The 72,089-nt window shown below is 49.3% G+C and overlaps 3 protein-coding genes across 3 annotated transcripts; 1 reads left to right on the forward strand and 2 right to left on the reverse strand.

The window, feature by feature from the left end:
• Positions 1 to 9,430: 9,430 nt before the first annotated feature.
• LOC128721906 (uncharacterized) lies at positions 9,431 to 20,783 on the reverse strand (the record flags this gene model as incomplete). The annotated part of the gene is made up of 2 exons (XM_053815708.1): positions 9,431 to 11,459; positions 20,751 to 20,783. Coding segments are annotated over 2 exons (2,004 nt in total), but the record flags the coding sequence as incomplete, so codon positions are not given.
• A 528-nt stretch (positions 20,784 to 21,311) lies between these two features.
• Positions 21,312 to 27,986, reverse strand: LOC128722026 (galactosylgalactosylxylosylprotein 3-beta-glucuronosyltransferase P). The gene is made up of 5 exons (XM_053815837.1): positions 27,453 to 27,986; positions 24,734 to 24,956; positions 24,202 to 24,356; positions 23,839 to 24,129; positions 21,312 to 23,777 (listed from the first exon to the last, which is right to left on the reverse strand). The coding sequence occupies exons 1-5, from the start codon at positions 27,984 to 27,986 to the stop codon at positions 23,670 to 23,672; spliced, it is 1,311 nt and encodes a 436-aa protein (XP_053671812.1). The 3' UTR covers positions 21,312 to 23,669.
• Positions 27,987 to 69,688: 41,702 nt separating this feature from the next.
• On the forward strand, positions 69,689 to 71,728 carry LOC128730293 (serine protease gd-like). The gene is made up of 3 exons (XM_053823331.1): positions 69,689 to 69,778; positions 69,870 to 70,114; positions 70,571 to 71,728. Exons 2-3 carry the CDS (start codon positions 69,918 to 69,920, stop codon positions 71,643 to 71,645), a joined length of 1,272 nt encoding a protein of 423 aa, XP_053679306.1. The 5' UTR covers positions 69,689 to 69,778; positions 69,870 to 69,917; the 3' UTR covers positions 71,646 to 71,728.
• Positions 71,729 to 72,089: the final 361 nt, after the last annotated feature.

Genomic DNA, 72,089 nt, shown 5'->3' on the forward strand with positions numbered 1-72,089 from the left:
ACCAGTCAAGCGCCACACGGAGGAAAACGGAGCACTCTGCGATTGCAAACACAAATAAAAGCGGTCACGTGAAAAACGATCGAATTCAATTGCTAATGCAATTTCGATTACTCGCCAAGCGAGAGAAGAGCGCTCGAGTGTGTGGGTGGGTGGGTGGAAAGGCATCTTCTCGTCGTCGGGATGTTCCCTGGACCCGTTGCCATGCCTCTAGAGGCTCTCTGATTACGTAAACGACAAACAGCCCATCGACGAGGAACATTGTGTTGGAAGAGGACAACAAATAGCAAACAAGAGAAAAAAATGCGACCACTTTCTCACGGCACCAAAGCCGGAGGTGAACTTTACCGACATCCAAAACCGGTCTTTGTGCCTCGGGCCTCGGGATGATTGTGCCGAGTTGTTAATTCAAGCCTCCGATTAGGATCTTTCCTCCTGCGGGACTTGATGAGGCAAAACGAAAAGCAAAAAAAAAATCAAACACAGCTACAGTCCATTATCAAACCGTTCCGGCTCTAGGGGGGTGGCTCATGTTACACTCCATTTTGTGTGTGTGTGTGTGTGTATGTGTGTGTGTGTGTTCTCTTCCCCCTTTCCGAGATCGCTTCACAACCGTTGTACTCGCTCGTATCTATTGCTACCGATCTAAGTGCAACGCGAGCGACAAAAACTAGCCCAGCGCCAACTCGCTTCCGTAAACAGTTTAACGAGACGTGCATCCGCGACACAACACCCCGACCAAAGGGCTTCCGAGATGGGCCAGCTAGTTCCTCTCTTCGAGAGGGGTTGGGTGCGCTTTTTCCACGTTTCCTTTCAATCATCGCATTAGAAAGCGCATGCAGCGTACTTCCCGGGCGTTGATTTGGGTTTCCCGTTTGCGGGCATTGTTTTTACGACGGCCAGCGATCGTTACGAGCCCTTTCCCGGGGATCGGACGGCAGGGAAATTCGCTCACGAAACGCCATGGCCACTCTCACTAACCCAACCCCGGTCCATCAGGTGAAAGAGAGGGTGGGAAAACCTACCCGTGTGTGCTTGCTTTCCATCTCGTTTACGAGCTTCAACATAGGAGGGAGTTTGGTCTTGGTCTGGACAAGGGCCAAACTAGCCCTGTCGAGAAGGGACGAATGTTCGCAACACACCGTAAAAGCACAACTCACTGCAACTACTTTAAAGTTGGCTACATGTTTGCCGCAGTTTCGCAGCACGGCATTGTACAACCGTCCTTTTGTGGCCCATTCATTCGAGGCGTTAGATTTTTCTACAAAAGAACACCACCTCGATTCCACCGAGCAGTGGACTGTTTCGTCCATTTTCTTCCGCTTACCTTTGACCCATGGAAAACGGGATCAGATCGATTGGTGCCTGGGAACCCTTGCATCCCAGGGAAACGCACTCCGTTAAATAAAAATCACTACTCCTCCCAACCGGAGGCAGATAAACCCTACGGAACCCATCTTCGTTACGCGATTTATTCCTTCTTCCCTCGTCAGTTGGGAAAACCCTTTTCTTTCTGCCGCATCGCATCGCGTTCCCATTGCCGTTGTGTTATTTTCACCGCACGCCACGGAACGAGAACGGAACCGCTCGGGCGGAAAATAAGAAATCAAAGCGAAAAAGTTCCTGCCAGCCTCCGTTGGGACTTTCCTCGGCCGGTGGGCGATTCTTCCTCAGCAACCGGATAAAAAAACATGCACATTTCGATCGCACAGCTAAGAGGTGAAAACAACAAAAAGTACTCCCACGCCTACTTTTGCTTGTCCTTCCTGTTAGTGAGAGTGGAAAAAAAACATCGAAAAACGAAAAACTTATAAAAAAAACAAACATTCAACCAAACGAGATCCTACAAATGGCACCACCAAAGGCTCAGCAATGGAAGCAAAAGTTTGGAAGATTGCATTTTTTTCCATTCATCGTCCACAGCTGCCTTTTGGCGTGTCCTTTATGTTTTTTTTACTCACCCCACCCCAAAAGGTGTGCTCGAACGAAAGAACCTCGCGGTGGAAGATGCTGTGTTCTAACTTCGTCGCAATTTATTGCCGGCTTAAACTTTTCCAACGCTAGTTCCGATCGAAAAGTTTCCACCAACCGTGTGGAGGTATTATTAGCACGAAAAATTACTTCCTCAAGGCACGGTAGAGATTCGTAAGATGTGAAATATGTATTGTAAACGATTATCGGCATGGTTGGTAGCAAATGATGTGTTCCGGAAGGGCGACGGAATGTTTGGGCTCCCACAGACAAACAAACCGTCCGATGTGTCATCCACAAAGAAAAAACCTACTACGCGTTTTTAATCATAACCATAAAAGCAAAGATCAACCTTGAAATGATGCTGCTTCAGCTGGCGAAGCACGACGCGCAGCGGTGAGATAAACGACAAGCGAGCGGATCTTCCCAAAAAAAAAAAAAACGGCGGTAAGATCGCTCGGCACGGGCTCAGAATACAACATGCAGCCCACGGGTATGCAAACAACATCCAAAACAACGCCTACGTCATTGTTGAGATATTTTTCACGTCCATTCCGCATTCCGCCGGAATGGTTTCTCAGTTGGGGAAGTTATTCGCCGGACTTATCTGCCGTTTTCTTCCCTCCCACGGATCCGTCGGGCACGTCCTGAGAGTGAGACTGGAATTTTGGGATCCAAACTATTTTGGGACCTCACCGTCCCGCCGCTGTGTGTGAGTGTGTGTGTGTGCACGGAAAAAGGCTAGTCGCTGAACGAATTCTGCAACCTTGAAACGAGCCCAAATTCGGGGGCGTACGACGAACATCCACACCGTTGGATTTAAATACTATTTTATGTGGAGAAGCAGCTCGTTTTTGAAGTGATAATTTCTGTGCAATCAATTTTTGGGAAAAGCAACAGCCAAAACTATCCGCAGCTAAATTCACCACAGCAAGAGAGGGCACGCAATACCGACAAACCGCCAGCCCCAATCCGATGGAATCGTCGTGGGCATTTTATTTTTTTTTCTCCTGTTCATTTCCAACGTAGCTTTGCTCGGTTGGACAGCAATCGCACGTAAAATTAACATAAACATTCCTGCCTCAGCTCTGATGGTGGGTTGATCCGGGGGTCTAGGCGTGGGGTGGCAAGAACCGAACCGGTTCCTTCGCCCATTCGACCGTGCGGTGAATAAGCAACGAAATGATGGTGGTTCAAAAAAAAAAGCATCATAACAGCCCGTGACCGTTTTGACCGGGCTCGAAAGATCTGGCAAGATCTTGGTTTTTTTTTTGTTTGCTTCTTTCGTCCCGCAAGAGAGAATGACATTTGGGAGGAATAGTGGCTATGGCTACACGCGGGGATGAATTCGCGATGGATTAATAAAACGAGCCCCACGCTTAGGGTTCGATCCTCGCGATCGATCTTACCCTCGGTGAGCCACACTAAACGGCGACTTGTTGGCGCTCGAATCGAACCGAACTTTCACAGGAGGTAAAAATATTTCAACGAAAGTAAAGCAAGCAAAAGCTTCCAACTGCCACCCTGCCCGTTCACCGGAAACGCAGCAGAAGGTCACGGGCGGCAAGGGATCCTCGGTTCGTAGCGCCAACCCCAAGGGGGTGTGCAGTCGATTCTTGGCGAAATGCCTTTAACCTACTTTAATGTAGCGACCCCACCGCCAACGATAAATCAGACGCGGGCTGTGGCCTTTTCCGAAGCCCTTTTTTTTATTCGCTGCTCCCGTGTTTTCTTGCTGTTTTGTTCTCGAATCTAACGACGGTCGGCTGTCGATCCCATGGTTAGAGGGCGGAGTATAATTCGATGTCTTGAGCCACAGCCCCGCGGCACAGGCGTTTTACTGAATTCCGAACAAACGACTCAGCAGCAATGCAATCCAATCAATCAGCGAGCCTCCCGGTGCCGTTGGCCTGAATTTTGGCTGACGGTTGCGATTTAAAATGTACCCCCACCCTACATTATTTGCGTTGGAGGTGAGCATAAGAACGCACGAATCAAACACAGTCACGTGGTTTGAAAAATACAACCCAATCACCAACGAGTTTCCCGAAAAAAAAACACATGTACACTTAAAAGCGCGGGCCCGAAATGGTTTATTATCAGGTAATAACTTAAATGTTATTTCCATTCAAATTAACGGCTCCAATCCAAGCTGCTAATCTTTATGGTGGAGGACGATATATGGTGAGGACGTTGTAAGTGAATATTCATCCGACGCCATAATGCCGGATATCGGCCACGTGAGATCATCCGGCACAAATTGAACGTGAAACCCACGGGCGAAGGCGAAGGAGCGCAATAAAACATGAGCACTCGGAAAATAGCATAGCACTATGGTATGCACTTCTCCCCAAAAAAAAAAAACAAAAGCCCTAAAGTGGTGCCAACTGAGCGTGTATCGATATCGTAAAATATCGCCATAAATCCCGAAATCGCACCCAATTTATTCCTACCCAACGGGCCAAGAACGGACCGCTAGAATCAATGAGTTCGCTAAAAAGCACAAGAGAAGGGAGACACAAAAAAATTGCGCCAAACAACCAACCCCCGTTGGCTCAAGATTACAGCAGCGAGCCACCCACCGGCCACTGGAAGAGGTGGTGTATTTCATTCCCTCCTCCCAGTCCGGTTATTGCTTTTCTTTTTTTTGCTACGTTTGGGTTGCTGTTTATATCCCGCTCCTCTCCCACCGGGGAATTAGAGTAAATGATTCAAATCCGCGCAAAGAACCGTTCGCGCCACAACGCGTAACACTTTTCGGGCATGAAAAATTGCCCCCGAAATCGCAACAATCCCGATGTAAACATGATACCACCCTCTCGCACACACACACCCACACACACGCACATAACCCTCTGCACGCATCGTCGCCCGCCGGCGCGCGTGGTTAACGGCCAACGGAAAACGCGCTCGTGGAAAACAAAGGAGAAGGTGGTTCTCGGTGCTCTTTCACACCAAGTTCGCTTGATTTTGTTGTGAATTTTTTTGTTTTGCACTGCAATAGCTGAAAGCTCATCCAAACGGATCCGTATCCGAAACTGATCCTCCATTCCTTCGAAAAAAGCAACCCGGAACGGTCGTCTGATCGGTGACGAATTTAAACACGCAGCTGATTCGAGCAGATTTAAGGGGTATAGTATCGGGTTCGAATTTCGACTGAGTCTCCACCGTGTACGTAGATTATTATATTAAATCTTAGTTTAGCTTCGCAAGGTAGGCCTTAACCGTACACTGATTATCGAGCCATTTAACACAGCTGATTCGAGCAGTGGCGAGCTCTCATGCTTCATTCACTTACCTTTGTCGAGCAGATCGAGCAGCTGGGGGTCCGTGCGAGTCCCGCGCGTTCACCACACCGACCGGTTGACCTTTTACGGATTCAATGTTCGATCGTTCGGGAAGCGAACAAGCAAAACCGTCACGTGGGAAATGAACCAACACAGATGATGAGGGGTTTTTTGTGTGCCGTTTCTTAAGTGTTGCTTTAAAAAGGGTCACGACGCCAATCAAACGAACCGGGTTCAATAAAGGGGTCGTCGATAATTTGGCACTGTCACCCTTTACACCAGAGAAAGAGTGAAATTACGACCGATACGATAACGACACGCCACAAAACCTCCATTCACGGCACGCGCACCATACTGTCGATCGTACAGCACAAAATGGCAGCTTCCGCGTGCGCGTGCGAATCGATCATTGATGGGTGCACAGCTGTTGGAATTTATAATTCACACACGCGCACGCTTATGATGATGTGCACCGGTCACTCGTCTTCTTGCAAGCTGCGCAGATAAAATGATGTCACTTGGCACCTGTACGGGCTTGAATTCCTTCGCCAAGGCGACGCTAACTAGATCCAATTACAATCGGCTCCACCGGCTAGCATCCATTAGTTAATTCCTCGCACCACAGCTTCCACTTGTTATCGTATTCGCGCACGGCACCGAACTGAACGCTGTAGGTTTTTTTTGTTGTTTTCAATTCCGTTATACATTCTTTTTGACACCCTCACCAGCTTCCTGCGTACGGCACACTTGGCCGCGTCTGCTTTGGCTTTATCCGGCAGATCAAACTACTCGCACACAACGACCGGCTGGCTCACCTGGAGAGGAGAACGCGTAAATTTCGTTCGACACACACAGTGGGTTCCGGGACGGACGATTAACACAACCGTCCTGCAACACCGTTCGATTGAAACTTTTCCGTGGTTGTTCCGTGGCTCGAAATTGCCTGCCCGCCCGAAGCTGGATCGACGCACGAAGCCCGGTTTGGAGTGGAGATTTTTCCGCGCTTTGCGGTGGAGTTTCCCCTATCGGAAGCCGAAGTGCGCACGAACGGCAAAATGTTGGGTGTACGGAAAAGTTTATACCACCCGCACTGAGATGGATATTATATTTTCTGAGCATGTTTTTTTTTAAATGTGCCATGCAGAAAACACCCTAAACATCGCTTGTTTTATTGCCATATGGTGCCTAAATTACTCCAATGCCAATGGACACACTGTCGCAAATTGAGGGTGAAGGAAATGGCTCGTACTTACCACATAACTGCCACATTGTTTAAAAATAAATCATTCAATTTTATAAAAAATTATTGGAGCTAACTTTTTTAAACGCCCTAAAAAATATGAACGATTCTCCTTCTACATATCTGGTTGCGGGCGAGGTGGGGTTATTCACGGTTTTCATCTCCATTACATTACACTGGCTCAGTGCACGGAGCTATAGTGAATTTTAGGAATTATTTCGCCGAAGTCATGAAATATTTCACCTCAAAGTGAAACATTTCAAATGCTGCTTTTGTTCGAGAATATATTTTAAAACTCAGCTCAATTTTCACTTACATATTTTTAAAATTATGTGAATAGTACAATTTTAACTAAAAAGTAATGTATATATATTCAAACATGCAACAATTGTACGTTAACACTCGATTTGTGTGATTTTTTTTGTTGTAAAAACATGTTTGCACTGCATGTTGATCGCTTTATTTCCATATCCTATGTACAGTATGTTTTGTCGCAACACTTTCATTCATCAGCTATCAAGATGCTGTGAGAAATTTCGAATCTTTTAAACGCAATCGCAACGCATTGTTGCATTATAGTTTCCGGCCCTCCTTGCTGCTACTCCTGCTAGCTAGAATTATTTGTTAGTCCTTTATACGTACGTGAGGGAGCGCCTTTAAACACTTTGCGTTTACATATTGGTTTTGTGTTATGTTGCTCTTGAATTTGTATTTTTGTTAGTTTTTGTTTTGTTTCGTTCACGCTTATTTGCTTTCATCTTTTTATGCTCGTTTCCGATACATTCCTTTATAACATTCTTACCAAGCATGTGTCCACGTCCGCATGTTCGTTTTCGTTCATTCCCGCGCTCACACAGTCTTTCTCTCGTGTTATATGTGTTGTATTATTTTGTTTGTTAGCTTTGCAATTATTTCGTGAAGCATTATTCCGTGAACCATTCTTCAACCTGCTAATTGTGACGAACCATGTGCTCCACCACTCCCGTATCACTTTGCATTCGTCCCGTTGGGACGGCTTTGTTTTAGTCGCTTAGTGCGTAGAAGAAAACTAAACTTGCGTAGTAGTTATCCTGCCGCGGAACGTGTTTCTTCACGTCTTGCTTCACTTTCGAAACAACAAAACTCATTGCTATTGTCGACCTCCAGTGCCTTTTGTAGTTGGTTTGCGCATCATAAACCTATTAACGCTACAGCCTTTCCAATCCGGTGTTGCGTACATCGATACCATATTGCATTAAAATAGAATATGTTTACAACTTGAGTTTGTTAGCGTTGTTAATGGATCTCACCAAACCCCTACACACCGGAATAACTCTGTCTATTGGTTTTCCTCCTTACAGTGCGCCCTCGTGATTTCTCATACAATTGATAATCGACTCGGTTGACTCTGCCGCAAGCTTGTTCAGTTTATTTCTACGTTCAATTGCATCCTGGTGTCTTGCTACTCTTTCGCTACCCCTCTTCCGAATGAATCCGAATCTACGTGTTCTTGACCAAAAAAGCACCTTCGATTTTGAGGCTGTAATTATGAAAATCCTGTGGTGAGTCTCTCTCCTTCTCTCGCTCACCCAACCGGTCTTCAAGAGTCGTAACACGAACCCAAAAAAATAACCCTCGTTGTAGCCCTGCAGCCAAAAGACGCTGTGCAGCATTCATTTCCATTTGCACAATTCAATGTGACTGTTGCTGTATGATCTTGTTCATATGGAGTCATCTATCTCCATCGTTTCAAAGTACCTTTTAGTTTGCGCTTCAACCAAACGTCAAACAACGCGCGCTCTACTTGGATCTGATAGCCTAACTTTATTATCGTTATCTTTTTTTGTAGTTCCTTACATTAACCTTAACAGAAGCTAACTTCATCCTACTGCGCTTGGCTGCCCTACTCTCCGTCTGTTGCATTCTCTGTACACAAGTGAAGCGATGCACTACGCGTGACCCGGTTTCTCACACCTTTTATTCTCTTTTGCTAAATTTCCATCCTTTGCTTAAAACAAACAACCTTCTTCCCGGCACCGGCCGGTGGCTGCGACCGGCCGGCACTTGTTACGGTCGTCGTGCTCGCTGATCACTTGCTCTTTCTTATCGACCTTTCGCATATGTTTCCTACTTTCCTAGCGCGTTTTGTTTTGCATTGCGCCACTACCTTACACACTACTGTACAACGTACACACAGGAAAAACCGCGGGGTTCAAAGAAAAGGACACATAAAATCGGAAAACAGAATATGTTGCTGAGGGAAACGAAAGAAAGATGGAGATTTTTCGATGAGGACAATCTTTGCCGGAGAGCGAGCGCGCTGATGGGAGGCAAAGCAAAAGAAACGCCGAGTGCCACACGTACGGCCAGGCCACCGATCACTCATCGCCTTCATGTGTGAAATGTATGCTCTGGCGATTTTTTTCTTCACTTTTAAATAGTGAGATAAGAGCTTCCCCGGTTGCTAGCGTCGTAGCAACTCAGCACGTTGCTCGAATGGACTTTCGTTGCAACTCGGGTAAAATGTACAGTTCCTAAATAGAGGATTAGGAGATAAAATTTTGCATCGATATAATAATAATTGCGGCGTACCGCAAAGCTGACATGTAAAACAACGGCAATGCGCGGTTAAACAATCATCTACAAAATGTGACAAGTCAACGGCGGAGCCGCAAAATATGTGTGATTAAATAAATGAATTAATAAAGCTGTTGCTTATTTGAACAAAGGGAAGAAAAAACGCTGCTGCTGTGCAAACTATCATCGATTGCGCACGTCAGAGCGGGGAAAAATGGCGATTCGACGAACTGTCCTGTCGGGGTTCATTGCAATAAAACTCAACCGCCGTCGTGTCGCCTCTGTCCCATCTGCGCAGATCGATCACGTACGTACGAAGGCCGCCAAATCTACTTCCCGCCCACAAATTCCACTCGCCCAGCCTCTCTAATCTCCTCTCGTCTGCCTATGAAATACCACCCACCCCCCGGGGGGAGGAGGGGCAACGGTGCCCCCTTCTATTCGATTTCCTGCTTCTGCAGGTTAATGAGCGCCCCGACAATGACCACAATGTCGTCCAGCAGCTTCAGCGTCCGCGCGTCGATGCACGTCTGCGGGCTCAGTATCTGATGGCTCTGGAAGTTCTCCAGGATGTTCTCGATGTAGTTCTTCAGCTTGAACGTTCTGCTTTTGCTGATCTTCTCCGACACGATGTCCTCGAAGTTGTCCTCGCTGCTGTTGCTAGCGCCGCCACCGAGCACACGCTCCAGATCGGAATCGTCTTCGGCAGCTGCGGACGCACCGAGCCGATTGCGGCCACCATGCCCACCGTTATTGTTGGTGTGATCGTGCCCGTTCGCCAGGCGATCCTCAAAGTTGTGGAAATTCTTGCCCGCGATCAGGTTCGTGTTGGTCTTGAACTTGGTCAGGAAGCCGGACTGGCTGAGCAGCTGCTCGTCGTCCGTCTGGACGCCAAACGCACGCGACACGAAGCACACGCATCCGTCGAGCGTGGATGCGACAAGGTACTTCAGCTTGTGGCACTGCTCATCCGGACAGTACGACGTGGCGATCTCCTCCGCGGGCAGCTGTTGCACGGCGTTCTGCTTCACCCGCACGACCAGGTAGTTCAGGATGAGGTGAATCCGGTGGAAGTGTTGCCGCAGGTTGATGGGCACGTTCAGCTTCATCGTGATGTCGTCCGGCCACAGGATGAAGTTGCGCAGGCAGTCCGCGATCTTAGGCACGTTAGTGTGAAACAGCAGATCGACCTCGGTGGCACCGAGCGCGAACACGTTGCCCAACCGAGCGCTGCTTTCGTTTTGCTTGATTTTCCTCAGCGTCAGTATGATGTCGCGCTGGTTCAGATCGAACCACTGGGCGAGCGAGTTCACCAGGAACATGCGATTCCGGCGCAACCCCAGAAACAGCATGGGAAACTCGTGCACCATCTGCAGCTTGGCTTTGGACGAGGTGACCGCTCCGATGTCACCGGCAGCGGTGCCACCACCAGCACCGCCGCCACTGCTTGTGCTGCTACTGTTCGGTCGCACCGGCAGTTTTCGTTTCACCTTCTTCCGGAACAGTCGGTTCCCGGCCAAGGCACCATCAGCATCCTCGATGTCCTCGCTGGCGGACGCGCTGCCACCCACTGTGGTCACCGCCGGTTCGTAGTCGTCCATCGCATTGTCCGGATCTTCCTGGTGTTGCTGCTGCTGATAGTCATCCATCGTCATTATGATCGATTCGGTGGCGGATGAGGAATCTTTCTCCAGCTTAAGGTTGTTCACCGTGCTCGAACGGACCTTCCGGTATCCGTCCATGACGTGATCTAGCGTCTCCTCGGCAGAGACCGTCGACGAGGACGTACGATCGTCCTCGTTGAGGTCCGCTACCAGCCGCTCTGGTTCGTTCTCTTCCCGCTCCTGTTCCTCGGCTTCGGTTGATTCCTGTTTGCGGACTAATTTTCGTCGTTGGGGTAGATTCGGCCCGTCCTCATCAGTGGATAGCCTCTGCTTGTCTGTGCCCCGTACGCCCGTAACCGATTCCGGGTGACGTCTCTTTCTTCCTGTCTCCTCGTCGTTCCTGCTTGTCGGTGGTAGATCCTCCTCTTCCTCCTCCTCTGTAACTACTTCCTGTTCCTCTTCCTCCTCCTCGTTCTCCGCACGTGTCTCGACGTTCTCTTGCTGTCGCTTGTCGTTTGGCAGACCACGCCGTGGCCGACCTCGTTTGTCCGCTGCTTCTAACGCAAGCAGATTGGCCGTGTTCTCCAGCTCCGGTGTTAGCTGCGCACCGGGAACGGAAGAGGCCGTCTGTTTCGCCCCGGCTAGCTTCTTCTGTTGCTGTTCTTTCTTCGTGGTACCACCGCCGGCGACTGTTGCCTGCACTGTCCCGTTCGCCTCACGCGTTTCCTTGCTGACGGCCGATCGAGTTCGCACTTTCTCGTGTGGTGGGATGGTGTTGTAGTTATGAATTTTCATAATACCGGCCTGCAAACGGGAACACGAACAGGAGAAGATCGTTAGGCTTTATTGTTTTTGGGGAAATCAAGCAAACAAAAATGGTTCTTATGTGGAGTGAGAGAGATGTACAACATCCAGAGAAGCTGTCTAGAAGAGCCATAGAGAACAGCCATAGAGAACTAAACCAATCTTATCCCCCACAATCATCCATCAGCGTGGTCAAGGTGAAAAAATCGATCAAACCCGCGCACACATGGTGCCAACGGAGAGCGTAAAGATACCACACGACGATCCATCAGTTGGTCAGCCAATTGCTTCAAACCAAAAAAAAAGGAGGCCACAAGAGATTTACGCACGCAGGCTTGCTGATGGAAGCGACACACTAATGATCGGGCTCCTTTTAAGGGAGGGGGTGGGTGGTGTACAAATCCAGCCCACATTTGTTTGGTGGTGGCTTATGTCACGAAAATGCACACGACGTTGGGGGGCATCGAAAGCCACCTGTTACGCTCTTGTCGATTTCCCTGCTCACGACACAGGCAGAAGCGATTCTACACCCATCATTATCGTGCCGTTTGCATCAAGCTAAAGTGCATGCATGCATGTGTCGCATTCCACCAACACACTCCCATTGGCAAGTGCTACACACGCGTACGCAGCATTGCGCGTCTATCCCACGCGCACGTGCGTGCTGGCGTAGATCTGAGCTGTGTTCGGTGAGATGATAGCGCGACTGGTACGCGAGGTCGAGGCGCGTTTCATTGCACATTGCACTGCACCGATCGCGGGCATTGGTTGGCGTTGTTACGTGAGCACACACAACCCCGCACATCAACCGTTGCGTTCCGAGGAATAGATGAACGAGAGCGAGCGAAACAAGCAAAATAAAAAAAGAATCAACACAACACACAATGCGCATTTTACAAATGCAAGCGCGCAAACACTGGCGCCCTCATATGCCGTTGTACGGATGCAGTCCCATAAGTCGACTCCTCTGTGGTTGTCGTCGTTGGGGGAGGGGGGAGAAACAATAGTCATCACAACCGGTCGTAGCTAACATTCCACGGCAGGCAAATGGTGGACACGCTTGTCGACGCGATTAGCTTGCCCTTGGGAAGAGACTCACTTTTTTCTTCATCAGTGTGTGCGCTCGAAGCGATCACACGCGAACGGGAAATGTCCCTAGCGGGTGCTTTCCACGCCAGGTGGATGTTGATCTCGTTGACACGCCAACACACGCCACTCACACTTTCGCTCTGGGGGGGGTCAAAACTTGCGTATCCTCGTGGACGAAGCGTAAAACCGACGCGCCACCAGAAGATCACGCTGCGACTCACAACGATCGGATGCCCATAAACGGGCGAAAAAGCATCCAAAAAGGACTGTCTTCGACCTGTGCTGCTGGCTGCCCACTTTCGACTCTCAAATTGCTGCTCCCTCAACAGCAGGGTGGGTGGTGGTGGGTTGGGCAATGCTGGCTGCCCATTTAGAGAGAGAGAGAGACCCCTCGTCTGTGTAAGCGAAGTCTATTTCGAGCACGCGCGCGGGCGCGAACCGACGAGTGTCGAAATCGTTTTGTCGATGGACCCACGTTGCAGACTGCTCAGAACTAGAAATCGATGTGGTCGGGAGGGTGCGCCACCACATTCACATTGGGGGGATGAAAATGCAGCAACGACGCTTCCCACACACCCTATCGAGGGGGTGAATTTTCAACCCGATCGAGAGACACCGAAAAAAAACCACAGCTTCACTGGTCGTGTGCGCGCGACTCGATTCGAAGGTGACGCGACGTTTAGTGACCACGAGAGGGATCGTTCGACTGGTGCATCCGGTGGTGATGATAGTCAACGGTTGCAAGTGCAACCCCTTCTCTAGATCCACAAAGGGACGCTCTCTTGGGTGGAGCTCTCACGCTCATCGATTTCTTTTATAATGCTGTTAAAGTGAGAGAGAGAAAACTTGATTAAACGATCACACTCGCCCTGCCGTGCAAAGGGCTAAGGGAGGTGTACACTATTGTAATATTCGAGGAATAAAATCAAGTGATCCATCTCAACAGTGAGACGATATTGGTTTACTATCCATTGCAGAGATAAAATAGAGATCGGACTATCATTTAGACACCCTTAGGATGTTAACTAACAAATAATCCAACAGCTATTTGGACAGAAAGCACATGCCTCGATGCTGAGCCAAGCCGGTGAGGAATTTAAACAGTAGTGCGATCATTCAGAACTACCTAACAACCCGTGTTGGCTATTCTCTAATGGAGGAGCGAAACCAACGTCGTAGCTTCTGTTGTAACTGCTCCTATTGAGGAGTCATACACGTTACGCTATCTGCGGTTTCTTCCAGCACATCTTATCGATGATCCCTCATGCACAATCATCGCGCCATTTAGTAAATGCGTATCACTTTTCCCGTTTCCAGCTATCGTAGTGAATCTACACCATGTAACCATTTGAGGGGTTATTTTGCAAAATGTGCTAACAGGTCCCCAAAAATTGATACATGAAGCGCATTAAACTGCAGGTGTTAGACGATGCACTCACTGTTTGATAAGAAACGAATACGAACTGTGGCTGTAAAATGATGCAACTATACTGTAGGAACGTGTTTTAACGGACTGTTTAAAAGCATCCGCAGCACAGCGAAAACTCCGTCAACTGTCAGGCACAGTTGGTTTCAGTACACACAACCCTCGTCCGTTGATAAAGCATAAATTATCGCAACGATAAGACGAGAGAACGCCAACGTCTACGACACGAGGAGAAAAATAGGGGCCAGTGGAAACAAATTCTCAACACCCTGCGTCGAGCGGAACCACAGTCCTTGTTCAAATTGTTCAAATAAATAAAATGCAACGGGTTCGCTCCATCTCGCTTGCTCGCTCGCTCACTCTCGCAATCTCTCTTTCTCCGCCATTGGCTCACTCTCGCTCTCTCACACGCTCTCTCATCGTTTTGCACCGTTCCTACGGCGACGTAAGCCTGGCCGAACAAACACACCAACAATCATGGCATACTTGGACGGTGAAAAACGCGCGCATTTTTCTTCGCACCAGTGGAAGAGCGCGCGCACAATGAAATATGCTTGAAGATCGACAGCGTGAGAGAACTCGCTCACTACGCTGAGCAACACATCACCATCAACTATCGCAATAAAGGGCGAAGGCGAACCACCAGCGATCATCGTGAAGCTGTGAGTCATCCTGGGTGTGTGGTCGTAAGATCGCGAAGCGCGCGATCGCGATCTTCAAGCGATGTTTTCCTGCCGTTGAATCAGTGTCTCTCTGGTGTGTTTGTTTACGAGGCTTACGGGTTTACATCGTCCTAAACGATAAAGCCCCCACTTGATGTAGCTTTGTTTACACCGATCTGGTTCGGTAGCAGAAGATCATAGAAGGGGAGCGCCCGTATAAACACGCAAAGGGAATAGGGCCTGGCCCTGGTTCTGGATACCCTCGGAACAACTGAATTGAAGCATGCACAAAGTTGTACATTATCGTACACCGATCCGTTGAACGGGTAATTAGTTCCATTCATACCATCATGTCGTTTCTCGCTGGCTGCTCTTTCGTGCCCTCCAACGAAAGGGAAAAGGTTCGACGGTTCATAAAAGCTCAGTAAACCAGCGCAATAATTGAGTCGAGTAAATGAAAAAAAAACACACCCTTTTGCAATTCATAGCTTAAAAGTCTGCCCGAAGCCCGAAAAGAAAATGCCTCCCCCCTACCAACACAAGAAGCCCAAACTCAATGCAATCGCGTAATAGCGCAACCGATAACTACATAGCGACGGAATAATCATACACCGCTGCCTCGTTCCTCCACAGAGGGGTTGAGAATTACTTGTACCCGCGAACCCATCGCCTTAAAAGGCAAATATATGCCTTACGCTTGCGGTGTATATGCTTCGTTGGTTAATCAGAAGAAAAGAGGAAGAGGTGTGCAAGAAATAAAAAAAAAGCGAACTACGTGTGGAAGCACACGGCAAAGAAAAACGGAAGAATCGGCGGAAAACGTCCGACCACTCTTCACGTCTTCGCGCGCGCGCTAGAGAGGGCGAGCGGCGTGGCGGCGGATGTGAGTGATAAAGTGGAAACGCGCGCATGGAGCGGGAAAACGATGAACCAGCGATCAGGGGGGGGGGGGGGGTGGTTGATGGAGGAGTTTTGCCCGTGTCCGAGTCAGCTAAATATTGGCCCGCGAGGTGAATTGGACGTTACAAAAAAAAGCGTACCCTTGGAGGTTCCCTTTCCAGCCCAGCCCACCCAACTCAAGGGCTAAAGGCTAGGAGAATCACCACCACCACACCCACCGGAAAAGGGGCGTCGTCCTCGGTTGCCCCGGGGGGTGGTGTGTTGTGCCCTTTTTGGTGGAGAGAGAGGTGTGCTCGGCCATGTTGAAAATTACCGAACGCGCGAGCTACTTAAGCTTTTCCGATGTGCGATATGATGAGCCGGACGCATGAAAATCGTAATAATAATCTGATAATCAGATACGATCATGCGATGAAGGTGTTTAGAAAAGAAACTAGCCATAGCCAAACGGCAGGAGATCGTAAACTAACGCTTACTGATGATCATGTGGACTATGGACGAAACAAGAGACGATAGCCCGTTTCGGAACTTCGAAAAAGACCTGAATAATAATCATTTTGGAAAACGATGAGGGCAGTTCATTACACCCTTACATCCCAAAATTCTCGATTTCCAGCACTGTCATTCAACGAGCGTTTTGTTAATTAAAAGAATGATTGTCCTGCGCTTCTTAGGCACAATTAGGCTACACTCTGTGTGAGGAGCTAGCTTGGAAGAGTGATGGGAAACAGCGACGGTATCTCGCCCGAAATACAACATGTGAGTGAGAATGAGCTCAGTCAACCAGAAAAGCGTAGTTGTTGACTCGAACGGGTATAGATTAGCGCCACATGTGATGCGTGCGCTATTATTTATCACACCCCGATGCCGAGGTTTGCACGCCATTTTCATGCTCCTTTGCGTCCCTTACGACCGAAACGCCTGCAAATGAAAGGGATCTTTTAGATCAAGACCTTATACGGTCACAAAGTAGGGCTTCGCAAATGATAGAGTAGCCGTTGAGACATACATTGGAAAAACCCACGTGATAATGGCGCTATTACATTCGAAATAAAACCCCACTTATCTACTGCCCTACCAACCACTCCTTCAGGAGTCTTCCCAAACGGCATCGGTTAGTGCTGTTTTGCTTATTTAGACAATATTAACCCAGATTCATGAGGACGTGTGTGTGTAAATGGAATAGCTTTGAGGAAGGTAAAAAAAGTAGCTGTTGCTAATGCGAGAGCAAAAAAAAGGGCTTATAACAAGTGCCTCTCTCCGGTGGAGTCGACATTTTGTAACAGAATCGATTTCGTCACGCGAAACCTCCTCATACGAAGAAGGGAATCGAGTGAAAATACTCATGGGAAATTAAAACATAGTCCCACCACATAGCCGGTTGTATGCTAAAAGCATTCGCAATTGATAGCATCGCTAATAAGCGATACAAAAACCATCCAAAATTCACAACACAATTTTTCGAAGCAATCTGTACTCCATCGCACTGAACATTCAACTGCACAAGGCAACTGAGCGATGGAACACTTCCAAACATGGTTAGAGAGCTTCAACGGTTTGGCGTCTTTGGTTCTTCCATGGCTTCATTTTCCGTTTGCTTATTCCGGTGTTTGCACTGGGCGCAATCTGTCTTGCCCATACACACACACACACACACACACACACACACACACACATATATATATATAAGAACACACGCTTCTAGACGTATAGATTCAGCTGCTGGCTGCGATAGATGGATTCGACATTGCTGGATGGAACACGAAATGGTTCACGTTTTAAAACAATCCTCGCAACACACCAAGCGAAAATGACGCCGATAAACGTTCCATATTTAATCCAATTTGTCGTGTCGATTGGGAAGCATAAACAATATTGTAGTTGCCGCTAGACTTTGCCGTGGAACGCTGTTTTTTTTTCTGATACACTCTTATGTGGTGTTGCCGCAGTTTTCCTCCTTACGGCAACGTAACACACACACACGACCTCATATGGTCTACATGCTTGTGCTATTTGGTACGAACGTGGCATCAAGTGCTTCCGGTAGCCAGCGACATTTTCTTTTCCCAAGTTCCAATTGCACGATATTTATGATGCTTGAGTTACACGATAAGAGCGAACCTCACGTGCCAACGGGTTCTGCTGTTGGGGTTTTCTTAGCGTGGAAAATTGCCGTGGTACAAACAATCAATATAAACACGCTACCGGTAAGCTGTGCACACAAGGACGAAAGTGTAACATATTTCGTCATCGTAATGCGTTCATATGCAAGAACAGTGGTGTCGCTGAAACACACTTGCTTAGCTTACTTTTATACGTTCACTAATGATGGACTTTGGGCTGAAAATTCACATAAAACCCGCATCGTTCGTTTCGCGCAAACACCATTTGGGGTTTCTTCTCTCTAAAATGGTTATCAACCGCTTCCCAGATCACGTTGTCACATGGTCTTCTGCAGACGCATATTACAGGTTTGCCCTAAAGCAAACGGCGAAATAATTGTGTTTTACGCAGTTTTCCTTCAACCGAATAGTCTTTATGCTCACTCGCACACACTCGGTTCAAGGACAATTTCCTATTTCCCTAGGCATCCGGAGACAAGCTCCTGCAAATTCGAACAGATTTTCCTCATTCTAAAAGCCGTTTGCATAGTAGGCGCTGGCTGCTGGTTGTGCCTGGGCTGAATTACGTATCTCCGTGGAAAATCCCGTCTCCCAGAGCACGACACGCGTGGGTACGGCGATAAAAGGGCAAGAATACGCACACAAATAGGAAACCAAACCCTTATCCTTGCCCGTTCCGGAACGGGAAAGTGGAAATCTTTCTCTTTATCGCCACATCCACGCCACGGAGCCCAGCGAAAACGCGGTGCAACAGAAATACTATCGACGCCGCCGACGACGCCACCGCCAGTCGTCGACCGACGGAAATCATGCGTTCTTGCACACGTGCTCTCTCGCTCGCTCCCTATCGCTATCGCTGGCGCACGTCTCGCAAGCCATTATCCTGTGCTCGAGATACGGCGGAGAAAGGAATCCGCCGCGCTACCTCGAATCAGAAAGAGAGCGCATGCAGCCGAAAAAAAAAAAGAATGCCAACTCTAGGTGAGAGCGCACTCTCTCGCGTGTATCGAGACCGTTCCTTATGTTCCTCACATTCGCTCTCACGCTCTCGCTCTATCGCTTTCTCGCTCGCACCTACACGCGCGAACGGTGGCATGCAATGGAGCCACCGTTTTTTTTTAAACGCGCAGCGGTATCGCTCGCTCGCGGCTTACCTCACCAAGGGGTCAAGCGCACGCCACACTCAACCAACACCACCACAGAGAACCGGAACGGACGAGTGAGGCAGAAGACCCGCGCAAAAGCAAGCAAAATCCGTGACACGCACTCACTACTATATCGCGCGCAGTGCGCCGTGTCTCGAGGAACAGCGAGAGAAAGGATTCTTTTCACCACCGTGGCGTGGTGGTGCTTGCCATGGGGAAAAGCAAGAAGAGAAGAGATCGCTTCTTCTCGCTCGCACGCCTCATCTCCCGCGTGTCCTACCTTTCAGCACACACAGTAAAAGCGCGGCAGCACTAATAAGAAGCGCGATGATATCGACGATGTGCGCCACCGTCTAGGCAGATAATGTGCGAAGAACCCGCGGCGTTAACGTGTTGCTGCCGTCTGCACAGCCCTCGCTTCCCCACGCACACATACACACACACACACGCACGCAATTCACACGCACCTCCAACACACTCCCATTGCGCTGGGTTTCGCCGCGGTTCCACGTCGGTTGGCGGCTGCGTTGCTGCTCGATTAATCGGAACAAAATGTGTATATAAATTTCAAAGCGAGTTGTGTTTTTGCGGTCAAACCCGTACTCGCGGGACTATTCTCGCTCTCGCGATTCCGTTTCCACGCACCACGCTCTCACCTCATCGGAGCACACACAAGCAACCGTGTTTTTTGTACCTTTTCGTTCGTCCGTTCGCTCGCTCTTTCTCACTTACTTTCTTGCTTTTCCGCTTTCGCTCGCCTGGCGCGTGGTGCAAACAAGCCGTGCGCGGTCTCGCTCTCTCTCTCTCTCTCTCGCCACCAAATACGCTCAGCGTACCAAATACGCGTACGGTGCGGAGCCAGAAAGCTAGTAAAATTCTCCCGGTGTGTGGCTGCTTCGCTCTCGCTCACTCGCGCTGCCACACCGTTCGCTCGCACGCGCGCACACACCACTCTCACCGTCCGGTTTAGGTTACGCGGGCAAATGCGACTCAAGGCGAGAAAAAAAAAGACCCGGGTGGGGCGGCGATGCGTGGTGTGTGCTGGCCTGTAGCTGGACGAAGGCTTTCCTACCACACACCACTTCAACGCACTGACTCTAACTGACCCCGAGCGACGCAGCCGGGCAACCATGCGGGGGTTAAACCCTAACTGCTGCTGCTGCTTCTACTGTTGGTCCGTCACGCGACGCTTCTTCTTTGCTGCGCGCCTTGGGGCGTTAGTTCGCCGGCTGGGTTTGCCTCTTTTTTTTCGCCTCACCGTATCTTGCTTCCTGCGAGAGGTTCCTGTGCACCCACGGTCACCACCTAACACACAATATGCACGCACGCACGCACGCACGGTAGCCCCGCGAAGTGCTGCACACCGTTCTGTTGTTCTTTTCTGCTCATCCGCGTAACCGTCGAGGAGGTCGCCGTCGTCGTCACAGGACACAAAGCGAGTAGATTATGCACGCAGCACCACGCGCTGCTGCCGCCACCGCCGCGCACGAAAAATTGTAGCCAACGCGCCGAGAGCGGCGCGTTCGAGAGTCCAATCGAGATGGTACGCACACACATTCACACGCACCGTGAGCGGCGAGCGCGAGCGAGCAGACGGTGAGCGCGAGTTGTCACGCACACTACCAACGCTGTCTCACTACGGCTCGCTCATCCACCCGGCGGCGGCACTGATTATCGCGGTCCTGCTCACGCGCCGAGAATGACGCATCGCTGCATCTCACTCTCGTTGCGCGCCCTGTTATCCTGCTTTTTTTTTCGCAGACCCCGTAAATTGAGGAATCCCGAGACTCAGCCGCCTCGTGGCATCGTGATGCGGGTTTTACGTCGAATCACGCACAAAATGGCGTGATACCTTAACGTGCCCGGGAAGCGATTAGGGAAATGGTCACACCACACGCATTCACGGGAACGCACGAACCTTGGGAAAGAGGAATTTTCACACTTACCACACGAGCAGCTTGTTCGCTTGTATCTTTTGCGAACCAAACCAGAGGGCCTCACTGTGCTCCGCTGTGTGCGTGCCCACTCGAAGGCTAGCTGCTGCGTCGTACGGCAGCGTGCGAGTGTGTGCGTGATGGTGCATCGTCTCGCTAGAGCGGGAGAGAGCGCATGATGCCTGCTGCACTCACACACGCGTTCCTAGGCGCGTACCAACGCCAACGGGAACGGTTTTTCTCCGATACGCATTTCTGCACCGACGAAAAAATGGACGATCGAAAATCTTCGGTGTAACTACGCACCAATTGGTTTTTACGTGCGAGATGCTATTCGTGGGCTAATTACTGCAAAAATTTACCCCACCAACGATCCTTCGTGACGTTGGAAGCGTTTGAATTTTGACGTTCGTTGAAATATCTAACGAAAATGTCAAATTTTCCTTCATCTTTCACAGTGCGCCGTTGCCATCGTTGCGCTGGCCAAAACATTCCCCATTGCAACCGTTGGGCTTAAGAACGGGATAAAATCAAACGCACGAAACAACAGGCACACTGGTGCCGAAATCGATAAGATAGAAGTCAAGTTTATTGTTTTTCTCTTGTTTCCTCTCCTTCAAAAGTCACACCCGACAACCAAATAGAAGATTATCACTGAACTGGATGTATACCGGTACCATTTTGTTTTGCAGTTTCTCAGTTTTTGGGGATGTCGCCTGTGTGTCGCCGATTGTACCTTCTTACATGTTTCTTCAAATTGTTCCTACCTCCAACCGTCACAGAATCGATTCTGCAAATGCCCCTTCACAGGGGTAGTCTATCCTATCCTACACGGACTTTCAAACGCCCCACGGAAATGGTGCACTAGTCCCCTACAAATGCAGCTAAAGATCACAAATTTCTTCCTTTTTCTTGCTTCCACGGCATGCCCAGTTTCAGACCTTCACAGGAACATCTATAAAACGAACGATTTTTCACGGTGTAGTTTCACGTGTAATATTTTAATTAACGCATACTGATGAGAAAAGAGAATATCCTTTTTAATACAGCTAATGTTCGCGTTGAGTAAAGCCCAAACACGATCGTCGGCTTTCTGCTTTGTACGTAGAGATATGGAAAGAATGCTGGAAAGCTTTATCAGTAGCTTTAGAAAGGGAATCGTACGCAGAACTATCTCGAACTGAATACACAAGACTTATACGAAAAGATGAACAAACGCAGTACGCAGTAGTAATATCCTACTCACGATCGATAGTCATTAAACAGCTAGTTTTACATCAGAAGAAGCTCGTTTGCGAAAGAGATTTTGCTCTTGTTTTTTTTTTTTTTAATATTGTGATATCAATATCTTGTTCATTAACATATGCGCTTACATATTAGAGGAGAGAAAGGAACCTGGAAAGCAGTTTCTCTGCTAGCTAATGTCTGTAGATGTTTATGGCTCCTGTTAACTTGAATTCAGGAGACCGAAAAGCTTTCAGTATTGATTGCTTTACACCGTTGCTGGAAAAGGTACGTTCGGTAAGTTGGTAAGATTTTCATCCCAATTTGCCTTTTTTCTTGTTTTTCATTTTTCGTTTTCTTCTCTTCTCGCTCCAAATGCATTCGCTCGCTGATAGCACGGGAATGTTTGGCGATGGCAAGGCAATTAAAACTATTTTCCAAACAGATCTTGTTTGCAACAATATACCGATCGCTTACCTACATTAACTTAGGGATGAAGAAAAAAAAAAGGAATCCTCGAATATCGCTATATTTACAAATATACCTCCTTGGGATCACGACGTAGATGCGTGAGAAAATTTCCTTTCAAACTTTGATCTCAAATCCACCGCTGGTACACCGCTGACTAATCACTAGAAATTTGTTAAAAAACGTTACTATCTAAAAACACTCCACACACGTGGGCGATGACCAACCCACCTGGGGGTACTGGGTTGTGGATTCTGTTCATCCTTTACTCGAGTGTTCATAGCGAAACGTGAATGTATGTAAGTGTATATAGGTTGAATATTTTACGGGCTATGTATACGCTTGTTAACGATTATGGGAGCGTCGAACGAAGAGTTTCGTTCCGGTTGGATGGTTGCCATTTGAATCATATTTTCGAATAGCCAAATGAACGCAAAGAGTTAAACGAAGGGACGATATAATATAGAAAGGATGTATATCTTGCTAATCAAGTTCGCTCCCGTTCGATCCTCCTTCGGTGTGTTCCAAGTCGTAAACAAAAGAAACCCATCCAATGATCTTTCTTCGATTTTCACTAGTTCTGCTCGCCCTAGCCACCATCATACGACCTCGCGCAAATTATGCCACCGCTACACGTAATATCTACAGAATCGCTTCCTTTCTCGACAAATGGGTTTTAGATCAGTTTTGGCCACTTCTTTGGTGCATATACTAACCTACGCTAATCTCAATAAAATGGGACAGTGTTGCTTGATGTTTTGCTTCGTCTTTTGCATACCTACTATATTTTCGCGTTGCTTCTTTCTCAGCGGAAAGTTGCCTACTCTGCGTTTCGAGCGTGTCAGTTCGGTTCGTACGCATTTGCGAGAACCAATGCGTGGAATGGTATAATGGGTGTTGGCCGCGCGCTTGCCAAATAATGCATCGACACACACCTGCACCGTCGGAGAGACTTAAGTACCAATTATACTGCCTGCCCGGCGCAACTCCTCATCAAATTTGAGCCGCCAACTGTAGCCCCACAATGGAAAGACATCAACGGAGCCGCTTCGTACACACGCAGGACACATTTTGGAACCTAGTCTTCTCCCGTATACCGTCGTCGCAGTACGGCTCCTGATTTGTCCATTCCTTCCAACGACTCGGAGCTCTTTATGGGCCTCCTCTAAACACCCAGACGGATAGTTTCTTCAACCAACGCGGCACCATCAGCGAATGTCCGGTCGTATTCCACTCTTTCTACACGAGCCACCCGGTCAGCTGTACCAGATTCGTGCCACCGTACTTCTTGCGATCCAGCGCCGGTGCGGGTGGATTTTTCCTCGCCTGCGTGTGCCACGTCAGAATCTGCAAAAAGAACAGGACAGTTTAGCCTGCTATGCTGAGAAGAGCCGGTGCAGTTCGTTACCTCGGTGCAGTTGGATGCCAACAGTTCCACCTCCTTCAGCTCGAGCGGTTCGAGACTGCGCAGGAAACCATCCTCCTCATAGCCAGGTTTGAACGGCATCTGGGCTTTCGGGCGAGAATGCAGGAACTTCACCGATACTGCAAAGCCGGCCATATCCAGTGGATACTTGCGGCCACCCAACCAGCCATCGTAGAAACCCGTAATAGAGCCGTTCTTCACGATCGGTGAGCTGACCTGGTACTTAGAAATCAGACCCACCGGAAACATGGCCACTTTGCGTACGTGCCGTAGCTTTTGGGACGATTAAGAAAGAATCACATCATCATACATGTGTGGAGAAATAAGATCCAGAATAGGATTTACCTGTTCGAAGAGCTTCAGATTGTAGGTGTTATCGTCGTCGGCAAAATAAAGGATTCCCTCCGTTGCATTGGCTCGGATCCACTGTAGCGCTCGATTACGATTAGATACACCGCGAGGCTTGACCTTCTGCTTGCGATACTGTGCTGGCATAGGTGCTGAAGGCAAAGAAAATATCATTAACTATCTCAACTGGAAAACTAATTCTAGAGTAGCAAGAGTTTTCAATCCCAAGCAATTTGACACCAAAATTAAAAGAAAATGAGCATCCACAGGAAATCAGGAGTGAAACGGATTTAGTAGCATTGAACGAGTTTTGCAACTCATTAAGCTTAATTGTAACTGCCAAGAGTGAGCTCGATCAATTGCAATTTAATTTGCGAACTCTAATTAACATCTGCGGCAACCTTGACTTAATCAGCGTCTCTACGAGCGACCGTCAGGGGAATGGAATGCCACAGCAAATTTGTTTTCAGGATGCCTCCCATTTTCAGTTGCCTTTGTAAATGCAGTTTGCGATATAAATTTCACCTACCAGCGAGCTGCACAAACGGGACCCCAATCTCGCTCAGCAACCGGGCAACGGGTTCGGTGCGATTCTCCGAATCTTCGACCACGATCCACAGGAGGTTCTGCACGTGCTTCAGCGTGTAACCGAGCCGGGTGAGCTCCGGTATCTGTTCCGGCCGGCGGTACGTCGGCGTGATGATGTACAGCGGGGGCAGCACCTTCGTGTCCACCGGAAATCGATACGGCACCTGGGAACGAGAGAGAAAGAGAGAGAGACAGTGAAGCGCACAATTAAACTAGCTATCAGCGGGAGTTTCCACAGGAAGTTGTCTAATTGTCGAAAAGAAAGTTTGTCGTGCAAACTCTGCTACTGCTACTGGTGCTACCTACCGCTGTTAATCAGCAATTTGTGTGGCGATTATTACCCACCCATTCTTCGGCGAAGCACAGCGGAAGCCTTCCCGAAGCCCCAAAACTGTGCCAATTTCGAGTGAATAACTTATCGTTCAATTAATTTGCCCCTCAAAAAAGCGGGCTTCTCGACCTATTCTAGCAGGGATTCTGCGGGAGTTTTGGCACGCTCGAGCGAATTTAGCGAAAGACTACTATGCGGCCGCCAGTTTCGAGAAAGCATCACGACAGCGCTCCGAAAAGCGGAAGGAGCAAATCCAGAACGAACTGAAAGAAAATCCAATCACTGTCACACATTTGAAGCAGCGTGATATCCGAATTTTCAAACGCACATCGAACTGGCAAAAAATTGTTTTCCTTTATTCCTCCCTGGAAACAGCCCGACCGCCGTTTCCGCACGTGTGGAAATGATTGCGCAATGTCCTACAGTACCGTCTGCCAGTGTCTAACTTTCGGCACGTCGAACAAAACTGATCACTTATTCATGGAACTAGTGTTGTGTGGCGTACTGTTGATGCTGTTTCGGTCGCTCTTTTTTTCCAATGGCTCCTTGGATTGCGAGACGACAAGTGACGGTCGAGCTGACGGCTGGATTTAATGGATCGGAAAATGGAAGCTCCATGCTGGAAAGCGTACGTTATTGTGCAGCAACACGGACAGAGAGCGCCACATCACGTTTAAACATTCAATCGAACCATTGCAGCCAAAGCCCATCATTAACGTTTGATCACACGTTTCAAGTCTTACGAAAGCTGTGAGTTGGTATCTAGAGCAGCACACAAACTTCAGTTGGTCCTACAATGGATCGTCTGGATCCAAGCAACGTTATCCTGGAGACTTCCGGTTCCGGCCGCTTCTCTTCGAACGGGATGTTGTCTCGCAGGATTTACTTTCTAATCAAAATTCCCTCGTCCACGCGGAAACGGGCAAGATTTCCCCAGGGTGATGTAAAGCAAAAACACACCTTCACACACCGTACATCATCTCGTGTGTGTCACGGTGGATGAAATATTGAGCTGACATTAAATTATACATGCTGCCGCGGCCCAAGACTGAGAGCGCGCTTGCACGTCAATCCATCAGCCGGTAGTGGCGGACTAATCGAACCCCCGGTCGATAAAGCGAAACGTCACCACCACTTGCACCACCTGCCGAAGGACACCTGCTAGGACGGCAGGGAAGGTAAGCGATTGTAATTGCATGCATGCATGCACGGCCCACTTCAACGTGGGCCCCCTTTCTCGCCCAGCATCGAACGCTTCAAAGCGCGATCCAATTGAAACAACAACCGCACAACGAACACGCCCACGCTCCTGCTGACTTCACTGGTCCAACATCCGGTGCATCCAGGCGGCTTCTTCCATGCTTATGGTCCGATGCATCCCGGCTCCCGGCTGGCAATGTGCACTCAATCGTGCGCTGGTTCGCTCGCAACCGGAACCAACCTTCCTGCCACCGCCGTTGGGGATGCTGCACCTTCGGGGACGGGGATTCTGGCATCCTGTTACGCTGCTGTTACGGGAAACCCTACGACTAAACTCGTTGAGCTTGCGTCTCTAATGCTGACGAACCGGTTGGGCAAAAAAGGTGAATTAAAGGGCGCAAAGGATAACGGGCCGCTCGATGGAATGGAACGAGCGGCAAGTTAATTTGAAGCGTCTCGGTTTCACCTGACCAGCGAGGCTACCGTGCTGCTGCTTTCCTATTGATGGATGAATGCGCCATCCTTCATACCGGCGCTCGGGAATGTACTGGAAAATGCAATTTATTTGACCGGCGGTGGTGCTTGGAAAGGATGCAGCAAAAGCTTCGTTCTGTGCCAGTATTTGGTTGTCGGAACAGGGGGCAATGTTAGCGCACGTATGCTGCACGGATCGTAATGTGGGCAAAAAGAGCGCCTAACATCGTCCGTATGGATAGGGTAAGCGTTGTGACAAGCCACTATGAAAACAGCTACAGTGGTTTTTGAGCCAATCGGGGGAGTAAATCACACACTCCCGCATTGCTGTTGGTAACAAAAGTAAGCAGTGCACATTAGGTACTTCAAAAGCGATTACAAACATCTGCAGGGAGATGTGAAGTCCGGCGAGAATACTGAATTTATGATTACGTCAATATAAACAGAGATTTGATATGTCATTTACATTCAGTGCCGCCCCAATAATAGGAAAAATCCATCATACTCATCTACCAGAGGTAAGTTCAAATACTTGTTTAGAGTCAAAGATATTGAGCAAAAAACCTAGCCAAAAACAAATTGGATAAACGACCCTGGGAAGATGAATTACATCACGAATTTTAGTACTAAAGCCCTATCAACTCCCTGTACTTACGTGATCAGTGGTTCCGATGGTCAATGAGCCATCTGCCGACTTTACCATCTTGCCCGTAGTCGTCGTCGAGGTGGACGTCACCCTAGCGGTCGTTGTCGTGGCTGCCGTTGTTGTCGTGGTAGTGGTCGTCGTCGTAGCACTCGAGCTGCTCGTAGCCGCCGAAGTGGACGAAGATCTATCACTGAGCTTCAACGGAACGTCCTTAGAATTGAGACTTCTCGAGCGGATCTTCTCCCCAAGCGCCGGCAAAGGATCTCCGTACAGCAGCTCAAATCCGACATCTCCCTGCAGTGGTGCAGCTAGCGCTTCCGGACCAACCGACAAATCGTCGTCCGGTCCGTTCGCTGCAGCCGCCCCATTTCCAACGAGACTGGTGATCGAACCCTGGTTCTGGCACACGAGGAAAAAGATCGAGCTGACCAGCAGCATCAGGTACAGTTTGTACGATCGAAGCATGGTTGTGATCGGTAGAGCGCTTGTCAGCCAGCGGCAGTGTGATTCCTTTTCCCGGCGCTGTCGGATGGGTTTCTGCATCGAGTATCGATGCCACCTTCCTACGATTCCAAACCTTACTTCCACACTATACGGCTCGCTATATACTCTCTATTTATTCTAGCTACGGTCGGGCGGTGATCCAGCAATCGCAGTAGTTCGCAGCTCAAACGCCGTTGGAACTTCGGCACAAATTCCTTACAGTCCTAACTACGAAGCAATGGCATTGAGCGACAGCTGTACGCTCTGCGATATGTTTGTACAGACGGATGTAGTTCGACTCGAACCGACGCTGGTACGTCGGAGCTCGCACGTGCTCCTGCTGGAAGGTGTCTTCTACGGACGAATGTCAGTGCCATTGGGAAAGGGACAGCTTGGAGGCACCATCTGGTGATGGTGGGTACGTCCTCGTAGTTCCTTAGGATTCTGAAAAGAAAACAAACACACAAACAAATTGTTACTCAAACGTGCTCTTCTTGACTGCTTATCGAGGCCAAGATGTCTCAAAACTTCTTGGAATCTGTTTCGCTCAAGGTTCAAACCCTCAGCGGGTTATAGAGCGTGATATCGACGTTTATCGTAGTTCATCGAAAGGGTCTCATGTCCTGCAATGCTGCAACATCCGGGGCAATGAGAAATCCTCAACGACCAACACTATCACCGTCGAGATCGTCCATGCGAGTCTGACGCTCTGCTTTCTTGCCAACCATCGGCCATACTTTCTCCCTGACGCGACTAACGAGACTGTAATGGTATGTAAATTTACCAACGGTCCACCCGGGCGCGTTTACTCGGCGGGGAATGAATATTTATCGCAAACTGCGAAAGATTGAAGCGGTCCATAGCCACAGTTACCGCAAAATACCAAGACCAAGAGTAAGGCGAGAGGTCGAGTTGGTTGATAAGAGTGGTTTCATTCCTTACTGGACACGATAAACGAGCACCGAGCAGCGTTCTCGAAGCGCTTTCGCTACAGCATCTAAAAGAATGTTGAAATATCTCGCCATCCTCCAGCGGATAGATGTGATATTCTGTTTTACAAAAAAAAAAAGAAATCTCTCCCATCGATCGATGCGTCATTAAGTACGAAATAAATAAACGCTATCGACTTTAAGTCCAACGAAGTCCAACAGGAAGATACACTTCCGGTACATTAAACCCACCCGATCGTAAATCGTCGTCGTAACGCGCTGAAACACTTCCCCGGCCTTTGCGACCTGCCAAATCCGATTCACACAACTCAAGCCCATCGAATTCGTTGCAGCTCATCCAGATTGATTGGTGGATTAGTTTCTGGCCGTACATAAAACACGTCGCGATTAATAGTGACGCATTCGTACCAGGAGAAGGAGCAGCCCGGACCTAAAATAGCTTTACTAAACGCTTCACCAAGCGCTCGGGTGTCCTTGGGCCTAGAGCTCACGCTTGATCGGATTATGGTGTACGCTTTGGCGGAAAGGACACGGAAGAAAAGCCGACAATGTGGAAAGAAACTTCCAATGATGTTTTGCAACGCAGCACGCATTCGCAGGCTAACGATCTGCTGCATATTCAGTACGCCCTGGGTCGATTGCCGAATAAAATGCCCTATATTGAATGCGAGGACCAGCAGGGGCGTACGAAACGTCAATGGAGTTTTCCCAGAGGTCCCACTTTCGGCTTTCGTTTTATTTTTTTGGTGCTGTAGCTCAACTTTTATTATTTCACGTCCCGCTCGGTACAATTCATCAAGCTGGCGTATCGACTAATATTTTATTCATTCACCAGGCATATCACGTACTTGTCGAGACCTTGTCTTGTGTGTTATTTATTTATTTCCCACAAACCCCCCCGTTGGCACGCTTTCTCGAACGGAGTTCCCAAAAATGTATCGATCTAGACATTTTGAACCGGGTGAAAACCCGAAAACCGAAAACCAAGAACAACAGCAAAACCACCTTAGCCATTAGTGGCATTTTCCAGCTTTTCCAAACCCGCTCAGTCTCCCGGAATCGCATCGGTACCAGCAGTGTCGGTCTGCCGATTGTGGGCACGTTCCATTTCACATTCCAGTTGGTTGGTTCGCGTCAGTAGGCCACGGTCAGGATGCGAACAGGAACACGGGAAAATGATGATTCGCGGTGATTCGAGCTCGCTCAATCGGTTGACTGATTGGTCGGTTGTCGAGCTGGCCCACTTTGACCCACTGCCCGGTTGCTGGCAACTACGCGGGAAGCTGTCTGCACTCAGCGCAAATGGTGTGTGTGTTGCACAGGGTCGCGTTTAACACTCCTGCCACTCGAGAGCCGTGTTAATGAATCGTACATAATGTGCCAATGTGCGCCAAGTTTGAGTTCGAGCGGGTTCTATTGTCACGCCGTTGACGCGAACCATGTATACATGCTACTCGCAACTGATGAGTGACAAAATGACACACCATCAACGTCCTGTCGGATGCAAAATGAGCGAGCGGATGGGTACAAGCAACTGAAAACCGAAGTCTGCAACCGGAAGCATTTTTACTGCTATCAGCTACGACCAGCAGCGTGCTTTTCGCGCGTTCCGACGATGACAAATGCTCACAATTTTCTTCTGATTTCTGATTGAACAAATGAGCCATGCAAGAGTGTGTTTATCTTCTCTACTCGCACACATCGATCAGCACATCCATTAGGGATCATAATTTGGGCATCGATGAGGGCTAAATGAGTTCCAATCGAGAATCAATTAGATGTAATTAGCCGAACCCGGCATGGACGGATGGATAATTTAACAAGCACATCACCGTGAAGCCACACGGTTTCAACTCATCAATCAGATTGGTTTCCCGGTGTCCTTGATTGGGTCGAACGGACAACTCCATGGGCCACATTTCGGATGGGTCATAGCGCAAAAACAACCGGCTACTTTTGCTAATTAATTACCGCCTGTTCTAATAAACAAAAAACCGAAGGGGTTTCCACCTCAATATATTCCAACTCAATAAGAGCTAAATCAACAAATAAAGGCGATATATGCGTTCGCATTTCTATAACGGCTGCCGATGCGTATTCATGAACCGCTCTAACTATTATGCTGAAAGCCCGAAAACCCACGAACGTACCCCGTGTTGGGCACTATTCCATCATGATTATTTAATTACTTTCCGTCGTCAAATGACATCATTAGCCGGCTGGTTCGACAAATTTGCCACCCCGACCTGTCCGTGCCGGCATCCGACGCACAAACTCGCGTACGTAAGCGCGACCGGAAGGCACCCTCTCTCTCTCTCTCTCTCTCTCGGTCTCTCTCTCTGCCGTAACACCACAGCATCCGGTGAGACGCGCGCGCGCGCGTGGCCATCGCAACCGGAAACACCGTGGCCTACACCTAGTTTTGCGTGGAAAAATCAAAACATCAACCCGACCGTCCGCGGTGGGTGGATGACGAGTGACGAAGGGACGAAACCACAAATGATCGAGAGAGGAAGAAGAAAAAAAACACAAACGCACGCACGCACACACTGCGAAAACACCAACAAGCGGGACACCAACGGAATAAATCACGATGCGCCGAGTTGGGCTGCAGTCGAGTCCACCGTGCGTCTGGGTCGGCGGAAACCGAAAGAAGGGTTAATTTATGTTGCACATCGGGGTGTGAGGGTTGTGCCATGGGGCCTCGCTGCTGTTCGCGGTTATGTTTGATTGCCCTCTTCCCTGGCGCCTACCTTCCCCGCACCGAAAGCGGTTCGTCGCAGTGCGTCGAGCGGAAGACATTGTTCCGTTTTTGGAGCGACTGCGTTTCTGCGGTTGTTGTTGCGAAATCAACAATGGCGAGCTGGCGTGCGTGTGTGTGTTTCGTGTGTGCACGTGGAAAATCAACGGTGCCAACATAAACCGCCATCCCCCGCACGCCGATCGAGGGTGAACGGTGTTTCATAATTAAGCGAAAATCATTTCATTAGCATAAATCAATAGTTTAGAATCGGAAGCTCGAGTGGGGCGCTGGATGGTTGGAGATTGTGGATTGCTTTGCGGGTGGACGGCCTCGGGTAAGGTGGTAAGGCCGAACCGGTGGCCAAATTGATTAAACAATATTTTGTCAAGCGTGGCTCGTACGGAAGCAAGGTAAAAGGGTTGGTTTCCGGAAGGGTGGCATCAAAAACTAGGTGGAATGGAAAGCACTGGTCGTTTAGATGATGTGGTATTTCAGCTTTTCTGACGTTTGCCATCGGAAGGAAGGCAATCGATGAGAGTTGGTAAAAAAATAAACAAAAAGAAATAAATCATTTAAACACACAGTTAAATTAAAATCGAAATAATAGAGAATGAGGTTTCCGAGACAAAATATCGCTTCAGAATCATGGGACTGAAATGATAGAATCCTTTAAACGGTAGCATATCTTCAAAGACGCAACTAATTCACGCTGACTTGCAGATTGCTCCATCAGGAGTGGGATCTTTTACTAGTGCTCATTTCAGTAACACGAACATTTCGTTCCGGTTCTTGAAATAATGCAATAAAATCCCAACAACCCCCCGCGAGTGCGTGCGAGGTTGATCAACATTTAAACTCATAACTCTCACGGCAATCATCCCACCCCCAGCACAGAATCCTTTACCGCGTTCACCATCAGATCTCTACGCCTTAGAAGGCAACCTTTTTTTTACGACCCCTAATCTAGTTAATACTTCACCAGTTACTTACCCCAACCTCACAGAGGTAAGGCTGTATGCTTCGTTCCGCGAGCTCCCGGCCGAAAATCGGAGCGATTATGAGATGAGTCGTGAACCCCTACGCCCACCACTCGCCTTCCAGAAACCGACCAGACAAACAACCGAAACACCTTCCTGCGACCGTGGGAAGGGCCAGGCCACACGAGCCCACCCGGGGGGGGCACAAGAATTTTCCGACGGGCCGGGAATTTTCCTCGCTCATTTCCCGCAAAACGCGAACGGCTCATACATAATTCAGCCATTTGCCCGCAAAAGACCCTAATATGCAGCCGTTTACCCGAGCACGGCGCTACCGGATCCTGGATTGCCTGTGCCTGTGCTTCATCATATCCGGCATCAGGTAGCGGCAGGATGCGGCCAGGACGAACAAGCGCTTGTCAACGACAGGAGGGGGGAAACGTTTTATTCGACCTCCAGCAGGGAGCCATTTTTCTTTTTATTTTTTCTGTTTTTTTTTTTTCAAAGTCGTCAGGATCCACAGCCACCCTGAGAGATCGCCTCGGTAGGGAGCCTCGGGTCGATGATAAAAACGAGCTTCGCGAAATTAGGCTTAATGAACGGAAAATTACACCCAACGAGAAAAACTTTCCCGCTGTGGCATTCGATTTGCCATGCCGTCGGTTTTGGCGTTTCGCTCGCGTTTTCGCGTGTTGCTTTTCTTTTTCAACCATCCCCACCGCCATCTTCGATGTCAGCTTGGCGCGTGGCCGGGATTCGAGAACGAGCGAGCTCCAGCGCTAGGCAACGGCAGATTGACAGCTAAACATGGGCGCCATGACACGCGGCCGCCATCGGTGTTTTTGGGTTCGTATTTTTGATAAATGTTTTATGATGTTTTAATTAAACATCTTCAATTAATTACGATGCGTGCAGCCGGCGTTGAAGCTGGCTTAGAACATCCCACGGAAGCATGATGTAATAGAAATGATGGAACACGGCCGTTTTAACGAGATAAAATGTTCGTGCCACCATGGAGGATGATGTTGTTATCGTGCTCCGGGCAATAACATAAATATCGGCCTGGATTAGATTCGAAATGTTTCCTAAGCCTAAGTAGCATCCAATTCAGCCTCTTTAAAAAAGCATTCAGAAGTACATCTTGTGCACTGTTACATTAGGCACGATCATGATGGGCGTTCGTCCCAATGACGCACACCCTTTTATCGTGTGTACTCTTCACATGCCCGTAAAGATTCAAATGCAACAAACAAACACTTACCATACCTAAGCGTCATTGTTCGGGAAGTTTTAACAATTGAACACCCATTCCCGCCAGCGGGAAATAAGAATAATGCAAGGCCGTAGAGTGGCACGTCTGACTCAACGTTCGCTAAGCGAACCGCACCACAAATCACCCACTGACAGTCATTAGCCTTCTGTCATTTCTCGTCCACGATAAAGCGAATGTGCCAACGGGCCAAAGGGTGCATCGTGTAAGAGCGCATTTTCCACGGAACGTGTAACACACGCACGGAGGAAGTCCCGCGAACGCGTCGACGTAGGACATTTATCTTGCCGCACAATCGCACCCAATCGGAGCCTCGGCAGTAGAGCATCGTGGACCCTTTCGCACGTACGACGTATGGCTGACGTCGACAGCTGTCAAGTGATGTCGACCGATGGCGTTGACCGGTGGAGACGCACGGTCTATCCCGGGTACTTTTGAACTATTCAAACGTCCCGTTTGCCACGTCAGGCATGTAGCTGAACATTCCCGGACTCGGGTCTCGAACTCGCCCGGAGGTATTCCAACGAACTCGATAGCGCTTCCGCGTCGTAAAAGAGCAACGCCAAACGGCCGACGCGGCATCATCTCATGTTACGCATGATAACTTCATAATGCAGTCGCGTCAAAGGGCAGACCCATTTCAGCAGCTCGCCGGAAGGCTTGTGTGCACAAGAACCGCCTGTCCCGGCTCTGTCGCTCTCGGTTCGTTCCGATAGTGTAGCTAATTATAGGGCCGCCTGCTAACGCTCCCCAGCGTGGACGCGTGATTCGTGTTTCCAAAGCAAGTGGGTTCTGGTTTCCGAGGTTTCGAAATCACGGACTGTCCCAGTGTTGGTCGCAGTTTGGTTTTATTTTAACCACTCCACTTTTCTCGCTCTCACACACGCGCCAGTGTGCCCTTTCATAAAGGCGCTCGAGTTGGGGCGAAATGTGGTTCTTTTTTTTTTTCTTTGCTTGCACACCCACCAGATGCAATCAACGCGTTTTCTTGGAACGATGCGGCCAGCGCGCTGCAAGAAACGAATTTTCCAGCCCTCGAAAGTGCCCCGCAAGGTGCTGCTCGAGCACGCTGTGATTGCACAAAGTTCGCCGGAGAAGGAAAAACAAAGCGCAACTTACTATTCCAGCTGGTCGATATGAATTTTCCATCCTCGGCCATTGTGCACACGAGCCGGTCGCTCCGATTCGCCGGTGTGATGTGTGAACTTTTTCGTTCCATTCCCGGTTTTCCTGCTAGCCCGCGTTCCGACGATGTATCCTTGTTGCCGCCGAGCGATTCCGTATCCAACGAAAAATGGCGAATTTTCCCACTCTTTCTATCCCGCTTTTTACTGTCCGCTCGTACTTCCCAACGACCGCGATCATTCATAAAACATGCCACACGGATCCGGCGACGTTTTCCCGGCCATTCGCCTCTACCCAGACAGGGTGGTTTTCTCTTCATCTTGTTTTTTTTTGTATTTTGCTTCTTGCGCTTTATTGCCAATATTGCACTTTCCGCACAGTTGTCACCCATACTCGGGACCGACGTCGTGTCGACGTCATATGGGGCGGATATTGGAGCCATTAGTAACCCACCTGAAGCGGGTAGCAGGCAGCAGGTTGGCGCGTTGTCCCGTCCGCCAACGGATGGAAAACTTTTCCCGCTGCCTGTCCTGCGAGCGCACCTTTCGCTTCCGATGGTGATGCAGATCGCTTGAGCCAACGTGCATCGTTTGGCAGCAGCCGGCCGGCATTCCGGAGCTGGGGGTAGAGTTTTCTCCGGCACATGGGCATACGTGGCCGCGCACACATTTTCCACGAGTGCAACCGACCGCGCGATAGATGGCATGTGCGCTTTTCCTTCCCTTACCGGTGGGGGTTTGGTTGAAATATGGCGAATCATAAATTATGAAGCACCGCCTAGGGAAATACGGTGCCGCCGGGTAAAGTGAGTGAGTGTGGTGGTTTGGGATGTGTAATGGAAAGGCCAGGGAGCCGGGATGGATGTGTTATATTAGATTACGTTTGGTGCCGAATACGAGGGTTGCGAGCCACCGCACGACAGCGAACGATATGAAAATGCAAATCATCGACCATCGAAACCGGGAGACTAATTTTAATCAGCTTATCTGTCGTTTATGGTTCATGCAATATTACTCGAGACTCGGGGGTGGGAAAAACTCAACGGTCCAATGGGGATCACTTAAAAAAAAAACTTTCAGCGTTTGGGTAAAATGACTTGAATTAAATTATATGACTTACTCACTCAATTCGGGTAGCAGCCAAAGCGTGCATTTAAGAGCTTTAAGCAGAACTTGACGTATCCAGCGTTCCTCCCAGAGATCCGTAACATACATAGCAGTTTGATTTAATGCGAACATCGTAACGCTCGCCATAAAAACATACTCCATTCGTACCGGTTTCCGGGGAACCGATGTACCGAGAAACGAGCGTATTGCTTATGGCTGAAAGTTTCCTACCAAGCGAGGATCTTTCGCCCGTAGTCGAACTCCCCAATCGCACCCATCAAATGTCAGTTCTACGATAGTATGCTTTACACAACGAACCCATTCCCGCGCGAACTGACAATTAAAGCCGGAAACAGAAGCATCTGTCTGGAGCGTTCGTAACGAGCTGAAAACCCAACTATCTCCCCAACGGCCAGCAGTCTATGTTTCTGCCTTCGTGTTCCAGCTTCTAGTCTGGCGCGATCCAAGTACACTAGGAACAAGCGTTTTTTTGCTGCTCCGTCCCGGGCGGTACGTGACTGGAACACCGACGCCACACGTACTCGACGTTTGGGGCAGAAATTCTAGAAGAGAACACCAGAGAAAAGTTGTACAACTCCCAACGAGTGTTGGCGGGCACTGAAAATGACCTTTTTCTAGTCAGACTGGCGTGCCAGCTTTGCTACGGGGTATCGTCGTAACACTTCCGCTATCAACCCAGCGAGTGGGAGCGAAACCTGCGAATCCGATAACGAACGAACGAACGAAATTTTGAGCAGTTGCTACTGAACACTGAGGACCGGTTTGGAAAACCTGCATCACCCATCCCCGATGCAGCACATGTTTTTGGGGAATAAAAGCTTCAATTTACAATCATCGGTTCACACGCCGGCAGGCGCCCATTTTTGGTGGGATGTAACAACACCCCCGAGAGCAACACCCCTATCAACCGGGGGGTGACGTTTTGTGAGGCTGAGAAGTTGCACCATTGCGAACGCTGTTGTTGCGAATTCAGCCCGTGCAAAAGCACTCTGTTTTCTTGTGAATAAATAAACGGGGGCAGCATATGGCAAATATTTGCCTTTCCGACGTTCGTTCGTGAGACTCCGGTGTGAGTACACTAGAGCAACTGTGTGACGAAGCGGACAAACGAATGCCGCTCCAAGTGGTAAGTACCAATTAATTAAATACAACACAAAATCGCTCATGTTTGCCCCGCACAAAAGGACCGGGAAGCTGACACGAGCACTTGCATCGCTTGCACAAGGAGCAGGCGAAGGAAAATTAGACGAGGCGAAAGATTACAGAGCAGATAAGAGCCAGGTTCGTTAAGGACCATGAGCTGGGCCTCCCCCGGAGGGTGTACAGTCACCAGAGTTGCTGATGCAAGCCAGCCAGCCCTAGCGAGTGGAAGATAAGCTTTTCCTCAACGTAAATGGTTTTCCGATTTGCCGAGCAAACGAACGGCCGGGATAAAGAAGCTTTCTCCCATCAGGACAATGTCACATTCGCAGGGCACATTCTCCGAGCTTCGGTCCTGATCCTGTGTGGCGTAGGGACGTCCACAAAACGCCAGAGATCATCATAGTCGGCCATTTATCATCCGGCGTTATCCGGTATCGGTGCTGTCCGGCCGACCGTCAAGTGCGATTACGATAAAAAGAAGCCCCCCAAACGTGAGTCCTGCGAACAGAAGCGAGTACTTAAGACCCAAGCACGAGCAGATGGAATGTTTAATTAGAATCGCCCACTAGCAGGTGGACTCGTTGCAGGATTCCACGATAGGCATCGATATCCGTCTCCACAGAGGCACGGGCATGTTGAGGTGGCTTTCCCATAAATCAATTAATCCATTCCCGGCCAATGCCCGTGATCTCTGAGGCTGCAGTAAACGCAGCAGAACAGGATCCTCCCAATGGACACGGGTGTGTGCGTTAGGGTCAAGCGGACACAAACACGCACAGAAGGAAAACGTCAATGCGGCAGTTTTCTTTCAGAGTGCGTGGGCTTTGCTGCTGCTGGGAGGCACTTGTTGCTGGCAAGTATCTGCAGCAATTTCAGCCATCTCCATTCATGTGGCTTCTCCGTCCTTTGCCATCGCTTGCGGCTCGTTATCGCCAAACGACCTAGATTTGTGCGAAATGTCTCGACCATTCCGGGGAATGAGACGCTTCTAGTGGCCACGAAACGGTTAGAATAGAGCGTAGTCCTCACGGTGGTTAGACCAGAAAAACCTTTGGCTATACCTTCACCATAGCGACCAATCGAGATCTCGTCGTATCGATGTCTCACTAAACCTGGCTTTTTTTCTAACCCATGAGCGTACCACGTGATCTGGTTGCCTCGTGGAAATGAACCAACGGTTGCGTTTGTCCGCAGGGAAGAAGGTCAACCCGACCAAATCCGAACCGGATACGTTCAATGATGATAACGCTCAATGGCATACGCGCGAGCAAGTGTCTAGGCCCTTCCTGTGCGCTGTGATCACGCGCTACGCAGCAAGCTGACCCGCGCAAACATACACACAAACACACTCATTCGTTTATCGGCCTCAAGGGGAATCAGCGTGAATATGCCCGCGAACGTCCGCAGCGCGCGTTTTGGGAAGGTTTGCTACTCTCTGTCGAAAAATGCAAATATTCCATCTAATGATAATGCACGAAGCGTGATTTTTGACCTCCGAAAAAATGGCTTTCCTTTGTGTCGACGGTCCGAAACACACACAAGAAAAAAAAATACCACAACCATCAAAAGTCGGTTATTTTTTGTATCCACTGCAATTTTGAGCGGGAGTCCCTATCCAAATCCTCTTATCTTAATCTCCACACAAATTCGTTTCCATTTCATCCTTCGGACGCCATGCACACGGGATGTCGCATTTCATTCGCAGTAACAATCCGATGCAGATGGTTCCAAGTTGGGGGGGGTTGAAAAATGGCCAAGCAGACGGACGGACGAACGGACGGGGGGCCAAGCAAATTGCTTCTTGATGGACGCCGCATGTGGAGAGGACTACCACCGCTAGCTCTATTATCACTCTAACCAGCAGATTTTAAATGATGTTAAATTTTCAAAGCGCAACTTGCTGCGAGCTCCATTCCCGATGCCATTACGCCCCGGTTCGCAGGGTTCCGGAGATGAATCGTTAACCGAAGGCTTACCATCAAATTACCATAATACAATATCTGCACCACTCGTACTGTGCAGCCCTTCAGCTCCCAAAAACGCGCACACACAAATGGGAGCAGGATAAAACGTCGAGAAGTCAGCGTCGCAGGAGAGAGGTTTAAAAAGAACAAAAAAAAAATTTGCCACACCAGAAGTCTCGCAGCACGAACGCATGGCGATGTGTTTCGTGTGATAAACTCACGGGGTGGCATAACCGACGGCATAACGCCAGCATAGAGGAGCTCGCAAAAGATAACACACACAAAGCGCGGAGAAAAAAAGGAGCACACGACTCGCGCGGCCCTTTTGCTTGCTTCCGAGTCCCTGCCGAAGCGAAACGCAGCCCGAAACAGCAACGCTCAACCCAAGGCAAAATCGCGGAAGTCGCTTCCAGCAGCGGCACGCCGCGCTCACACACCGATAGCATCGGAATTGGGTTGCCCGCCGCTGGGTGTTTGCATTTTCGGCATGGAAATTGTGCAATCAGTTTACAGCTTCCTTTCGGTTTTGGGACGTCGGGACGTGAAATGTTGCGCTAACGTGCTCGCTCGTGAGCCGCCACGCCATCGGGATGGTCCTAAGCAAAAAAACGGGCAAAAATTAAGAGAGCCAAACAAAAAAAAGAGTGTCTTCGATGGGTACCGAGGGTCCTGCCTTTTTTTTTTGTCTCTCCTCGCTGCTCGTGTTCGACTAACGGGTGCCACCCTATCGGGTTGAGATGATGATGTGGAAGCAGATCATTGCCGGTTGGTGAATTTTCGGAACGCGCGCCGGAGCGGTGGTATGGGTTGAGCGAAAAGTTGAAAATCAAATTTTCTTCGGCTATGCGCCGCACCGGTGTATTCAATCAAATCAGTGGGTGGGTGGAAAATTTTGGCCCCCAACCCTTGGCGGTCGGGAAATCCGTATTATCGTTTCGCACCGTTTTCATTGCAGCAGGATCCTGCATTGTGAAAGGTGCGCAGATGGATGGCGTAGAAGAAGCGCTGTGACAAGCGTGTTTACAATTTGAACATAACCGACGTGCGGATGGTTCGTTCCATTCGCTCGTGCATTTTATAACAATGGTTTGTGGGCGGAAGAGGTGATGGTCCTGCCGAGGAAGATGGCATTGAGAGTAATTCAACTCAATTGTGTTTAAGCTTCTCTGTGCAACAACTCGCTGAGACGGATGGCGTGGAAGGTTGCGTTGCAAATGTATTTTGTTTCTAATTTATTTATTCCTTTGTGGTTGTGTAACGGAATAAATTATGTAACATGTTTAAAGCCAAGTGTTGCGTTTCATGAAGCCCTCTTGGCAGAGTAATGAAATCAAGCAAAAATTGTTCAAATATACTACAACCGCACTTATTTAGTAAGTAATCCTATTACTAACTAAATTTTGAGGTAAACAAATACACTAAAGTGTGGTCATTGCAAAAAAATGCTGAAATTTCCCAGGAACCCATGGAAAAGAATCCCGTAGGAATGGAAATTTCATTTGCACAGCTCGCTTTTTACCCTCCGCCTCGTTAGGATCGAGTTTTCCTACGCTTCACCCACGTGCATTAGGATTCCTACCTCCTTGGTGAGAAAGCACAAACCCGTCCGACCAAAGCAGAGCGAAAGAGCGCAAGGTAAACGGTGTATTTAAATTACGTCGAGCTTTTCTCGTAACTTCGTCGTGCTTTCACGACGCGATCAAGGATTGTCTTACCATTTTCGGGAAGAAATGCGGAAAACCGACCCAAAAACTTCCTGGCCCAGGATGGTGATACAATTACGCCATCGTGGTGTAGGGTGGTGAGCCCTTTTTTCTTCCAACGATGCATAGAGTTCCCCGTGCAACCGGCAACTTCCGTGGCCATTTTCGACAAGTACCTTCTTCACCAGCCATTGCTGCGGTCGATTCGGTGGCTCATCGCAAGAACGGTTCGTTTCGGAGTGAGTGACACAAAAAAAATGAAATAAGCAGTGGCCACAAGCTCTGGGCGCACCAACTGGTTCTCGGTCTCGTTTCCCGGGCGGAGCAAGTTCTACCAAACTTTTGAGGTCTTGTAAATTGGTTTGGCGTTCGAAACACGTGATCAATGCAGCAGAACGGAAAGATCCGATGTTAAGAGAACGAGCTGAAGCCACGATCGTTTCGAACGATCCACAGCACGAGAGCGAGTGAGTGAGAGATTTAGAATATCCTCGCTTCTAAATTATGCACCATTCCACCATTGCACGGTGTCTAATTCACTCTCCACCGTACGGTACGACAAAGTTCACGCCTATTAAGAGGTCCCCGGAAATGCCCCGGCCCAGGTCTCTCGAGCCTCCTCGCGGATCGGTTTTCCCCGGGTGCATACACACATGCCCGTCCACGTACGAAATTCAATTTCCCTGCACGGAAAGTTGCCCGGGTGCTGACACAAACCGAAGCCAAAGCTTTCCCAGGCGCAGTTGGGAAGTTGCATTCTACGCCATACCAGCCATAAATCTCTTCGGTCACGTTTTCGTGTTAACTAGTTGGATTAATATTTCAAGCAAAATGGGGCAAAAAAATAAAGAATGGGAAAAACACCCAAACGAACCCCGACGCCCGGCTTGGAGCTTCGAGAAGAGTAAGATATCAGCACAACGGTGCATGTAAAGCGAATGCTTGCAATCTCGCCAGCAGCAGCTGAGAAGGAGTGTAAATGCTAATCAGCCATCGTTGCGGGAGAACTATCCGACCAGCGAGTGAACTAGAAGCAGCGCCCTGATTAATATCCATAAATTTATGTCCGACTTCGTACTATCTCCGGTGCCGCTCGGTGGGCGGTGGAAAATGTAGAAAAGCTTTCTACCTCCAATAATAAAGTCCTGCCCACACGCTGGCCAGTCGCCTGGAAGCAATTCATGCCATAGTAGTTCACACTAAAATGCAAATTCCTCCACCCACGATGGCGTCTGGGCTTTTCATGTACGGGAGAGAACGGAAAATGGCAGGCACCAAAAAAAAAACGGAAGCCAACATATATATATAACAACAGCGAAAGCTACCGGAACAGCGCTAGAATAAATAAAAGAAGCACACAGCAAAGACACGAGCGCATTCGTATACATTTGAGCCGTCTTGCCTTTCGCATCGTGTCCTTTTACAGCAAGACCATGGTGGAGTGATATTTTCTTGGTTTATTCTTTTCATGGCTTTTTTTTTTTGCTTTTCCGAAGAAAGCACCAAAAGCCACCATTAACGGCCGGCTGGTGGCGTCGTCTTGAGCAACGACCGGCTTCATTTCGGCTGCAGCCCGGCGCTCGGTGAGTTTTAAGGGCCCGGATTTCAAATTATTTCAAGCTTCCACTTTCACTTCGAGGTTATGGCTTGGCGGGGGCAGCAAGCAGGAGAATGCAAATTTCCATTTCCAAAAGTGCCGACCGTAGGGTCTCTCGCAAACGGCGCAAGCAAAACTACTGACGTTCGGTAAATTACTTATTCAGTGCGCCAAGTGAGCCACGGAAACCAACCGGCCCAGCCTAAAAGTGTGGATGAAAAACGGAGACCCCCTTTTAACACTAGCGCCGGTCGCGTGCCACACCCACACTACTTGGTCGTTGTGTCACTTTTACCCCAGCGAAAGCTATCCCTCGTCATGGTTTGCCGCTTGAACGACATGTTTGTGGTCGACATGTTTGCCAAAGGCACGATGTGGAGCGGGATTTTCCTTTTCGCCAGGGCGGAAAATTTCGCCAACGTTTAGCAGACCATAGGCGGTGAAAGAAGATAAGAACGGAGAAGGAAAAGGTACCACAACAAAAAAAGAGGAAAGTTTCTCAATAAACCCCACGATGGCCCCGGCAAACCCCGGCAAAAGTTCGCCGAACGGCACAAGCCGTCCCTGGAAAAGGGGCCCCAGCTAGAGATCAGCTCGTGGCTCGACTCGACCGGACCCGGGGCGGAATCGAAATCAATCAAGCTAGGAAAGTGGTGGAAAAATCAAAAGTGCACTCACTCTCGCTATCTTCTCCCTCTGGCTTCCCAGGTCGTCTTTATTTTTACTACATTTTCCGGGCTTCAGCGTACGCCGCCGCCACGGGGACTCATTTTCTCAAGCGCCCGCTCGAAGGCCATCCGTCGAATGGAAAGTGAAAATTCAATTTAAAAGTCATCATTCACGGCAAAAAGACGGTGCGAAATGGAAGCGCAAGGAAGAGGCGTATGTTCGTGTGAATTCACGCCAACTGCGCGCGCTGGGAAGACACGAGAGCGCAGAACGAGACCGCTGCCTCCGCACGTGCGTCGAAATTTTCCACCCCCAAAAAACCCCCCGTGGGTCGGATGGTGTTGATTGTTTTTTTTTTTTTCGTTCGCTTTTGGTCTAGTTGTTAAATGGAGAGTTCCGTTTTGTTCGGGAAAACTTTTTTTCTTGCGCTCTCTCATTCCCATTGTCGAGAGCAAATCGATCAAAGAAATTGAGCGCTACAGTATCATAATTAAATTACGAGAAATGAGCGTTTAAACCTGTGTTTGTAAGCACTATGGGCGCGGGAAAGGGAGCGTGTTTTCGGCAAAATACCTGCGGCCAGGATCGCTAGAGCGTCATAAATTAATCAAACGCCTCCAAACGAGCATAATCCAATCGCACTAAAATCAGCTTGGAAGACACGCAGATCCCTAGCTCTCACCAACACGCTAAGCAGGTTGGTGGTGGATGAACAGGATTTATAGCATTCTTGCGCGGGCAAAAGGTTTAGTACGACCGCGGACACGACGTAAGCAATTTTCTTCTTACCCTCGAACTGATACAAAGACGCCCAAGGTCGCTCCTCCCACGGCAAGGATACGTTTTCCTCCCGACGCGCGAGCTGTAGCGTCAATTTCTTGGAAAAATCACTTAGAGCTTGGTCCTCGAACCGTACTGAACGGCGTGCCACGTCAAGCAGCAGGGCACCGGAACAGAAGGAATTCTACCTTGCACGCTCGCAATGAAACGTCCGGTGACGCACCGGAGAGGAAAGTTTTTCCGTGGAAAAGATTGAAGAATATCGAGCTACTCAAGGTGCGAGAAGCTGGCCAGGAGAAACCGGAAAAGTTCACCACCCAAGCGGGACAATCAATGTTGCGAAGATTAATTCCCGGTTCGGTTCGGATAAAACTCCAACCGCGGCATCAGTGCATTAGCGCCATCACGAACGGTATTGATTGATTATGCTCACTCGGGGCGGCGCACTTTCCCCGGATCGAGAAAACTCACGACGATCTCAGCTCATCGAGAGTCGCCACACCCGATATCGGTGTAAATAGAAAGTAGGAGCGTTCTCAGCCACATGCCGACGAGTGAGAAACGAAACGATGCTTACAAAATGATCCCACGTTAGCCAGCCAGATGGGTTTCAGCGTTGGGAAAACCACCGAACGCCGGGCTTCGAGGCGCGTGAACGTGCATCAAAGGCCAAACCATCGGTATCGCCGGTACGTGACATCCTCCCAAACACCTGAGCTTCGTCCCGTGGTTTGTGGTCCATCCGTTCGGGTCAGGCTCCTTTGAGAGGATAGTCCCCTTAAGTTCGGGTTCTCCATCATCTCGGGGCGTGCCACGGGCTCGCAGAAATCTTAGCCCAGCGGCATCGGTTCGGGTGTGGAAAACGGCCTCCGTAAAAGTCAAATGGTGCAACGTGATACCATTCGGCGGCCCGACACGGACAACCGGACGCGGACAAGCTCTGACAAATATTCAACCTTGCGATGAAAGACACTTCTGGAAAAACACGAAACACTGTGGTCGGGAAAATGGCACGTGCGCGCGGGGAAAACTTGCTCTCCATTTCACGCTGGCACGTCTCTTTCTCGCCCAACGTTGCTGTTGCTGGCAAGCTCGGCCGCCTACATCATGTTTGCACGGCGTTTTTTTACCCACCCCCTCTAACATAATCGCGCTCGTGCGATGGGGGAAAGAGAAGCCGCGAAGGGTGCGCAGGGAAGGTGGACAACATAAACACGGCCTCCGGCGGAAAGTGCAAAGGCTACGGTTGGCAGGCGACATATGAGTGAAGGTTTTCCCTCTTTCCCTGGCCGACAAGTTCACGGTTTGGATGGAAAACGGCGCAACGACACGAACGCGAGAAAGAACGAACGGATATTGTGTGTTTGAGTGCATCTCTCTCCATCTCTCTCTCTCTCTCTCTCTCTCTCTCTCTCTCTCTTTCGCTCTGTCTTGCGCTCCATTTCACAATTTAGCTAGTGTTTCATTTCGACCGAGAAGCCAATGTGCGAGACGTTCCGCGACTACTTCTGCTGGAAAACCGGAATGCCAGCACATCGCGTCGGAAAATTCCATCACACACGTAGCATTGCGAGGCGTGTGCATGTACCGAACTCTACTCCTCCCAGGTGAGTTTTCCCACCAACAAAAGGACATAAGGATAGGTCAACTCGACGAGCGACTCGAGCCTATTGAGCGCCATCCATACGCCGACTCACTCGCACGCCTCCCAGCACTTGGGTGAGAGTTGGAAAAACACTTCGGAACCGAAAATGAGTTTGCATTTAAACTCCACAACAGCACACACCCACACACACACATACTCCAAAGCAACTCGGTTTCATTTTTCGTACGAGCCACGGTTTCATTTACTACAAACATTCCAAACTCACGCGCACGGCATGTGCGACATTCCGAGACGAGGATCGGGTCGAATTTGCTTTCCCAAAACGAAACGCCACATTATTCCGACCACACAATAGCCGTTAAAAATAATCAACTCCAGCGCGCAATGATGCGGCTCTCGGCGCGTGGAAATTGTCTTCAAGCACTTGCCCCACTCGCTCGGGTGGTGTGGTGGTGGGGATCGTAATCAAACGCAAAATCGGCGCCTTTCGAAGCCTCCGAAGCGCACGGAAATTCTTCACTTTCCAGCCCACCCCATTTGAAAGCGTGACTCGGAGGTTCGCCATTTTGGCAGGCAGTTTTATGGCGCCTCGATTATGGCGAATTTAGCTCGCCCTTTCATCGAAAATTTCACCCCAACATTCTGTGGTGACCTTCAACCTCCCCCCCCCCCACGGGGCCAGATGCCTCTCCTGGTGGCGAAAACAATGAGCGAAAAATGAACGATCTCTCTCTCTCTCTCTCTTTCTTTCTCTGCGAGCTTTCACCCAGCTCGTTGGCGTCATTGTCATCAGCTGATTGCGATGGAGCCCGGCGTACGGACGAGTTGAAAAATATCGACCGAAAGAAACGTCCCGAAGTTGGCACCGATTCTCGGACTCGGTGTGGAGGCGGACCGAACTTGAATTTATTACATCCGGTCGCTGGTCGCCGAGTGGTTCCGTTTTTTCCCGGCACCTGACAAACGGCTGACATGACAAAGAGCAGTTTCGAAATTGCTCCACCGCTCGGCGATCGTTTATCTTCCAGTGGTTGCATTGACGGGTGTGTACTTTGGGGTGGGAAAGTTTTCCGAGCAAAAGGTGCCGGATCTCATCGAACAGCGCGCAGCAGCAGGCGTTCCGGTTTCCGGATGAACGGATGTGTCCCATCGGTTCTCACGCCGATATAAATGACGTGCGGTAACGCTTTATGACGCCACCCACGCGCTCAACGAGGGTGAGTCACGTTAATGCGATTGAATATTCGCACAAAATGAATTCGTATAGGAGCGAGAGTTTTCCAGGTCACACATTCCGGGCCGCCACCCGTCGCGTTGCTTCAACCAATCGGCCAAATTTCCACCCCAGCAACACGGATGGTGAACAGGAAGTGTGTGCTATCACACTTCATCGTTACGATCTTTGAAGGCCGAGAAAGCCTCCCGTTGGGGCGATATACTGCTCCACGGTCCAGTGGGCTTCAGGGACACGTGAGGACGTTCCTTGCAAGCCCCAGTTTTTAGCTGCATCGTGCACTCCGGTGCCTTTCACCGATGCACCACGGGAGGGCGAGAAATTGGGCCATTTCGCTATTATAATGGAGCGTATCCCATCGAAATCAAAGTTGGCTGTCCCAAAGGGTGGAAGGAATTCGGAAACAAAGAAAAAGCAGAGCGAACAAGACAAAAAAAAGCTCCGAAAAACCTTCGCATTCAGGAAATTGGGGTCGGACTTACTACGGCGCACATTTTCCGGTGTGTGGCACAGCGTTTCCACAGGCTGCCAACTGCAGTTCTGTTTGGTTTCTGGGACTTACTTGATGGCGGGAACTTTTGGCAAAAAGAGGGCTACATAAATCAAAGCCACAAAGCAGGGCCAAAGTTGCGTTTTATTTTTGCTCTCTTTCTCGCTCTCAGAAGCAAGCAAGCAAAGGTCGACCGAACCGGTGGAAAACCCTGAACCGGAAGGCGGAAACAAAAAAGGATTTCGCAGTAACGCACGCCACCAACAGCCGTCACGTCCGTCAAGTTGTCCCACTCCGTGCGAACGGATCAAAGTAGGCTTTCACGCAAACCGGGCCTCCGGGCATTCCTTCAACATCCATCGGTGGCCCAATTTATGCTTCACGTCGAAACCATCGTCACCCTCGTCGCCACATCAACTGGTGCCGGGTGTGCTTAATCGTCTACGAATCATACCCTCAAGATGGCGACCAGTTGGCGACCGACCCCATGCACGGGAAGGTCTAGCAGGAAATGGAATAAAAATACCTTCAAAAAAGGACACACTCGACGTACCTGCAACGAAAGCAAAGAAATGGGAGCGCAAAAGAAACGAATTAAAATCAACATTATTTATAGAGCGCGGTAAGAAAAATGGCAAACCATATCACGACATAAAAAGCGCCTTTTCCCGCGCTACCAGGGTATATGCATACACAGCTCGCCCTTTTTTTTCATTATTCCCTTGGCTTGGCGCCTGCCGAACCGAAAAGGAAACCCCAATTAGCAGGAAAAATAACACCGCCCGTACGGTTAAGGAACTTTCCCGTTATAAAAGCTTTCCCGAAAAGTATTTCCCGGCATACTTTCCGGGCGAGGAGGGTTTTTTTTTCTTCTCAGGCTCAATTTTCCGTTCCGCTTTGACCCGGGGAAAGAAAATGTGATCCATCACGGCAAATAAAAAGCACCACGCCGGAGGTGATTCCTGCCGGTCAGCTTCCACAGCCGCATATTTCCACGGATGAAATAAAATGGGGAAATTTGGCTGTCCCTCTCGAAGGGTGTGGGCGAAAAGTAAAAAGGTAAACACACAGCTTTTTTCAACAGGTTTTTTTTCTGCTGCGTAACCAAAAACCAGCGCTTCAAGAGGATGCTTTTTTGCGCACCTTGCAAAAGAAGCAAGATTATTCTTCATGGAAATGAGGAGCACAAGAGAGGAAAACGATTGCAGAAAGACTTTCTCATTTCACTCTTACGCCCCCGATGCATTGGATGATTTTTTCTTCTGAAATCGCATAAATTCAGAAACGTGTAAAAAATATCTCAGCACTTTTATAATTAATCTAAATTCATCACATGAGCGTGTATGTTTCAAAAGAAAATTTTGCAACTTCCACGAATGGAAAAGATGGAAATGTAATCTTCTTTGCACAAAGCAAAGCACCCGAAAGATGCATCCGGAATAGGTTCAAGCGATAAAAGCCGACGGAGCTGGAAAACCAACGAAGGAAAACATCAAACGCATCAATATCATTGCCGCACCACGGGAAAGCTTCGCTGTGAGCGTCTCCTAAAACGTAGGCTGATGTGTGCTATTATGGGGTTTTAAATCAGGCGCCTTGGCTCCACGCCTAGAACCCATTTTCCACGGAAATCGTCAGCTCTTTTGCGCCGAAAACACCCAAACCAACCCGACCGATCGGAATAAATAAACTCGAACGGGCTGTAATAGACCAACCCTGCTGCAGTAATCCGATTGTCATCGGAGAAATTATTTGCAAAACTCTTCTATTTCAGTCTCCTTCGCGTGTTTTACTTTGTATCATGCTACTGCCGTGTACCGTTGCAAGCCAATCCGGAACGGAGAATCGTAATTTGGAATTTCTGGTCTTGCAAAACGGGTTGGAATCGTAAATATCGGTGATGCATTGCTGGTCGGAAATCGAATTCCAAAAACTTCAATATCGAACTCTGGCAATCGAGCGTACCAAAAGAGCATTCTTTGGGGAAAGGAAAACTCTTTCTGGCTCCAGCCCATGCATCGGCGCACAGAGATAAAGGGCAAACAAACAAAAAATCGATCGAGCTACGTGGGAAAACGCCGAAACAGTAAATGTGCTAATGCAATCAGCGGCTCGGCCATCGCCCGTCCCTCGGGTTCAATTCCAGCGGCGATTAGAACATAAGCTCCCCAATCGACACTGCAATCGGAACAACTGCATTGTTAATGCGACGTTCGAATGCAGCGCACGGGCTGCATGTAAGCGATTATTGCTGCATTTCGATGCAGATGCCCATCGCTGCACGTTTCGATTCTGAACGTTTCGAGCGTGGGTGGTTGGACAATATTCGAGCATTAGCGACATCAGTAAATCGGATTCTGAGTTGATAGGGACAGCCATTTGTAGGATTGCTACATGTTCCCATTCTCCCCATTTTGTGTCCCCAAATAACAAGTCAAATGGGTTGTAACGTTCTTTTTTGTGCAGAAAAATAAATACGATTTAAAGAATTATGCGTTACATTTGTTTTTGCTTTAACTCTACGGAACACATATATTGTCTTCATACATATGGCTAGAATAACTTCATATGTACTGCTCGTACAAATTAGACCCTAAATATTTCATTCGGTAATGAATTGAACAACTTTTATTCATGACAATATGCATACACCCTTCGCATTAGCTAAGTGAATTGCAATTGCTATAAACCGATTAAAAAACTGGAAAAAAGAGAAAATCTCAAACATAAGCAGCCGCCACTCACAATCGCACAACCGAATACGCTTAGAAGCTGGAGCCGTTCTTTGAATTGGAGTACGGAAAACTTTTCAACCTTTTATTCAAGGACTCGCTGCAAATGGCCTTCCATTCGGTAAACGCATGCACCTCGTGGCTAATGCAATCGCAACTTGCGTAAGCTCTCCGACAACTCCACGGTTTGAGGGTTATAAATATATATTGTCCTCAGCACCACCGGCAGGCCTTCTAACGCTGTCAGGGCCACAGTTTTGCGCGGCTAAAAAGCACCACGACGGTGCAAGCGAAGAAACGAATATATCATCCTCTTCCTTCACGGTTTTGCTCACTGTGGGCTAACCCCCGTGTCGGGCAGCACGGAAAGAGGCGAAAGGAAAGTGATGAGCTTTCGGAAATAGCCCGAGATACTCCGGGAACGCCCGCCCACATCTGGTCCTTCTGCGGGGTCGCAAAAATCAATTCGCTTCCGCAACCGTTCATTAAGGTGATTATCGGCGCATTTCGGTGGGCCGTCCCGACCGTCAGGATGCCCTTAAAACGCCAGTGCCAAAAATAAGAAATCGATACCGCACGGTGAAAGGGCGGCAAAGTGACGCAAACGCACCCCCACCCACACCATCGCAAGGAGGGGCGGAAAAACTACCTCCCCATTGCATGGTAATTTTCGTGCACCGTTCGTTTGCGGATGCATCAGGGGCAAAGTTTTCCAGCGCCATCATGAAAAAGCGACCCTTCACTCGCAGTCACCTGGCAGTGTGCGGAAAATGGGACTGGCTGCATACGGAAGAGGCGGAAAAATAGCGAAACATTACGATCCCCACAAACCCCAGCCACAGGGGAGCTATCAGTTTCGATTCCCGGGCACAAACGCGCGCGCATTACGAATTTTTGTTCAAACGCACGTCCTCGTGCCCACCGCACACGGATGTGGGTGGGTGGATTGCAAATTTAATTACCAAAGTTTTGCGTCCATTTCCATGCGCTCCAGAGTTATGGGGCCAGAACATGCTGCCTAGAGAGCCGGTTCAGCGGAAAAGCGAATCTACAAAATAGAACCCGTTTTCCACCGGCTTCCGTGTGCTGGGTTTTTCCAACGGGCGGAATTGCATTGGACGGGTGCGAGTGAGGAACACACACACACACACACAATCCGGCCCGGTTCACCTTCGAAAAACAACAATCGCGGAATGTGAGCTGCATTTCGTGGTGCACCAGCGTTGGCCGATATTTATTTGCGTTAGTGCCCGTTCTCACACAAAACAATTGGGGGTGCTGTTTGTTTTCGTTTCGACTATTTTTTTGTGTGTGTGTGTGCTGTGTTTCTTTTTGTTTCAACAAAACCCGCTGCCCCATCCGATCAAACACACACGCGAACCGGGACGGTGCTTTTAATTATGAGCTGAACCAGTGGCCCGGGGTTTTAGTGAATGAAATTCATGACACGAGGCCACGAACCACATGAGTACTCAGCCTTTGATGTGCCACAAAGCTGAACCAGGGAGGGTTTTAGGTATTTTTTTTCCGGTTTTTTTTTTGTGCGAAGAGCCCTACATTTCGAGCTGGGGGTGAAGTTTGTAATTGGGTGGTATTTTGCAAACCCAGCAATAACGGTTGCCCAGCCGGAGGGTATATCGGGCGCGTCTCAATTCAATGTGCTGCCTGCCTGCCTGCCCGACCATCAATTGCCGATGAAGCGTGAACCGCTTTGAAGTGTTCCAGTGCGGGAACATGCCCTAGACACTTTATTCTATGTAATTGAAGGAAAATCTCCCTGGAAAGGGATTAATATAAGCAGGAATATTTGAGGGAATAGAATGGAAATTTTAAACCAACATCGTTACGTCGCTAAGTTTAAATCCAAATTGTTCCCTCAAACTGCTCTTCCCAAAAGCGCATGATTGCTCTCAATGCGTTAGGAACGAAGGAAAGAGAAAACTCCCCAAAGAAGCTTTTAACAATAAAAGAAAAACATCATGCGCTTTATCCGTTCGTATCGCTCGCGTCTCAAAATCCGCACACCGCGGGCCAAAACCTTCGAATCCCTTTTTCGCACCTGATTTACTTTTACAGCCCAGCCATAGCGCGGTGGCGAACACCGCGCGTCGTAAAACGCACATTTACGACGGCATCCATTCAACTTTGGGTGAACTTTACCGACGTAAATCGCGAGCGCGATTGCTTGGCAGTGATTTCTGCCATCCCAACATTTACGCCGCTTACATTTATGGCCGCCCAGCATCGCCATCCACCCACCCCACAGCTCAACGAAGTTTTGTTTTCACTGAAGCTTCACCTTTTTTCATCGCGACTGAAGCCATCCTTCGGCTTTGGAATGGCGAATGAGACATCATCTTTATATTGCCGCTAGCACGGCGACACGGTGACTCCGAGAAAGAAAGCACCGAGAGGATGTGCGCATTATGCAAGCCCATTACCGACAATTGCGAACGGCGAAGGACGAAGGACGAAAGGTCTGAAGATTTCTTTTTTTGAGTGAATGTCATTTTGCTTGTTTTTAAAGACGATTAAAAATGATTTCACAATGCAGCGAACGCTCTTTGAGAGATGGTAAAGAGATTAAACCATTCCACGAGAAGGACAACATCTCACGAGCGGGAGTTTATTAGGCAACTGTAACGGTGAGTGATTATCTACAACCCACCCAGACATCTCGCTGGATGCTCTAAAGTAGTGGAATCAAGATCCCTGCAATCGATACGCTAATTTGGTGGTAAAACATTTCTCCCACTTCCAATTCAGGCGTTTTGCGTGCGACCAATTAACCATCGACAATGCCACAGCTGCCGATATGGATCTCGCCGGATGTGGAATATTAACCGCCACAGAGAGCTGGCGAATCCGGAGTTCACGCCTGGTTCACGCCAACTGGCCAACAGCAATGGTGACATTTACACCACGAAATGCCCACGTGTTGGGGCATTAATTAACACACCGCCGGTAAGTGAATCGAAGCGGAAACACCGGTGGCAACGATGCAGACACTATGGTGAATGTCAGTACGGCTTTGTATACTTCTGTTGCCAGCTCGTGGGATGTTCAGTTCTTGAAGAGCATACAGGCGTGAGCCGGGGAGATTGCAGATTCATCTTCGTCGTAGAACGATGCGACTGAGGCGAGCAATTTCGCGTGCTCCATCGGCACGGGACGGGATCTAAATCATGCAAATATAGGCCGGCACTGGAGGCGACCGACTCGGGCCGACCGTTGTAAAATTAAGCCTAATCGTAGATCGCATTATGTCTCACTTAAGGCCACTCCGGAACACCGTGCCAGTTTCCTCTGGCGGTACCACCGGGCCAAATATAACCTTCCCGGACGCTGCACAGCGGACACGGATAAGTGGGAGGGTTTTTGGAACAATAAATCCGTTATTTTTAGAACATTTGCTGTTATTAATTTATTCGATGTTTGCAGCACTTCTGATAAAATGTCATTTTTTGTTCCATTTCAATTCAATTGCTCCTTGTCGTGAAATTCGTTCAAGCGCAATGTTCTTTGTCAATTGGTAGGTACTAACGATTCTAAAACACGGTACTCTAGCTCCAGCGAACGCGACATAATCCCCTAGGCTAGCGGGTTGCCGGTTCGAGGACGAACTCGCGGATATAGGCCCCACCCAAACGGCCCTGGGGTGCGATACGTTTATCATCGTTCCCGCTGCTGGTGGAACCGATTACTTTAGTTTATTTTCCTGCGGACCAAAATAGGGTCCGCTGCTGCTGATTTCAATTGAATGACATCACGCGGAGCTTCTGCTCCCCGCTCACTTCCCGGGGGGTGGCGATATCATCCCTCGCGCCCTTAGGTCGGTCACGCGAAGTCACGCGAAGATATTGCGCATTGCGCGTTACAGGAAACCGTCACCAGTGGAGCCGGAGGAAGGCGACAAATTGTTCGCAGTCAGCTAAAATAGCATAATAAATACTAATCTGCTAAGATGCTTTAATGGAATTAGTGGATCGGTAAGCTCGAGAGTGACGCAAACGTGTCGAGTTAAGGGATTACACCCACGCGAAGGATCTGTTTGTGCCTGGTTGTTGGCTCGTGGTTGCCCCCACGTTGACAGAAGTGATGGAAAGTGCGGTTTTAATTTAATTTAATGTACTAGAGAAAAGCAGAAAGGTGAATTTGAAAAAAAAAACAATCATCTGCCTGACGAACAGTTTAAAATATTGGCTGCCATACTCCCATCCACGATGGAGGCGCCTAAGTTATGCACCGCATGGAAATGAAAATAAAGCACGTCACTTAGTTTCTATCATCCGTCGCCCGTTATCTTTCATCCCGCACGTAACGCATTCAACAACGCGCTGCCGTAAGGACACGCGGTGGAATCTCGGCACAGATTGAACGCGTGTAACGACGATGATTGATGAACATAACTTTTCTACTGTCATTGTCGCGCTTCGGATAAGGCGCACAAGCGGTAGGAATGGGTGACCGTTAAGGGAGGGGGCCATGGAAAATCTAGGGTGTGTCTCCGTCCGGATGGAACGGCATAATTAACTTCGGTTTAAATGGGAAAAAAACGAGACGCCAAGCTCCGGGAGATTCATTAAGCGGATGCAGGAAGCGGGCACAGGATGTGCATGTCCCAAGATGTGCTTTCAGGGCTTCGAAGGCCCCAAAAGGGCAAGCAGCTGGCAAATGGTCACCGGACCGGTTGGTGCTTCCGCAGGATTAGCATTTCAATGCTCAAATATGCTCCACCATGTTGCATAAAAACGTATACCGAGACACACAAACTCATAACTCCCATTAAGGGCGCAAACGAGCGGTTGGGCTGCATAATTTATTTAAAACAACGCAACACAGCAGGCTGTGGCACGGACACTGGTATGGGGAAAGTTGTGTTTTTATTGCAAGGTCGAGGGATTGCGCAAAAAAAATGTGCATTATTTGTTCGCATGGAGTCGGGAGTCTTGCAACAAAATGTCGTTGCACCATCTTCGAGCATCTAAAACGAACATTTTAAACTTGCAGAGCAACAAAATGTACTTCAAGTACAGCTTCTTCGTATTGTTGGTATAAAAATGCTACATTTCTTGAAAAGCTCTTCCTCGCTACTCCTGTGCCGCTTAATTCACCACAATACTGGCAAGTGCTGCTACAAAACCAAGCAACTCCGATAAATTCCGATGGCAAAAGAACCGACTCTTCATTGCAATATCGTTTTTCCGGTTCACGGCGTGGGTTTTACAGAAATATTTGCACCGCAACCGAGCACCACTCTGCCGTCTTTGGCTCCACCAATTTCATCCGAGTTAAATGTAGTTAAAGTTTTCGTTTCTTCAGAGCCCGGCCCGGTTCTAGTGCTGGGAAGGACGAGAAACAAAACGCAACGTTGGGATCCCGTTGGCACCCAGGCCTTTGCCACTCAAAGGAGCAGAAAAGGCAATTTCACCTCGACCTTCGGTCGCTCTCGTCTGTCCGACTGGACGCTTTCCCCCGCGAACGAAGGATGCTACCACCCGAGGGCATCTTCGTCCTTTTTGATCCGGTTGCGTGCCGGTTCAGACGATTGGATGTTTGGCATTTTCAGCACACCCGCCGCCCTCCGCCACCATCTTTACTTGACGGGACCCAAAAAAAAGGTAAAATCCATTGTGGGAAGAGAGGCAAACTTACGGGCCTACGGGTATCCCACAATCCCAAAGCCAAGGCACGCTTACATCGTAACGTTCCAGAAGTGAACCCCGAGTACGATGATAAAGACAATGCCACCGACGATAACGGTGATGACGATGATGATAATACCGACGATGATGATGATGATGATGATGGTAACGACCACGTTGGCATGTCACACGGGGTGGAGATGGAAAATGGGTTCGCCGCTGGAAATGATTTCGAACAAGTAGTGTTTCCATTACGCTAATTTTAATTGCACCATAAACGTCCGCCGAGCAGTCACGCGGATGCACTCGGGAATGCGCACGATAAACGGCGATTGAATTGCATTTTATTTTCCATCTGCGAATGCGCGCTTTCCACTCGCGCACTGGTGGAATGCAATTTTCCACGCAAACTGTTTTACGTTTGTTTGTTTGCGTGCGGGTATGTGTGTGTCCGTGTCCGTGTCCACCGTTGCATTCATTCCTGTTGCTGCCAGAAGCGCACCAAGAGGACACTGGGAGGGCAATAAAATAGTGAAATTGTGGAAATAATTGAAGCACCATCTCGGTACACGAAATTGGGATTCACAAGCGCGTTCCTGGAGCACGACATCTCACCGTAGCGCATGTGCACAGCTTTTGAGTCCTTTTTTTCCCAGGTGTTGGCCGCTGTTCGATTCCGATGGACGCGAGTGATGCCACGGATCCGGACCCGGAGAGTGGATCTAATAAATATGTTACGGGCGGGTGTTGGGTGTCCTTTTGAAATCAATTTGAATATTTAAACAGGCGTGAAGGAAGGTAAAATAATTGCACGAAAAACGCACACAAACGAACGAAGCAACCGTCCAAAGCCCGCCATGTTGTCGGGTCGTTTTTCTCTGTCCTAACGCCAACCACGGAGGCTTCGCTGGTAATGGTAGAAGCGTCCTTTCGTTCCCTTTACGATGCATAAAACGAGAACACGCCGGGAGAAAGAGCCCAAGAGTGATTATCTGCTGCCGTGGTAAATGAAGCGAAAGCCAAATCACCTATCGTTCCGGCGATACCGCGCGAAGGAATCCCCAACCGCGGTCAGGGGGTGGGTTGGGTGTCGTAATTCAGGGCGAATTTCAGACCGGAAGCAATTACATTCGACCGGGTACGAAACCAGGCGGACCACCGCTTGGACCACGGAGCAATGAACCTCCTCCTCATATGTGTACTTTATCGCTCAATTACTTTACCTCTCCCTGGCTCATGGCATCGTCCTGCGTCGATCCACGGTGGGGAAAAGGGTGCCATGTGAAAATGTGCGAACTAATACCCGTGCCGGGTACGTTTTAGACGAAATGAATGTGCTCTGCTTTTTTTCTTGCTCTCACCCTCCCGTGAGTGGAAAACCGAACCACTTCCAAAGAAAAGGACCCCAGGACGTGGCGTGCCAGTAGCGTCCCGGAAACGGAACGGCAAACAAAAGCTGCTAGCATTCGCGCCCGCACACACACACACACACACCCGTACACGCGAGAATCGTTTTTCCATTCCATTTCCGTGATGCCGAACGAAGACACACCGGCGAACGGCCACAAACGCCCACCAACCCATTTCAGGAGGAAGGAGTGTACCATGAAAGAAAAACCCAACGGACCGTTACTGGCGCGCTGGCGGGAAAACAAGGGAAAACTCCCAAGCAACTCCACACACGCGCGCATCTCTCCCCCGCGGCGACACGAGAAGACAATTCCATGCGCTGGAACACCGGCCAAACCGGTGCTACACCCGGTGCTTTAGTACTTTTCGGCTTTTACGTTTCTTGCTCGGGTGGGAAAGCGCCGGGACAACCCCCGCCTATGGGGAGTTTTTCCTTATCCCAAGTGGTGGTTTTGCGAGAAAACCTTCACCACCCATCCCCCGCTGGTGGGGGTGGGAGAATTAAAAGTTTCTTTTTCCTCCCGTACGCGTGTGAGCTTGCTTTTTCCGGCCACGGTCGAGGTAACGAGCCAGCGAGAGAGATTAAGCTTCTATTGCTTAGTGCGCTAATTTATGGTACATTTTCTTCCCCGCTCACCACAAACACACACACACACACACACACATACAAACGGACACACACACATGCTTGTGCGGTATATGTGCTCCCCGTGGAAACGGAAAAGGTAGATTTATTACTCTGAATAAAGATAAATAGATAGCACATGCGAGGACGAGCATTCGCCGGGCTTTCGGTCGGGCCCTGCTTTGGGAGCTTTCGCTAATAACAGATTTTCAACCCCGAAGCTCGGTTGCGGTTCGCTAATGGAGTGTTAGCCAAAACAAAACTCGAGCCTTAAGGCTGTTGTTGGGTCGAAGCTAAAAAACAACAAGCACAGCTCGTGAAAATCCTCCCAAACAATCCAGTACCGCATATGAGCGTGGAGCTGAGAATGCGGCATTAATAATTTCCCACCCATCGAACTGTTGCGTCGACCGGTGGCCACTTCACACTCACTCTCCTCAACTCATTCCCTGTCCCAGCTATCCATTAAGTAAGATCCTTTTCCCACCACCTCGCCACCAAGCACACGGTAATGGACCTCGCCCGGTTGCTGGCCTCCTCGACCTGCGTCACTCACATGTCATAAGCGGATTATAATCAGCTTGCCTTTGTCCCTGGTGTGTGTGTGTCGATGACAAATGCCCTCAAGTGTTCAAAGTGTCCGGGCCGAACACGACACTCGTTACGGAAATTGGATTTATTCGTTCGGCACTCCGGACATTATCATGCATGGAGGCGCCTGGTCCGTCGTGTGGATTAGACTAAGACGGCCTTACATGGCGCACCTTTTACGCCACGGAACACGGTACCAAACGGTGGGGGCTTCCGAGGTGTAAATTGATTTAGACCCATTCCGTTCAACCTGAAAAGGTTGTATTTCTTTTTTTGCCTTTCTCGTGACTCACCCACAAGAGGTGGTGTTTTTTTTTGTGGAAATGGGTTCATGGTAAGGTGGTTTTCTATTTTCTAATTGTTGCATATAAAAAACCAAGAAATCGTTCACTGCAATAATGTTGCAGCTTAGAAGGGCAAGAAATTGAAAATTGTTTTAAATTTTCTTAAATTAAAAAAAAAAGTCCTCTCCGCGAAACCCGATGGCGAGCGCTTTTGATCCTTCCCCACTAAAACACTCTCTCATTCCATTTATACCGCACTAATTGGAAGAAATCTTGTAAATGATCAAGACAGGTCTTCCCAAGAGCCACCCTTCTGTGGGATAGTTTTTCTTTCACCATCACGCGATGAAAAACTTTCCACTCAACCGATTCCGCGTGGGTAGCCGACGACGTCGTCGGCTCTCGTCAGAGAGATCATCACCAGACCCAGACTTGGTTCAAGTTTTCCTTTGCCTACTTTCCCGGATTGCGCCCACACGTAACGTGCCCGGAGCTCGGAATTTTCCTTTTTTTCTCCCTTCTTTTTCACCTTGCAACCACGCACGTACGAACATGATCGATAGGATAATGTTTTCCTCTCGCCAAAGGGAGACCGCTTTGTCTCATCGAAAGCGCTTCAAAGGCTTCCCGCTTCGGTTCGGTGGCGTAATCCTTTCTTAGAACCCACCACGTACCACTAGGGGGGTTAGCTTAGGAGCTCGAATTTTATTCCCCCACGGGCAAAGGCAAACAAGAAAAAACGCAACATGAATTCATCATAAAATACCACGAAGTATCAAATTCGTCCTTACAATGTTGCGTCCTATCAGCGCACCGGTGTACGCTTCAGTCAAATTCGCAAATATTACGCAGCACGTTCTCGCGAAACCGCCTCCTAACCAGGGACAAGCCTACGCGGCGTTACTTTGCAACCCCCTTCGCGGGTAAGTTGAAAACCCTCGCCATCCCATCGCACACCTTCATTAAACCCTAACCCGCCCTGACGTGATCGCTAATTATGCGTTATTTATAAAAGGCTGTGCACGGCGGCCCTCCGGGTTCGCCGAGGGGTTAATCGCAATTATGGATCGCTTCTAATTACAAACCGTAGAACGGAGCCACAAACGGGGAATGGGGGCACATTTCTGCTCCTACCAGGACTAACCTCAGCCGTGATCCTGCTCTCACCACTGCCAGATTGACGTACCGGGCCTCCTTTGGGAGAACCGTTCGAGGTCCTAATTTCTTCATCGCCGAGCTGACGCCGTTGGTAGAGGCCCCGTTGTGTTTGCGCAAAACCCAAAAGACGGTGGCGATATTTGAGCAACTGGTATCTCCATCGAGCCCAACCAAAAGTCCATCGAAAATATTTGTCCTCAAATCCCACCCACCGGCATCAGCACCAAACAATTCGCCGTATCGCGCCGTCCTCGTCGAAGGCAGAAATTTAAACGCAAACAATATTTGCTCTCGTAAACGTGAGGGAAGAAAATTACTGTATGCAACTCGGCAGGGTAACGCCCACCACTAAGCCTAAGGTGGTCCGTTTTGTGATGGCTGTAATTCGGTAATCCCTCGCAGGAAGGCTCGTGGTGCTAAATTCCATAAGCTAGCAGTTCCGCATACGAACCCGATGACGATGATGATGGCGGTGGGTGCTTCATGACGATGATAATGATCGCTCGGGAAAGCAACCGCCAAGGGAAGGCTAGGGTTAGAAATAATAATGGACATCAAGGTAGGTCCACTGGAGTGGGGATTTTTTCTCTTCTTCTTCTTCTATTCGAGTTTTCGTTACACCTTAGGAAAAGCCTGGCTACCGTTGCCGGAAGCGTTCCCATATGGTTCCTACTCGGGAGCCCACGATCGGTTGTTCTAACGGCGCCATTAGGGGAATTGCGTGCGTAAAAGCCGTCCATTGCAGGTGTTCCAGGTGCGGGCGGTAGAACGGTTGCTTGGTAAAAAAAAGAAAGAGGAACCTCATTTCCCGCACTCATGTCCTGCCCGGCACACAAACGAAAAAGGAAAAAAAAAGCACGCCAGGAATAGAAAAGGTTTCCGTGTAACAAGAAAAGCCCCCACCACGCAAGCACATTCGCGTACGGCCTAACCTGGTGGCCTCGTTTTAAGGTACCATTAAATAGCACTTCATTGTCAGGGATTTGTTCGGCAAGCAAGCGTTCCTTTTGGTCGACTGCAAACTGCGGAACGCCACCCGGCACGTGGATCGTCGTTTCATTTACCGCCTGCACGTACTTGTTGATGACAGGGCCGTTTGCAAACGGTCCGTGGGATAAGCATGCATCGTCATCGTTACGATCGTATCGGTGATTGGATGAATCGATCCGCTACTGCTAGCATAATTCGTGACAAAAACCGGAACCTCAACGGGTCTGTTCGTCCTGTGGGCCATCACGGTGGACGCGCTTGAAGCGTCATTTCATTCCGTAAAGGACTACGCCAATTTTGAAAGCAGCAAACATTTTGTGTAACTATTCGTTTTACGATGGTGAATAAAATGTCTTCACTACGACCCTAATTAAGCTCGAGCACCTGCAACAACGGACGGACCGGAAGGTTTAACCTGTGTGGAGCAACAAAAAAAAGTTTCGTTGCAAATTTTAAGTTTCCCAATTCCTCGAAGGAATAAACGCTAACGCACGATCGAGCCAAAGTAAAAGCGCTCGAGAGTTGGGCCCGGTCCCGGTAAAACGACAAACTCGATGAAATATTTACCGAGCTCCACTTACTCAACGTCCCGGGGTTGTGGTCCGAACTTTTCCTCACCAAGCGAGAAAAGCCATCCTTGTGCTCTCTCTCTCTCTCTCTCTCTCTCTCTCTCTCTCTCTCTCTCTCTCTCTCTCTCTCTCTCTCTGTCTTGCATGGACCAAAAAACACCGGCCACAGCTCACTGATCGCTCCCATCGGGAGCGTTTCGTCGTAAAGCACCCGCACCGGAAAAGGAGGAAAAAGCACAAATTTGACTCATTTTTAAGAGAACCTTATTACGTCGTACCGTGAACGGGGAGTTAGTGGTCCAGGGCGATGGATTAAAATCACGGCAAGCCATTTCTCGGGCCGAATGCGGCGAGTGAGTGGAAAATCTCTCCACCAGGGACAGCCGTCTCGTGGGTCACTTCGAGGTTGACATTGTTAGCAATTCTTGGGATTGATTAAATGGTCGAAACAACTTCAAACTCGTGGCCAAGTGGTTGGTCACAGTTTACACAAGCGTGAGGAAAGCGGTTAGTTTTCATTTCACCTAGAACACATATCTTCTAGGTCACTTAGCTCTCTTAATATTTGCTCTCTTTCTCCCTTTCTCCAACGAACGGTACAGCTGCAAACGAGCGAGTTTATTTTACGACTGCAACACTCACGATGCTACCCAACCGCCTGGAATGGAATGGCTTTCCAACCAACCGAGGACGGCACATTTCACGGCCCGGAGAACCTTACCAGGGCACCAGAAATCCATGTTAATGATGTGCAATGCCCCCACGCGCCCGAAGGACCGAGATAAACGGGGGAGAGGGAAAAATAATGAAAACTCCTTGCACCGCCCCCCAGGTGCGGCAACCGGAAGGAAACAAAGAGCCCGAGCTAATAGGCCACCGCCCGTCGTCTTGGCACAATCATCATCGCAGGATGAGCCCCAGTGCCCCCAGGACGACGATGAGCTAGCTGAGCCGGATGAAGATATGCTAATGGGAGGAAGACTTTCGTTGTTGTTGTCGTTTTCCCGAGTTTCCTCCGGCGTGGCTTTTTGTCGCAACTTTTAATTCCACATCTCGCGCACGGCGTTCGCTTGCTTGGGCGCGTTTCCGGACTGTTTTCTTCCGTGCCCGATTGTGCGCAGGTAGTTGAACATGCAATTACGGAGGTGTGAGAGAGTGTAAAGTTTTTTTTTAAGTGCACAAGTGCACCGTTTACTGTGAAGGGAGTACATGATTTCAAGGCAGGTGAACAGAATCGTACAAGCAAACTTTGGGAAGACATTCGCAATTATCGTGGATCCTGCGCAATGCGCAGCGTACCAACGTTCGATTGATCATGAGCCACCTCCCATCATGAAGCAACTCTTTGCAGCAGTAGCAACAGCAACAACGACATTACGGCAAAATTATCGTAAAAGTTCACGCGTAATGGCTCCAACCATGCCAAACCAGTAAAAAGCGCAAACATCACAGCTGTCGTGGCACCACCGACGTATGCAATATTTATTCAGCCCCAAAATTGATCCCCCTTTCCACGGCGAGGCAAGAAAACGCCATAAAATGTCACAACTCACCGTGATAATGGTGGCTCGTTTGGATTGGAATACTTCTTTTTTTTTTGCTGCCACGATGCGATGCGGGATCGAGATTCAATAAGACTGTTTACTTTATGGGCACCGTGTGTTAGCTAATTAGCTATTGACACGGACTCGTCTACTTCCCACCCTTTGATTTTAGCGAGTAGCGACTTTACGGCGAGACTTGTGATTTAGACGTACCGTACGCGTCATTAGCATGTTCTGGTGAAAGATGGAATTGCTGTTTTTTTTGCATCCACTGCAGAGGTTTCTTAAGGCTGCCTTTGCACACGCGTTTGATCCATTTCGAGCGGCGTAAACATGGTGCTTTTGGGTAGGTGAAATTTGTTTCTCTAGCCTCTTTTTACGGCTGGCAGTAAAACACACGCGAATGTGCACTCTACAGACGAGGCCAGATCAGGTGTGCTAGGACATTCACGCGTGAAATAAATTGACATCATCATAAAGTACGTTTTAGCCTCATACATGTTGTCATTTCGAAGCTGTTGCATGCTTTGACAGGAAACATCGTCAACCAACGGGATGTGGTGCTAAAATGTGCTCTTCAGCCACAGGTTGGGATCCTGTTTTTTTCGAAAAGTCAAATGTCGCACCTCAAAAACAAACCTGTCACTCAACATGATATCTTCGCGTAAATCCCATCCGAAACCGCAACATACACAGGCACGTGGAAAGTGCTTTCTCTTCTTCCACACATCAACAACAAAAAATGTTCGCATTTTTCTTTCCATAACCCGCCCATAACCGGGCAGCAAAATGATATCGATAGCCATCCCCAGAGGTCAATAAATAAGCTTATTATAGAGCGGAATGGCTTACGCACGCGGGCTAACCCCTGGTCACTTGGTAGCCTTCGGTCCACCGGTCTAACGACCGGTTCCGGTTCCCGGAAGTATCGTTTATCATTGCGCCAGGCTCTCGAGCCGCGTGCAAAAGGGGTTTCGACGACACCGAGCGTGCCGGAAATCGAAGGAAACGAGGCAAAATAATTCGGTTTTCCGAGTGGCATCGATGGAGAGCAGCAAAAAAAAAGAGAAATGAAAAATAAAACCAACTCCACCACCGCGCTGGGTGGGATTTTGAGGTTATGAGTCCCGAGAGCGACCCGGCACAACTCTTTCCCCTGGGCGGGGCAAAATGCTGCAGATGATGATAACTTGATTATCCTTACCTCTCGTATTGTGACAGATCAATTTATCACACGGCATCTTCGCTTGGGAGCCTTCGGTGGTGAATGTTGCGAGCAGCAAAGCGCACGGTAACAAAGCAAATCCCACTAGGGTTGGGACATTCGATAGCCCACTGTTCATCCGAACCGCCGGCGGAGTTTTGCGGACGGACGGTACCGCCGGTGTTCCGCTGCCCGACGGTTTTGATAAATTGAATTCTTCTTCACGGACACGGTCACACACTTTGTCGCGAATACTGCGGTCAAAACACACGCGACACACACACACACACACTGGAGCTGGGGAACAGGAACTGCAGCAGAAGTGCGCAACACCGGCAACACGGACGATGCGAAACTGTTTGCTGATTGCTTTGTGTTTCCGGTCCTCGAAACGGGCGTGAATCCTGCAAGAGGAGCAACTGTGAAACTAGCCACGCAACTTCCGTCCACCAGCACACACCCACAAGCGCACGGTTTCGCAAACCGAGGCAAACGGTGAAAAGGAGAGCGTACGAAATACGTGGCGACAACGCGAGACGAACCGCCGAGACACAAAGGACCGGCGAAACACACAATAATTTTGACAGATGATCACCGCCGTCCTAGCAGACGTGGCAAACTAGACCGGGTTCGGTGTGCTGGTGTTGGTGCCGTAAAGCCACTTAAGGATGCTCTTGAACGCGTCCGGGATCTACTGCCGTCACACGAACACCAGGGCGTGTGAGCGCATTTTGGTCATCAAGCAAAAAAAAACAGCAGGGGGCTTCAGACCAGACAGAAGCAAAACAAATAATCCGGTTCGATTACTGGAGAAGCGAATTTTACTGCCGTGTAATGGGGAATGAGTAAATGCGTGCGACAGGTACGGCACGGGAAACAAATGCCCAAAGGGTTCCCTGGGTGAACATACGCACCTTCCAGTGCGTGGCCCCTAATCGCTGGCGAAAGGATTAAGAGCGCGTTAGGGACGACCCGTTTGTATGGTTCGCACGAAAGAGCGCATTAAATGTGAAGGGTCGGTGCTGCGTAAAACCCAGGAAACCGGTAGGCAGGTTTATTACTTGGGGGTCTACCTTTCGTGTTCTTTACGCAAGCAAACACATACATTTCCATGGCAAAATCGTGCGCTTGTTTACACGCACCGGCGCTCGGGAAAAAGGTTCCCGGAATCCCTTGCCCAACACCAAACGCCAACGCACCGCCCGCGACCAACACAAGCGCGTGTCCGACGGCTGGACGCAGGTATTATTAAGTGATTTAAATTCAATTTCCACCGTCAGCCTGCTTTGGCGGTTGCCAAGCGATGGGGTACGACCAACGCGCCAATGCGTGGAGATAAACGAAATCAGCGGCTGTATTTTTCAGTTCAAGCAGCATTTTCAAGGCACTATCACAGCTGAGGAAACCTTAACTATTACGCGAGCTAAACCTCGTGGTTTTAGGGGAGCCAAAAAAAGGCAGCACATTTCTGCTGCTGCTGCTGCTACTGCAGCTGGTTACCGACGTCGGACACGACGTCGCGACGCATCGATTCTCGGCAGGCGATATCGCTGCCGCTTGTCACTTGTTTTGTTTCTGCGCCAAAACGGAAACAATCGATAACCTATTTTTCCTTCGCGAAAAACTCCCCGGTTCGTGTGCGTGCTCGGCGTTACGAAAATTCGATGCACACCTTCGCTAGCGGCGGCTCTGCTGGTGAGGATGGTTCGGGAAAATTCACCGCTTTTCCAGCGACACACACACACACGCGCACCTACACACAATACCTACGCCTAGCACGTTTTGTTTGCGCGTACCACGCGCCGACGGGACACGATATGGCTCAGACGGGCTGCTGCCGAAATGTGGGCTGTACCGCCGTCAGACGATGCTAAAATTGAACTGCATTCTTTTTTTATACAACCTACCCGTCAGGCTGCCCGTCATGGAGCTTCATCGCTGTAGATCGCGAGCGGAGAGTATAATGCAAAGAGAAGAGCGAAAGAGAGCAAGAGATCGTGTTGCGAATGGAAAACGTCATGAGAACAACACCGCCGCACTTTGGGTAGCCTGGGCAGGATTTCCGCCAAAGAAAACAGCATCGTTTTTATATTTAGTAACATATCTACCGCATTGCATCTACGAGGAACAGCTGAACAATATTTTACAAGCTCTACAGGCAACCTTGTCATAGGTATTTTAAGAGATTTATTCGAATTTTGTAAAACAATTTCTATAACTTAATGTTCTATGCATTTTCTGTATTCTATACCTTTTGATAGGCATCCAAAACACAACTCTAGTTTGGAAAATGTAACGATACAAAATGTTCTAAAATGTGGCCACATTTGTCCCCAAAGTGCGCGCGAGAGAACGTGGGTCTAATTCGTGAGTTCAAGCAGTTTAGATTTTCTTTCCCCACGTGTACTCTCGCTCATTTTCGCTGCTATCTTTAGCAGTCCGCTCTCTAAAAGAAAATAGCAAGCGACGAATTAGCATGTACTATTTGCGCAACTAAGGGAAAACAAACCCCAACTGTCATTTTGAACGTTCATTCTTGGCATGTTCTCTCTCACCTTCGCTCGCAAGCAGATCTCTATTCTCTCCCGTAATGACACATCATGTTCTCTCGCTCGCTCGCTCGCTCGCTCTCTTGTTCTAAAGCGCGTGAGCGCACATTTTGCGGTTTGTTTTCCTTACGTCGGCGGCCAGGCAACGGTTTGTTTTCCACGGGATCACCTTTGACCCGTGGGCGAATTTTCCTCCCCCCAAGCGGGAAAGCCATTCTCTGTGTGTGCGTTCAGTGCGGAACACCTCAACAACAGCTTGAACCCGTCATACGTGCTCTTCGCTCACGCAATGCGAAGCACCGCTTCACGACGAGTTTCCACAACCGCGTTTCCCACAACGCCCCACGCCACCGAGAGGGTGGGAGGCTTGTTTTTCCTCGCGATCCCATCGCCCGATAGCGATGCGAACGAACGAGGTAGCATTAGCAATTCAATTCGCTAATCGCTGCCAGATTAGTGGAGCACCGATTGATGCCAGCGGAACAATGGCACCGGTGGCATCAAAACTGCACCTGGGATGCAGCAACAATTCCCTCCCCGCCAACCACCATCCGCTTCTCCGCTGTCCCACCACCATCGGTGACCTCCCCCGCTTGCCCGGCTTTCCCGCAGCGACCTTGCATTCGAGGGTTGATGCATATTTTCTGTGCTATTAGACCCTCGCCGCGAGATGCACCCCGGAGGTCGAAGGTCTGGCGATATGGCGGTCGATAAAAATGGCGCCCGGTACGGGTGCATTTGCTGGTGCAGGCTCGCTACTGAATGTGCTTCTATGTACGCTCGCTAATTGCCGACCAGGGGGACGGTCGTTTGCGTGTGTGCGAGCGCGTGTGTCCCAGCCCTATATAGGGGTTGCCGGGCAACCATCGCCGCCTGCTTTGGCTCGAGCATACGTGATTTAAGTTCTGCGGGAATCGAACGTTTTCGGCAATCGGGAGATGCACTAGCGAGATGCACCATGTGCTGCAGATGCTGGCCATGCGGTGGTTTTGGGGTTTCATGTAGGGCGAGGTAATGAAATTAGGCACGCCAATATACCCGCACGATTATTGAATGCATGGAAATTAATTACCAAAGTAGCAAAAAACAATCGGGCGTGATGCGAATGACAAAGACTAGGCCAAGGTAGACCGCCAAATTATGCTTTTGGAATAAAAATTGCCTTGGTTTTTGTTGAAATTTTAGCCAACAATTTGTCAAAGCTCATTATAACTCTCTAAACTGTAGCATTCGTTGCTTTTTGCAGTCTATTGTGTGAGGATAAACCGGTTCATTGAGAAGAGGTTTGCGTGACTATCGGGCTACGCCTTATCGCGTGAAATTGTCTCAGAGATGTATTGTTTCTCGGTTTTGTTCTTTACATTCATTAGTAATGGGTTCTTTCAAAAATACCTACCAAGTAATGTTTATTGCACTGATCTAAGTCATCTAATTCAAGGCGCAGCTCCATGATACAAGACATGGATGACTGTAAATTACTGTTTTTAAACCTCGTACAATAACATTTGCCGCACCTGCAACAGTTCAATTAAAAGAACCATTCTTGTATGATAATTAAACTGTCGGTTGTAAAAACTACTAACGTTCAGTCAGCGCCAATAAGGGCCTCTCGTTATCATTCTTCTGTCCCTTTAAACCACGTTCTGTTCCTGAAATGGACCTTTCCGAAGGAACGCCAACCTGTTCCTTCAAAGCACCACAAAAACGACATCCCATTTTCTGCGGCCGATCGGGTATCCTACCACAAACGAGCGGTACGCTTCATTAGAATAGGCTCATCGGCAAAACTTTCCTACCTTTTGCAGGTAAACCGTGCAGGCGGAAGGGGAATCACTCAACGACGGGACGGCACAACGTCACAGTGACTCGACGACTCCCGAGACGCACGTCTGATCGTCGAACACCGTGGAGACAAGGGCCCGGTCTCGTCAGGCGCCTGGTCCAACCGCAGCTAAAGCAACTGGCACCGGTCGCAAGGAAAACTAGTTGCATTCTTAACCTTGCCGTAGACGCACGGTGTTTGAAACGTTCGACGGGATTTCGCTTAGAGTGGGCAGCCGAAATAGTTCATTAAAGTGTGTTCATGTCGTCACGGGTGTGTGCTGCAGTCATTTCAACATGAAGGTGATTCAGATTTACTTAGAAATTGAGAGGTGTTAGACGCTCACAGGATGTGGTTTTGGACTGGTGGTGCAATTGATTAGTGCTTCGAGCATCTTGTCAAGAAATTACTTCTATTCAGCAAGTGCAAGATGTCAATTTTGAAATCAAAAGAGAATAGACAAAACTTCCAATCTCTAGCCTGCAGTATGTTTCTGAAGTTTAGCTACGGTGTCTACCATTTTAGATAAACTGTGCCCTCCCGACACACTGTTCAGATGTACGACTGATACGACATCTTCCCTTCGCTTGCAAAACCCGTTGAAGTCACAAACCGTAACACATGGCACGGTGTTTGGCACGACGACGACTTGAATGCTAGCGTCTCACCGGCAAGTGTCGGTTTGATTATTGATTATTATTCGATACGATCTGGCAGTGGGGAACTCCAGCTAAAGGAGGCGCCCACGAGCGGGGTTGTAACTGATTCCACGCTCGAGTCGAGCCGACTGCATAATACGCATATTTAATCAACCCGAACCGGAAATGCTCATTGGAGAGCGTGGTGGCGGCCGCATTCACTTCCAGCACCGTGGGCGGCAATCGATGGAAGGCTCGCTTTTGCGTTGTTACGATGAATCGATTATAAACACCGGCGTGTACTAATCTGTCTCAGCACGAATTCGAAATTCAGGCCAATAATTAATACCTTTGTGAGGGAAATGTAATAACACGTTTGATTCACAGCCCACCCAGCAATGTTCGCACACGGGATCTGGAATCGTTTATCTCGAAATTCGTATCCAAGAACTTTGTTTCTCAGAAGTAGTGCATTCTCAAGTATAACACGATGGTCCTTGTTTTGCCTGTAGCTCCTCTGTCTGCTAGTAATCCTGGGCGCGTGTGTCAGCATTAGCCACCAGAAGACGTCTCCATGTCCTGCCGTATTTGCGTACGACGAACGTGACGATTCCTACGACACCTGGTTTGGTACGGTACGGTTGAAGAGCAACGTGCCGCTGCATGGCGTTTTCGTGGATATCATTTTCTCCTCTCAAGTGCTTGCATTCGGCGTAAGTAGCGAGAACACGCACGCACGGGTGCTTTGTTATCTGCGAGGAACCATCGCCCGCAACTGCATTTGTCGATTGTGCTTCGCTTCAGACCTTCTTGCAACAGTACAGCACGGACGACAACGTCCAGTTTCACATCATGGACAAGTCGTACCGCGTGCGAGCAGGCGAGATCGTGATAGTGAAGTTCTACGTGCGTTACTCCACGGATAGACCGGTTCCGTTGTTACGTCAGATCCGGTTCAACGGGCAGAATATTTGTACGGACACACGCTCGAATCCAGTGCGGCCGGTGACCTCACGACCGGCTGGAACGCGTCATGGAACTCCAAATTTGTAAGTCCCCGAAGTCTGTGTGTGGTGATTCCCCCACCTGGAGTATGCCAGAAAGTAGACACTAACTAGCTTCCATCGGTTCGTAACAGAGCCTCCGGTGAGGTGGAAGGCGTCATCGAGGACGTTCTCACACCTGTAACACGCCCGATAGATCCCCTCGTAGCGCAACCACCCGTAGCATCCCACGTACAACCTCTGTACTCTAGATCCTTCAGCTCCTCGCCGGATACGGTGACCACCAGGGCAACTGGTTCCAGGAATTCCCACAACCCTACGGCTAATGCTGGCGACGAGTTCGCTTCACGATTTAGCCCAGATGATCAGCCAGTGGAGCGTTCAATCACTTCCGTGACCGAAAAGGATCACGACACGGATCGGTAGAATTTTGCAATATGTTTTTCCAAGCAAAGTGGTCTCTTTTCTAACTCCCCTCTGGGTTTCTCTTCCCGCGTTTAGTAGCAGGCTTGCGAAAGAGCGTGTAACCTCACCGTCAACAAGGACGACGACAACGCCGAGATCAGTTTCCGATGCAGTGATATGGCATCAGCCGAAACACCTTCCCCTAAACGCGGATCTAGGCTTCTCGACACTCGCGCCCACCTCCATCCGGCCATCGAGCACTCCGGGAGGAAAAAGCACCCCCGGTCGAGAGCAGTTCTTCGCCGGTGACTACGCATTCCTGCAGACAGACCACACGCCCAGTAGTCCAGCACAACCGCACTACATCAACCAGTACGAGGACGACATCTGTGGTACGGTCGTGCCAAAAGCGAACCCACTGGTGACGCACGGTTCGATATCCGAACGGGGTCAGTTCCCATGGCACGGTGCTCTCTACCGCAGCACGGTCACTGAGCTAAAGTACCTTTGCGGGGCTACGCTAATATCCCGTCGGGCCGCCATTACCGCGGCTCATTGTGTGACACTCGAGAAGAGCTCGAAACCAGTCGACGCTGGCAGTCTGCTGCTGTACTTCGGTAAGATCGACCTTGGAAAATGGAACGGTCCGGAAGAGGACGCCCAGATCCGGACGGTGCACATCCCGGCGCAGTACGCACACGAGCGGTTCTTCAACGACATCGCCGTGCTGGTGCTGAAGGAAGACATCAAGTACAGCAACTTCGTGAGGCCGATCTGCCTGTGGAACTTCGACGATGACTACAAGACGCTGATCAACAAGATCGGGCTGGTGCCAGGTTGGGGCTACAATGAACACGGGCTGGTTAGCTCACGGTTGTCCTTCGCCCAGATGCCGGTGGTCGCGCATGAGACGTGTATCTGGTCGAATCGGGACTTCTTCAGCAAGGTCACCTCAGATACGTCGTTTTGCGCCGGGTTCAAGAATGGCACCTCGGTGTGTAATGGCGACAGTGGCGGTGGCATGGTGTTCAAGCACAACAACCTGTGGTACTTGCGAGGGATCGTATCGGTTAGTGCCGCCCTGCAGGATCGGTTTCGCTGTGACGCTCGGCACTACGTGGTGTTTACGGATGCGGCCAAATTTACGCCCTGGATAAAGAACCTCATGTAGGTGCCTGATGGCCAGTAGAGAGCGGTTTACTTTCGTACGAGAGCATACCGCTGGGTTACTAAGTTAAGGAACAATAAAAATAATCTCCTCATATGCATGCGTTACTATCTGATGTGCTTTCCTGCTCGTCTAGACGTCTGAGGACGACGAAATACGCTTAATTAATCTGCCTTGCTAATTGATTTCGGGTGAGCTTTAGCTTGCTGTTTTAGTTGCTTATCAACTACGTCACGAATCTGCGCCTCCAGCGGCGTGCTTGATCGAAAGAATACGTCACTTTATGCGAGCACACTGCCACCCAGCACGATCGTTATAATCGGTGTGTTTGTGCATTCCTCTCCGCTTCGATCCCCGGAGTTCCCGGCGATGTGATGTGATTGAAATGTTGGCGCCATTATCAACCCAAAGGGTCGGGATTATCGGTTAGCGTACTGCCGGATCCCG

This window comes from Anopheles nili, chromosome 2, assembly GCF_943737925.1.
Source record: "Anopheles nili chromosome 2, idAnoNiliSN_F5_01, whole genome shotgun sequence".
Taxonomy (NCBI): Eukaryota; Metazoa; Arthropoda; class Insecta; order Diptera; family Culicidae; genus Anopheles; species Anopheles nili.

Coding starts and splice junctions, on each gene's coding strand:
- LOC128722026 (XM_053815837.1), bottom strand. CDS start 27,986: ATGCAGAAACCCATCCGACAGCGCCGGGAAAAGGAATCACACTGCCGC. Junction 24,357..24,733: donor CCCGTTTGTGCAGCTCGCTG/GTAGGTGAAATT, acceptor CTTTGCCTTCAG/CACCTATGCCAGCACAGTAT. Junction 23,778..23,838: donor TGGCATCCAACTGCACCGAG/GTAACGAACTGC, acceptor TTCTTTTTGCAG/ATTCTGACGTGGCACACGCA.
- LOC128730293 (XM_053823331.1), top strand. CDS start 69,918: ATGGACAAGTCGTACCGCGTGCGAGCAGGCGAGATCGTGATAGTGAAG. Junction 70,115..70,570: donor CGTCATGGAACTCCAAATTT/GTAAGTCCCCGA, acceptor TCCCGCGTTTAG/TAGCAGGCTTGCGAAAGAGC.